The 72,089-nt window shown below is 40.9% G+C and overlaps 1 protein-coding gene across 1 annotated transcript; it reads right to left on the bottom strand.

Moving 5' to 3' along the window:
- Window positions 1–15,725: 15,725 nt before the first annotated feature.
- KDR (kinase insert domain receptor) lies at window positions 15,726–66,426 on the bottom strand. The gene is made up of 30 exons (XM_064285790.1): window positions 66,345–66,426; window positions 62,372–62,465; window positions 59,792–59,988; window positions 56,548–56,678; window positions 56,119–56,287; window positions 55,424–55,563; window positions 53,963–54,140; window positions 51,950–52,064; window positions 51,699–51,862; window positions 48,926–49,082; window positions 47,875–47,998; window positions 47,096–47,204; window positions 45,764–46,105; window positions 43,270–43,416; window positions 42,674–42,805; window positions 39,419–39,525; window positions 38,864–38,999; window positions 38,395–38,499; window positions 36,498–36,611; window positions 35,867–35,955; window positions 34,738–34,891; window positions 32,142–32,239; window positions 29,037–29,159; window positions 28,783–28,894; window positions 28,425–28,524; window positions 27,916–28,021; window positions 26,491–26,642; window positions 20,420–20,519; window positions 19,623–19,708; window positions 15,726–17,631 (listed from the first exon to the last, which is right to left on the bottom strand). Exons 1-30 carry the CDS (start codon window positions 66,409–66,411, stop codon window positions 17,409–17,411), a joined length of 4,071 nt encoding a protein of 1,356 aa, XP_064141860.1. The 5' UTR covers window positions 66,412–66,426; the 3' UTR covers window positions 15,726–17,408.
- Between the last annotated feature and the right edge of the window lie 5,663 nt (window positions 66,427–72,089).

Here is a 72,089-nt window from a genome sequence, read left to right as displayed (position 1 = left end):
GGCTGAAAACAGGCTCCTGAGTCACCTGGTCCAAGTGCTGCTCTGATTCCTTAATTCCTCTCCCAAAACTTTACAGAACAATCTCCACTTACTATAAACCCAAACCCAAACCCACTGCCATCGAGCCAATTCCAACCACTTACTATAGGGAAACCAAAATCAGTGAGGCACAAAAGACAGGACACATAATTGGAAATTAGATAATCCGGGGGCTACCACCACAAGTCTGTCAGTTTGTCATATTGTGGTAGCTTGCATGTTGCTGTGATGATGAAATTTATGCCACCAGTGTTTCAAATACCAGCATTGGCACCAATGCTGGAGAGGTTTCAGCAGAGCTTCTACACTAAGGCAGACTAGGAAGAAGGATCCAGCAGTCTACTTCTGAAAAATTGGCCAGTGAAAACCTTACGAACAGCAGTGGAGTGTTTTCTGACATAGTACCAGAAGATGAGCCCCTCAGGTTGGAAGGCACTCCAATACGGCTGGGGAAGAGCTGCCTCCTCAAAGCAGAGTCGACCTTAATGACGTGGATGTAGTCAAGCTTTTGGGACCTTCACTTGCTGATATGGCATTACTCAAAATGAGAAGAAACATTTGCAAACATCCATTAATAATAAGAAAGTGGAATGTATGAAGTATAAATCTAGGAAAATTGAAAGTGGTCAAAAAATGAAATGGAATGCATAAAAATCAACACCCTAATCATTTTTAATCATGAGTGAGCTGAAATGAACTGGTACTGGTTATTTTGAATCAGACAATCATATGGTCTACTATGCTGGGAATAACAAGTTAAGGAGGGATGGTATCACATTCATAGTCAAAAAGAACATTTTGAGGTCAATCCTGACATACAACACTATCAGTGATAGGATAATATCCATCTGCCTACTAAGAAGACCAGTTAATAGGACTATTATTCAAATTTACACACCAACCGCTAATGGCAAGTTGAGGAAATTGAAGATTTTTACCAACTTCTGCAGTCTGAAATTAATCAAACATGCAATCATGAAATATTGATAATTACTGGTGATTGGAATGTGAAAGTTGGAAACAAAGAAGAAGGACTGGTAATGGGAAAACACGGCCTTGGTGATAGAAATGATGTCAGAGATTACATGACAGAATTTTGCAAGACCAATGATTCTTCATTGCAAATACCTTTTTTTCAACAACATAAATGGCAACTGTACACATGGACCTAACCAGATGGAAAACACAGGAACCAAATCTACTCCATCTGTGAAAAGAGATAATGGAAAAGCTCAATTTCATCAGCCAGAACAAGGCCAGGGGCTGACTGTGGAACAGACCATCAATTGCTCATATGCAAGTTTAAGTTGAAGCTGAAGAAAATTAAAACAAGTCTTTGAGAGCCAAAATATGGCCTTGAGAATTCCCACCTGAATTTGGAGACCATCTCAAGAATAGATTTGACACACTGAACACTAGTGACCGAAGACAAGATGAGTTGTGGGATGACATCAAGGACATCATACACGAAGAAAACAGAAGGTCATTAAAAAGACAGGAAAGAAAGAAAAAACCAAAACAGAAGTGAGAAGAGACACTGAAACTTGTTCTTGAACATAGAGTAACTAAAATGAATGGAAAAAAACGATGCAGTAAAAGCACTGAACAGAAGATTTCAAAGGGAGTATAGAGAAAACAAAGTAAAATATTAGAATGAAATGTGCGAAGAACTGAAGTTAGAAAATCAAAGGGAAGAACATGCTCGACATTTCTCAAGCTGAAAAAACTGAAGAAACAAATTCAGGCCTCAAGTTGCAATACTGAAGGACTCTATGAGCAAAATATTGAATGACACAAGAAGCGTCAAAAGAAGATGGAAGGAATACACAGAATCACTGTACTGAAAAGAGTTGGTTGATTTCAGGAAGTAGTATAAGATCAAGAACTGATGGTATTGAAGAAGAAGTCTAAGCTGCACTGAAGGCATTGGTGAAAAACAAGGCTCCAGAAATTGACAGAATACCAACTGAGATGTTTCAACAAAAAATGGATGCAATGCTGAAGGGACTCCTTCGTCTATGCTAAGAAATTTGGAAGACAGCTACCTGGCCAACTGACTGGAAGAGATATATATTTGTGCCCATTCCAAAAGAATGCAGAAATTATGGAACAATATTATTAATATCATATTCAAGTAAAATTGTGCTGAAGATAATTCAAAAACAGTTGCAGCAGTACATTTACAGGGAACTGCCAGAAATTCAAGCTGGATTCAGAAGATGACAAGGAACGAGGGGTATCATTGCTAATATCAGATGGATCTTGGCTGAAAGCAGAGAACGACTGAAAGATGTTTACCTTTGTTTTATTGACTATGCAAAGTCATTTGACAGTGTGGATTTTAACAAATTATGGATAACATTGGGAAGAATGGGAATTTCCACAACACTCGTGCTCATGTGGAACCTAACATAGAGCAACAGGCAGTTGTTTGAACAGAACAAAGGGATACTGCATGGTTTAAAATCAGGAAAGGTATACATCAGGGTTGTATCATTTCACTGTACTTATTCAATCTGTATGCTGAGCAAATCTGAGGAGCTGGACTACATGAAGAAGAATGGGCATCAGGATTGGAGGAAGACTCATTAACAACCTGTGGTAGGCACATGACACAACCTTGCTTGCTGAAAGTAAAGAGGACTTGAAGCACTTACTGATGAAGATCAAAGACTACAGCCTTCAGTATAGATTGTACCTCAACATTAAAAAAAAAATCCTCACAATTGGATCATGATAGAGAAAATATTAAAATTATCATTTAATTTTACTTGCACCCACAATCAACGCCCATGGAAGCAACAGTGAAGGAATCAAATGACATTGAGCAAATCTGCTGCGAAGACTTCTTTAAAGTGTTGAAAAGCAAAGATATCATTTTTGAGGACTAAGGTACACCTCAGTCAAGCCATGATATTTTTAATTGCCTTGCATATGTTCAAAAGATGGACAATGAATAAGGAAGACCAAAGAAAAATGATGCATTTGAATTATGGTGTTGGGGAAGAACATTGAAAATACCATGGACTGCCAGAACAGTGAACAAGTCTGTCTTGGAAGAAATGCAGCCAGAGTGCTCCTTTGAAGTGAGGATGGAGAGACTTTATCTCACATACTTTGGACCTGTTATCACCAGTCGCTGGAGAAGGATATTATGCTTGGTAAGGTAGAGGGTCAGCAAAAAAGAAGAAGACCCTCAATGAAATGGATTAACACAGTGGCTGCAACAATGGGCTCAAAAATAGCAATGATTGTGAGGAACAACAACAACAACAAGGAGCTGCTGCTCTTGTGCTTTCTGTCCATTGATCTAAATTTGTCCTTTGGGATAACAAAACAAAGCTAGAGAACTTTCCATGGAAGTCTCTTCATATGTTGTTATTAGTTGCCATCATGTTGGTTCCTACTCATGGTGACCCCAGGTGTGCTGAGTAGAACTACTCCATAGGGTTTTCAAGGATGTCACCTTTTGGAAGCAGATCATCAGGCCTAACTTCTAAGGCACCTCTGGGTGGGCTGGAACTGCCAACCTTCCAGCTAGTAGTCAAGCACTTATCTATTTGTACCATCTGGGTAGCCTTAAATCTTTTCCCATCTATTTCCTCACCTTTCATGCAGGAGCCCCGGGTTCCATTCCTGGATAATGCACCTCATCAGGAGCCACTACCTGTCTGTCAGTGGAGACTTGAGAGTTGCTGTGATGCTGATTAGGTTTCAGTAGAGCTTCAGACTAAGAAGGACTAGGAAGAAAGGCCTGGGGACCTACTTTGGAAAACTTGACAATGAAAACCCTGTGGATCACATGGTCTGATCCATTGTGCATAGCAATCCCGTGGGTCTAGGACAACTTGATGGAAGCTAACAACAGCTATTCTTTATGTGTAAGACCATGCTGGTTACCCACCCCTGGGTATGCTGCAGCTTATCAATTTACCTCTTAAATGTGGTTATGAGAATCAAGCATCAGATTCCAATTGGGTGTGATGAGTTTGGTGACATTAGGACAACTCTCTCCCTTATCTTTCACATATTTATCTAGTTAAACAGCTTAGAATTTCTTCCACTTCTTTGGAAACCCCAGCATATCCTGAAAACATAGTCAACAAAAGCCCCTACATTTTTGGTTGTTCTTTTTTTGCTCTTGCTGGTGTTAATAAGAACAGGCTAAAATACCCAAATCAATTTGCTGAGAGACAATTGGCCAAAATTCTATTCACAAAATGACCAACTTTATCATTCCATTCCACAAATATTTATTGAGTGCCTACTATTGTCAGGCACTGTTCTGGGTGCTGGAGAGAAAGCAGTGAGCAAAATAGACAAATATTTCTGTCCTGATGGAGCTAACATTCTAGTGTAATGGAATTGCTTCAGCCACTTTTGAGTTCTTATTCCTTTTGAACATCGTTTTCAACTTTTCAATATTTGGGCATTTTTACAATTCTTTTAACAATGCCTCAATTGGCATGTAAGCCTTCATTTTGCATTTCTAGGAACTGGTTAAAAAAAAAAGGAAGAAAGAAAGAAATCAGCATTTCATATTCAAATCACATATTGATATGATTCATTTGGATCTTTCCACAGATTTTTTATATTAATAGCAAATATATAATACAATTTTATGGTTAAACTGATGAATTTGAATGAATCATGGAAAATGGTTAAATATATTCATGAGAAGTTTAAATATATGCCCTTCAACTTCTGAAAAATTGAGCATTCCATAAAATCCTGCTAGAAAACAAAGTGAAAATCAGTCCACTAAAACTTCACAGAGACTTCCTTGTACAATGTTATCTGGCTGCCAGAGAGAAGGAAAGAGAGTCAGAGACTGACAAGCTGACTCCACCATGCTCCACAATTTTTTGAGAACCTAACTCTATGCCATCCTCTCCCTGCTTCTCCCTTTGGTTAAGTTCCATTTGTCCTTCAAGAACCAGTCTGCTGGAGGCAGGGCCAAGATGGCAGAGTAATCAGTTGCTTCTGGTGGTCCCTGTTACAATAAAGACCAAAAAAAAAAGTGAATCGATTATATATGACAAGCTAGGAGCCCTGAACATCAAAGGTGAAATTAAGAAATCGGACTGAGTGGCAGGGGAAGGGAGAGACAGTTCAGAAGCAGCAAGGAGTTGCCGGACCTGACTCAGTGGGAACCAGCACCCCTCAGCCCTGATCCTCTGGTGTGACCAAGGTGAGGCTGGTGGTAGCATTCCAGATGCGGTTTCCTCAGGAAGAGAGAGCAAGCAGTACAGAGTCTACTCATGCCTCCAGAATCAGCGAAGAATAGCGCTCTCAGCAAAAGGTAAGTGCATGTGTCTAATTTACCATGTGGATCAAAAAGCTCACCTTTTGAAAGAACCCTTTCCCATTTATCTGATCATTCCTCCCTCTGCCTCAGCCCCCCAAGCTTGCTTCAGTGATGGTTGATTTCCTTGGGCCTGAGCTAGGTCCTGCTACATGCCCTGAGCCATTCTTCCTGCCTTGGAGAAGGAACAAATTAACCAAAGGGAAAAAAATATTCTGCCAGTTCCGCTAAGCTGGGAACTCAGGACAGAAGTGGCTCTTGTCCAGGCACAAGCAGTCCACGGACTTTGAATGTCTTTCACCCCTGCATGGATCTATGTGGGCCCATTTCGGCAGTGTAGGCCCTTGTTGGCACAGTGCAAAGGTGTATGTGCCTGAGGTCTGACTCCAACAATTTCAGCTGTGCAGTGGAGGGGCAGGTTTTTTTTTACATTTGACACCACTCTACCTATTAAGCAGGGTTCTCACCTACCCACATCAGGGGCCTGAGGACTGGTGGCTCCACTCACGCCCCCTAGCCACCCACAACAGGGGTCGAAGGATAAGTGGTGCCTCCCAGTCCTTACAGCCAAAAGCATTGGGTGACCATGGTCTGGCTGCAGAGCTCATCTACCTGTGCTATCTAGGGAACAGGGATGCATTTTCCTCACAGACACTCAGGGGATGGTTTCAGCCCCCTGCCTTGCTCAGAGTGTGACCCCCTGCTGCAACCATATACCTGTGCCTACATAAATCATCTCTGCTCCTCTAAGACCATAGGTGAAAGCATGTACCACACATTTGGTGATCAGCTACCTCGACACCTGAGATGAATCCATACAAGAAAAGTGAATGGACTCCTAGGCTCATACACCTGGTAACACCTCTAGCCACCTAGAGACAAGACATTAGAGCTTCAAAGGTGCCAATAATCAAGCTATATCTCTCGAGTAGCCTATTTGGGTATATCAAAACAAAACAAAATGAGAAGCTAAGACACAGTAAGAAAACATAAAATAAATTAATACAATAACTTATAGATGGCTCAGAGACAACAGTCAATATCAAATCACATAAAGAAGCAGACCATGATCACTTCAACTAGCTCCTAAAACAAAGAATCAAGGAATCTTCTGGATGAAGACGTATTCCTAGAATTACCAGAGGTAGAATACAAAAGGTTAATATACAGAACTCTTCAAGAGATCAGGAAGGAGAGCAGGCAAAACACAGAAAAGGCCAAGAAACACACAGATAAAGCAATCAAGGAAATTAAGAAGGTTATTCAAAAGCATAATGAAAAATTTAATAGGCTGCAAGAATCCATACAGAGACAGCAATCAGAAATTCAGAAGATTAACAATAAAATTTCAGAATTAGACAATAGAAAGCCAGAGGAGCAGAATTCAGGAAATGCAAGTCAGAATTAGATTGAAGATAAAACACTTGGCACCAATATATTTGAAGAAAAGCCAGATAAAAGAATTAAAAAAAACTTAAGAAACCCTAAGAATCACATGGGACTCTACCAAGAGAAATAACCTACAAGTGATTGGAGTACCGGAACAGGGAGAGAGAACAGAAAATACAGAGAGAATTGTTAAAGATTTATTGGCGGAAAACTTCCCTGACATCATGAAAGACAAGAAGGTATCTATCCAAGATGCTCATCAAACCACACACAAGGCAGATCCCAAAGGAAGTCACCAAGACATACTGTAATCAAACTTACCAAAATCAAAGAGAAAGAGAGAATTTTAAGAGTGGCTAGGGATAAAAGTAAAGTCACCTACAAAGGAGAGGCAGTAAAAATAAGCTCGGACTACTAGGCAGAAACCATGCAGGCAAGAAGGCAATGGGATGACATATATAAAGCTTTGAAGGAAAAAAATTGCCAGCCAAGAATCATATATCCAGCAAAACTGTCTCTCAAACATGAAGGCAAAATTAAGACATTTCCAGATAAACAGAAGTTTACGGAATTTGCAAAACCAAACCAAAAATATAAGAAATACTAAAAGGAGTCCTCTGGTTAGAAAATCAATAACTTCAGATAACAACCCAATTCTAGAACACAGGACAGAGCAACTAGATACCAACCCAGATAGGGAAATCACAAAAATAAATCAAGATTTAAAAAAAAAAAAAAAAACTTCACAAAAATCTTCAATAGAAATGCTGTAAATTTTATAAATAATTTTTAAGGATTTTGATTTATTGAAAATTGGTACATTTGACAAGTTAGTCATTGGATAAATTGATCTTTTAACAAACTGACTTTTAGCAAATTGGTCATTGGCCAATTGATTCTAGCAAACTGGTATTTGTCAACCAATTTAAAGCCATTGCTAAGCCATGGCTCCACATCCCAAAACTGGTGCAGAAAAATCAAATTAACTTTTTAAATTTGGCCTTTGAATCATGACCAGTGAGGTCTTTCGGAATTCTGACTCTATCCCACTAGTGCCTTTCCAGGCACCTTTCACTCAGGAATTTTTCCCTATGTTATTTGGGTTCTTACATAAATCTTTAATCCAAATGGACCAGAGAGAGCTGTATGATCCATCGGAGATCTCCTTCCAGCTTTTCAATAGTGTGTTAACTAACAATCTTCGAGAACTGTCATTCAACCAGTTAGAAATTTATCTAACACCACTATCACCAGCAACATCATAATGATATAATAATAGCTAACTTTATTGAGATTGCCAGGCTTTCTTCCAAGGCACCTATGGGTAGCTTCAAACCACCAAACTTTGATTAAGCAACTAAACGTGCTGCTTGTACAACTCAGGGACTTGGCCGCTATCCAAAATATTAGAGGTTCAAGTCCCCCCAAAAGCACCTTGGAAGAAAAGCCTAGAAATCTACTTCCAAAATATCAGCTATTCAAAACCCTATGGAGCACAGTTCTATTCTGATATACATGAGGTCACCATGAGTTGGAATCAACTTGAAGGCAACTCATATGCTCAGTGCCTGACATATGGTACACGATCAATGTGAGTTTCCTGTTCCTCAACACACTGGGGTCTGAGTGACTGCAGAACTACTTGAAATGTCCATCACCATGAAAGAGAGAAGCATAATCTAAGATAAATCCATAATATATATTTATTGAAAACTTATTATGTCATGTTTAGACTTGCTCTAACATATATGTTGTCCAAAATAAATACTCGCTGGTACTTTTTTTTTAAGTGAGCATTATTAACTACTTCAGCAGGAGGACTGGATTCTGGCATGACCTCCTCTTGTCATGCTCTTCAGTCATAGGAGCAATAAGCACTCTGTCACTGCATAAGTCTACAGGAATGAAAGTTGGCAGAACACTGAAACTCACTGATGAATACAGAGATAAGAAAAGAATGAGGACCTTTTTTTCTCTCTTCATGACAGGTTCTCAAGGCAATTTGCCAACCATATTAGAAGACAGAGAAGAGGGGAGAAAGGTACAGCAATATATCATGACCTATCCATGTCAATTGAACTGAAGGAAAATTGATTTCTATTGACAAAATACAGGCTTTTAAAAAGATTTTCCATGTGCTTTATTATGTCAGTACAATTTGCTTTGTGAAACAGATGTATTATGAAAAGTTGCATGTTAGCTGATAATATGTTTAAATGCCCAAGGGGAAATTACTAAATAAAACAATTCCTATTAAGCTGATGACAATGATGGAATCTTTCTGTCCTTTGGATTTCTACCCACGGGAAAAGCAAGCTTAACATGCAGAACGGTAGTACAAAGGACAATGCAAAGTTACTTACGATGAAACCAAAGAGCTCTTCTGCGTTACTACACAATGCCTACCAGCATGGAATTTTTATTGAGCACCACAGAAATCTCACCTTACTTTACATGTGAAGTGCAAATTTTGCAACATGAGGCAAGCCACATGAAAATAAGCCTCATTTCATCATCAGCCTTCTCTAAGAAGGCTTCTTATGGTATTTTTTCCCATTAGCATCTTGACTCTAAAGTCAGGTTGGGTCCATCAGTTTGGCACCTATATGTAACAATACCCAGAGAGGTTGAGTTCAGAACTTCAGAATGACTGAATAAAGAATGAGTCAGTAATGAGAACTATGCTCCATTCACTACACATGAGACCATAAAACATGCAGAGTTCCAGGATAAAATTAGAGATCTTCCTTTTTATGGTTTCGTTAATGATCTTTAACCTATGCAGCTAAGTAAATAGTTTTGACCGCTGCTTGGAATGGTACCTGGCACATGGCAGATGCTTACTGTACACTCGTGGAAATCATCAGTGAGGGTCTTTTGTGCATCATTGCTGGTGTCAGATGGATCCTGGCTGAAAGCAGAGAATACCAGGAAGATGTTTACCTGTGTTTTGTTGACTGTGCAAAGGCATTCAACTGTGTGGATCATAACAAATTATGGATAACATTGCAAAAAATGGGAATTTCAGAACACTTAATTGTGCTCACGAGGAACATGTCATTCAAACAGAACACCGGGATACTGCATGGTTTAAAATCAGGAAAAGTTTGCATCAGTATTGTATCCTTTCACCATACTTATTCAATCTGTATGCTAAACAAATAATCCAAGAAGCTGGACTCTATGAAGAACGGGGCATCATGATTCGAGGAAAGCTCGTTAACTACCTGCAATATGCAGATGACACAACCTTGCTTGCTGAAAGCAAAGAGGATCTTACTGATGAAGATCAAAGGCCACAGCCTTCGGTATGGATTACGCCTCAACATAAAGAAAACAAAAATCCTCACAATTTGACCAATAAGCAACATCATGATAAATGGAAAAAATATCAAAGTTGCTGAGAACCTCATTTTACTTGGATCCACAATCAACGCCTATGGAAGCAGCAATCAAGAAATCAAAAAACGGATTGCATTGGGCAAATCTGCTGCAAAACACCTTTTTCAAATGTTAAAAAGAAAGATGTCACCTTGAGGACTAAAGTGTGCCTGACCCAAGTCATGGTATTTTCAGTCCCCTTATATGCACACAAAAGCTAGACAACGAGTAAGGAAGACTGAAGAAGAATTGATGCATTTGAATTATGGTATTGGCAAAGAATATTGAACATACTGTCAGAACAAACAAATCTGTCTTGGAAGAAGTATAGCCAGAATGCTCCTTAAAAGTGAGGTTAGTGAGGCTTTGTCTTCATTACTTTGGACATGTTAACAGGAGGGCCTAGGCTCTGGAGAAGGACATCATGCCTGATAAAGTAGAGGATCAGCAAAAAAAAAGTAAGACCCTTGACGAGATGGATTGACACAGTGGCTGCCACAATGGGCTTAAACACAGCAACCATTGTGAGGATGGTGCCAGACTGGGCAGTTGTATGAGTTGCATGAGTTTCGTTCTGTTCTCACTATGAGTCGGAACCAACATGATGACACATAACAAAACAACAACACTGTGGCTGACCCACATGGTCTAAACTGTGATGCCCACATCTTGCTTTAGGACCCTTATTCCTTAAATGATTTAAAGTTTATAAAGTTTTTAACAGATGCTGGTAAATATAAGGAGTCCCTAGGAGGTTCAGTTTGAATCCACCCAGATGCACCTCAAAAGAAAGTGCTGGCAATCTAATTCTAAAAGATCACAGTCACTGCAAACCCTATGGAATGTAATTCTCCTCTGCAACCCACGGGGTTGCTGAGAATCAGAACCAACTCACAACAGCAACTCGGTTGGTTTGGGTTTGATAAATAAAGACAGATAGATAGATGATAGATAGGTAGATAGATGATAGATAGACAAACGGACGGATGGATGATAGGTAAATAAATCTATTTTACTTACTTACAGTTTTGTATTAAGGGCTGAAGTTTTGGCACTTGATTTCTGTGGAAAGCCTTGCTTTTCTCCAATATGAGCTGCAGAATGCCACCTGGAAGTTTTCGTGTTAATGTGGGGAATGACTATGGAATGTTGCTGCTCTCTGTGTCTCTAGCCTGCAGTCTCTGCCTTGCATCTGGGTTCTCATTCCCAGCTATATTCTTTCTGTGGCAATGAATGGAATGTTTCCAGTTCCCTTTGACAGGTAGTCATTTCTGCTTAAAAGAGATGCCTGTGCATAGCACCAGGATCCCATTAAACCTCTCGTGGTTACAGTAGCTCAGAGGGCTCTGATGAATCATTCCATGACCCATATCCTGTGAGCTGCACATGGACCCAGAGAGCCAGGCAGTGGAGAGTACATTTAGTAGTGAAGAACTTAACCTACTTTCCTGAATTATTCCCCCAAAATGTCACTTCCTGAAGAAGAGAAAACCAAATGAAGCAAAAGTGGAACAAAACTGGAGCAAAAGCCAGTTTTTCTTATTCCCTGTACTTTTTCTGTTGCAGTATATCTAAAAATTAAGAGCTTCTTCCCGAACACATTCAAACGCTTTGAGAGACAGAGTAACTCGGGCTGGGGTCTGGGGAACATGGTTTCAGGGGACATCTAGTTCAATTGGCATAACAAAGTTTATTAAGAAAATGTTCTACATCCCAGTTTGGTGACTGGCGTCCAGGGTCTTAAAAGCTTGTGAGCAGCCATGTAAGATAGGTCAATTGGTTCCAACCCACTTGGAGCAAAGGAAAATGAAGAAAACCAAAAACACAGGGAAAATGCTAGCCCAAAGGACTAAGGGACCACATGGACCAGAGACTCCACCAGCCTGAGACCAGAAGAACTAGATTGTGCCTGGCTACCACCAATGACCGCCCTAACAGGGTACAGACAGTCCCAAACAGAGCAGGAGGAAAATGTAGAACAGAACCCAAACTCACATAAAAAGACCAGCCTTAATCATCTGACAGAGCCTGGAGGAGCCCTTGAAACTATGGCCCCTGGACACACTGTTAACCCAGAACTGAAACCATTCCCTAAGCCCTCTCTTCAGACAAAGATTAGACAGGACTATAAAACAAAAATAACACAGGGGAGGAATGTGCTTCTTAGCTCAAGCAGATATGAGGCCAAATGGGCAGCTCCTGTCCAAAGCAGGATTTGAAGGCAGGAAGGGATAGGAACTGGTCGGATGGACACAGGGAACCTGGGGTGGAAAGGACAAGTGTGCTGTCACATAGTGGGGATTGCAGCTAATGTTACAAAACAATATGTATATAAATTTTTGTATGAGAAATTAACTTGAGCTATAACCTTTCACCTAAAGCACAAAAAAAAAGAAGCCTCAGCAGAAAAAATAAATAAACAAAAGTTAAGAGCTTCAAATAATAAAGGTACGAGGGTATGCTGCCACCAATTACAGGTAAGAACATTGTAGTGGTTAAATGCCATGGCTGCTAACCAAAAGGCTGGCGGTTCCAGTGCACAAGGCACTCCTTGGAAACTCTATGCGGCAGTTCTACTCCGTGGTATAGGGTTACTATGAGTCAGAATCAACTCGACGGCAACGGGTTTGGTGTTTTTTTGGTTATGCTGATTATATGTTCTAAAGTACTTAGCATAACCTATAGGTGAGGCTGAAATAAAAATTAAACCACATATTTTCTCTTCATTTTTAAATTTTTAACCAAAATATATTTTTAGTGATACTGCTCAATTTAATGTTTTTTACAGGTGTCAAGAAATTATGTGAAAGTTATAAGTTATGTGATAAAGAAAATGAACTCTAAATACAATTTGATGTCTTCTCACAAGCATTCACTTGATAGCAATCACAGTTTACTATAGTCCTTGTCTTATCAGTAGTCTTCATTAGAATACCTTTCTCTCAACTCACTCAGAGTCCTTATCTCTGAGTCAGACCTCTTCTGTGGCTGGTACTTCTACTCCTTTAGCTCTAGAACTTCAGTCCAACTTGGCTGTTAAATTTCTCTCTCCTAATTGCTGCTCCCAGATTCCTCTACTTCTCTCCATACTGGTCAAAAACAGTAAATATCTTTATTTTACCTTTTTAATCTCTTTATCACCTGGGAACATTCTATAACATTTCTAAAAATTATTCTTAAAATTGCTTTCACACACACACAAAAATTGTTCTCACAAAGACTGTTCAGATATTCACCTATGTCTAAACCCTTACGTGGAAGAGATTCATTTAGAAAATGCAACTTTACAAAAACAAGTTAGAACTTCCATTTGAGATGTGCTCACAGCTCAAGAAAGCATGGGCATGTTCACTGGACCTAAAGGAGAACCTGTCACTGCCAACCCAATAGGATAGAGTAGAACTCCCCCATAGGGTTTCCAAAGAGCAGCTGGTGGATTAGAACTGCTGGCCTTTTGGTTTGCAGCCATAGCTCTTAACCACTGCACTACCAGGGCTCCCATTCCTAAAGGAGAAAGGTCATGCAAAAAGCTTAGCTAGCCAACATTTTATCATCTTGGTGATAAACATCTGAGTGAGTGGTAGAAAGAACATTTGATGTGGAGACAGGAAAATGTGGTTAAAGTTAGCAATTACAAAGTTGTGGGTTTGAGGTTTTTTTTTTTTACTTTTCTCCTTTCCTTTCATCAAAGAGGACAAAGGAATGTGCACTGATAGGAAAACCTAGTCCAGGGTAATGAACTTAAACCTTCCCACAGACCTCATCTCTTTTGTGCAGCTGAGAAGAGAGGGTGGAGGGCAGAGAAGAGGAAGGTTAGAGAAAATGAAGGTGAGGAGATGGAGGAGGCTGATAGGAGGAAGAAGAACAAAAGCAAGTAAAAGGGATGAAAAGGGGGAGGAGAAAGGTCAAATGCAAGGGGAGTGTGGTCTCACCTAAAACACTTCAAATGCCTCAAATTAAAGCTTTGAAAATAAGACCACGCAGGAAGCACTTTAAAAAGCCACATTTTTTTCCTTCAATACAGGGGCAAATGAGGAGAGAAGAGAAGCTGAGAACAAGGGACATGGATGAGAAGAGAGAGGGCCAAACCTCCCTTCTTATTATCTGCCTGAGATGCTGAAAGCGTTTCTTTAGAGATTGAGAAGTTGCAACTGAATCCAAATTCCTGGCATTGGAAGCAGCGCCAGAGGCTGCTTATGAGGAGAAAAAAAAACTTCTCTTTTATCCTAAAGTGAAGAAAATGCTGTGTTTTTATAGGAGGGCTTCTCCACCCTGAATCACCTAGGCCCTTCTTCTGTTCCTTTTCTGGAAGACAATAAGTAGAAGAGACAAGAATCTTAAGAGACAATAAGAAGCCTGCAGTGACCTGTAGTTTAACAAAGACTGTCTGTCAGAAGACCCTAATCTGCCAGTCTGTAAATGCTGAGTGCAGGAGCGACACACACCCACAGCCATCCTCTTCTCATCATAAAGGTGTGTACAGAATGCTTCAGTGGAATGGGAGCATTTGAAAATGACACAACATATATTTAATAAATGGTGTGGCCATGATTGACAAGCTGCTTAAAGAAAATAATGCTAGACCCCTACCTCACTTCAAATACAAAAATAACTCCCAGATAGATTTAAATGTAATAAAAGAAAGAGGAAGAATATTCGGGAGAATATTTGGGTTATTTTAAGATTAGGGAGACCCTTCTAAATAAAGAAACCCTGGTGGGGTAGTGGTTAAGAGTTATGGCTGCTAACAAAAAGGTCAGCAGTTCAATTCCACCAGGTGTACGGCAGTTCTACCCTGTCCTTAGAAGCTATTTTAAAAATGATAGATATATTGGACTAGATGACCATTTCAAAATCTTATATTCAAAAATACCACAAAGAATTGTTGATATTAACTGCCACCAAGTTGGCCACTGACTCATGGTGACCCCGTGTACAACAAATCAAAATTCTGCCCAGTGCTGTGCCAACTGTATGATCATTTGTGAATTGGACAATTGTGATCCACAGGGTTTTCACTGGCTGATTTTTAGAAAAAAATTTCTAGGCCTTTCTTCCTAGTCTGCCTTAGTCTGGAAGCTCTGCTAGAACCCGTTCAGCATCATAGCAACAACTCAAGCCACTACTGATAAATGCGTAGTGGCTGTGCATGAGGTACACTGGCAGGGAATTGAATCCAGGTCTCCCACATAGAAGGCAAGAATTCTGCACGGAAACTTCAATGCAAAGAGAAGGCCCCTATTTGGTGCTAATAATTTGTTAGATAATTGCACTCACTGAATGCAGGCAAAAGTAATCATTCAAAATGGCAACACTGGATCGATGCTCAGACACTACACGTACAGAGTAAAACATCATCAGGAACTAGAAATATGCTCCATGCTTCTCTGCACAGCCCGGGTCTGGCCACCTGTCTCAAGATCTTTCACCCTTTGATTTTCCTGGCTGGCTATTCTAACAGGTGTGAGGTTAACTGAAAGGCCATGAATGTTGTTAACAGTACTTATCACGTACCTCTCGGTCCATATTTTAACAATCTTCGAAGTGCTCACAACATAATGAGCATGCATGTGTGCACGGGTTATTGTGTAACAAAAAGAGGAGGGTTAGAAGTAGTTACACCTCAAGCCAGAAGTACTTATCCTCAAAACAGTTGTGATAATATTATACCACTGTGTCTTTTCTTACTACAAATGCATTTATTAATTTATAAAGTATATAAACACTTCATCAAAATATCCTCCATAAGAACAAGGGAACAAGTAAAATGAAAAACAATCACCTACAAGTGATGTCTGGTTCATCCCTTCTGTTTTAGAAGTGAGAGAAATGAGAGGCACAGTAACACAGTCTTGGAAAAGGGTTACTTCAAGTTTTTCAATGTCTTTTTAATAAAATGACAACTGCTGAAAGCATTATGACCTTTGTTATGCTACATAATACTGATATAAAATGTGAATAGGACAAAGTTCATTATATATAATATAAGGTTTTAATATATTACATTTGTTTCTACACAGACTATAAATAGACGTGCCATAGCAGGATTTATAGTCATGGTTCCCAGCATCTCACACTATGGTACCAAACAAAAAATACATTTTCTTTTTTAAAAAAGAAAGAATAAGGACAAAAACCAGTAGAAACAGCTTTACGTGTTAAAAGTCTAAATAATACAATAGATACTGTTAGAGCTTTGGCTATAGAATAATTTTGAAATCTAATAATCATTCAGAGAGGGAACAAACCAAATCAGTTTTTGCCAGAGTGTAGAGGCCAAATAACTAAAATACTGATGGTGTGAGGGTGGGGAGGAGGAACAAAAGGGTCCAATCCTTCCTGAAGCTTTGACACCACAGCTTGACATTGAACCTACTGCATTCAATCTCAGACATATCGCATCACAACAGATACGTGGGTATTCACCCAGAAGAAACCAGAGGCTGGTTTATACAGTCAGAACTGTTCAACACGACAGGGAGCCTCTGTCTGAATGTCCTCTTTTTGTGGTGTTCTGAATAAAGGATCAGCCTGGGAGACAAGAAGCCAGAGCTGCATCATTTCCTTCCTGGGCCTTGGCCAGGAGACATGTAAAGGTCCGGAAGGAACTCTCATCAGGAGTCGGAAATAGCACAAGGAACTCTCATTTAGCCCAACTGGGAAGAGCACGCAACCTTGAAAAACCAGTAACCTTGTCTGAAGTCTTTACATTTCCTTTACAGGCCATGTGTCCACCTACACCAGGGTCAATACAATGCATCTGCAGGCCCCAGCACTCTCTTAAAGCAAGCTAGCATCTTCTTTTCTATCTATCCAAATCCTACAGTTAAGACTTGGCTCAGAACCCATATGCTAAACAAAGCACCTTAGGTGCACTCAGCTCTAAAGATCTTTCCCATCTTCAACACCTAAAGCACCTGCATTGCCTGGTTTACCTTCCAGTTTTATAGAGGTGTGAACTCCCCAGGTAGACCGCTACTTCTTTGAGGATGGAGCCATTTCTTGGACTTTTGTTATAATCTATGGTGAGACCCACAGTTGGGGCATCATAACTGCTTTTTAAATAAATGAAAAAGAGGATAAGTTCAATACTGGGAGAAGACACATAAACATTCTTGGGTCACAAACATTCTCAGAAAATGCTTAGGGGACTGGCTCCCTGCAGTCTGAGGTCCTCTTTTTGAAATGAAAATCAAATGTGGCCACTTCCTGGTGGTGGAAAGAACAACACTTGAAAATCTGAGCAGCACCTCTCATGTGATTTCCAATAAATGGGGGTTGTAAATGTCTTCCTTTAAACAGGAGGAGAGCTCAATGTGGTCCCAGGGTCAGACTGGAGCATCTGAGCTGTGCCCCCAGCTTGCGGTCCAATCTCCACCAGCTTTAAAAGTTCTGCTTCCTCACCGGAGTACACAGGGGTGTCTGTGTCATCGGAGTGATACCCAGACTGGTAGCCACTTGTCTGGTTTGAGCCTTCAGATGCCACAGACTCCTTGCTTTTGCTGGGCATCAGTCCACTGTGGAAGAAATGGCAACCAAATGAGACGGCTGAAAGAAGGCAGTTCTTTCCTTCTTACTGCAACCCCATTCCCAACCCAAAACAAAAAACCAAGCCCATTGCCACTGAGTCAGTTTTGACTTATGGCGACCCCATGTGTTTTCAGAGTAGGACAGCACTCCACAGGGTTTTCAAGCCTGTGACCTTTCTTTTGGAAGAAGACGGCCAGATCTTCTAAGGCCCCTCTGGGTGGGTTCAAACAATCAACTTTTCAGTTAGCAGTCAAGCAATTAACCATTTGTGTCAGCCAGGGACTCCATTCTCAGCCCCATGGGAGCTGTAACCTCCCTGGAGACACCAGAGCCCTAACTCTTAAAGCTGTTAATCAGCGTACCAGGTTTACTTGGACAATGTCTATTTTCAGGTACTAGCATAAAAAAAAAAAAAAAAAAATTTTTTTTTTTTTAGCATGAATTAGTACTTGGAGATAAGTCCTCTTATTCAGGTCCAAGTCTTTCAAGCTTCAGAGGTGATGAAAAGCAGCTCTGACTTTGCAAAGGCTCCAACCAATGGAACATTTTTATGGCTTTGCAGATTGACAAGCTTGTATACAATGATCCAGAGTCAAAGGGACTCTTTCATGATATTAAGGGAAACGGGGATGTTCAGAAAGTTCCCTTGTGCTTTCCCCATATGGCCAATTAGAAGAGTACAAGGCATGTGTATGGTATTGATAAAGTTCTTGAGCAACTTTAAACTTTAATAACTTGAAGCTTGTGTGCAATCAAGCCAGACATGTCAAAAACTGCTTTCAAAACCATATTCTTTGGAAGGACTGGGGACCTGGATCATTCGGCAGCAACTAGGAAATGTTTTCAATGGTGTGGGATTCTGGCAGATGGTAACCATGCCGAAGCTCAGCAATGTAGGCTGTGTTGAACTAAAACCTCAAGATTTATACTTCTGCAAGTCATTCAGAGATTTTTTTTGTTCCCTTAACAGGGGTTTTACCCCAATTATTCATGTTAAAAACTACAGAAAAGATTTTAACTCTATATGGGTTAAAAATTATTTCAAATAAGTAGAAATGCAATTTTTCTTATAATCCAACTCCCAATAAAACTGGTTTAATGTCTCAAAAAATAGCATGGTACCTGGCACATACTAGTAACTTAATAAATATTTCTTGAATCCATGAAAAAACCTATGACTGTATTTCACAATTTCTTATCTTGGGTCTTAAGACAAACAGTAAAAGTGCACAGGAGCATATTTTAATGTTTCCTTTCTCATGAGCGTCGTTCAATTATTCATGAGTGTTCCCATTTTATGTAACAGTTAGATTATAAGTTTCTCTTTTCTTACCTATAGTGAACGCTCTAGCAAATAAATAACTATGCTGTAACTTATGGTTTTTATAAATACGGATTTCCATCTGTTTGCTTTGCTCAAAGCAGGTATACCTATTCAAAGCAACGACAAATTTCTATAAACCAACTGGGAAAAATTATATTCAAAACCAAATGGAATACTTTTTCCATAGTTAACTACTAAATAAGTTAGCCAGTTATACTTAGGTATCTTAAACAAATAGATTTGGGTTTATTTATAGATCCTGCTTCTGAAATACAGATGCACCAATTTATGTACAGATTTGGAAATTATTCAGGGTCCACAAAGATTTTAATCATCTTGATAGCTTTAGTGTTCATTTCCAATGCCCTCTTTGTATTAAGCCCACGCCATACAAACTAATGCTCAGACATTCCCTAGTATTCATTTGTTCTCATAAAACCAATCAAATTCACTAATTTATTTCAGATTATTTTCAGACTTGCCATTTAATTTCTTTGTTCGGTTTGTTTCAGTTCTTTACTAGTTAGGTTGATATTAATTTGTCCAACCAACAAAGACACTAAAAGGGAAAACTCTGCACCTATGTTGGAAATCCTAAGTTCTTTCCAAAAAATCCCTACTAAAATTTGTGTTTTCTGTCTGGCTGAGGCTTACCTAAAGGACGGAGCTAATTTGGTTCTGTCTTCCAAAGTTCTCAGCTCTTCTGACGCAAGAACCATACCACTGTCCGTCTGGTTGTCCTTTTTAAGAGACAATTAAATGGCACAGTTGATTGAGTGTGTAAACTAACCGACTACTTAATTAAGCTGATTTTGTAACCCATCTGTGAGACACATGCTGAAATGTCCTATTGTTGTTGTTAGTGTGTGCCATCTACTCATAGCAACCCTATATGACAGGGTAGAACTGCCTCATAGGGTTTCCTGGGCTGAAATCTTTCTGGGAGCAGATCGCCACTTCTTTTCTCTCACGGAGCCACTGGTGGGTTCGAACCACCAACTTTTCGGTTCACGGCCAAGTGCTTAAACATCACGTCACCAGGGCTCCTTAAATGTCCTGCAGAGGGAAGTAAAAGTATCATAGCCAGAAACTGTGTAAGCTGCAAAAAGAAACATCTGCTTCCTAGAAGTAGATGAAGTTCTGGAGCAAGGGAAGAATTTAAGAAGATGCTGAGGAAGCGCGTTTCCATCCACTTTTCGCAATGATAATACTTGCTTTTGAGCGAAAATCTGGACAAAGCTAGAGTGTCTTGAACTTGAACCAAGGTCTTTACTTATGGAAAAACCAAGGGGGCCTGATAAATTTCATCTGCATAATGACCCCATGACACATTCCCTTCAGGACAGCCTTATAATGAGGCTCCAAGGTTCTAATGCTTAGGCTAATATTTATCTAACTAATGTTTCATTCTTTGTATTATTTCTAAGACTATTTTTAAAAGATGTACTTACATCTGGGATTACTTTTACTTCTGGTTCTTCCAACGGGATATCTTCAAATGTTTTTACACTCACAGGCCGGCTCTTTCGCTTACTGTTCTGCAGATACTGACTGCAAAAGAACAAATATTTATACTTTAGTGGTGGTATATTTGGCTGCAGATACCACAAGTGATACCTAAGTTCATTATCTTTCAACCACAAGTTTAATAGTGACCTTCAAAACATCCTTTGGAAAAAGAAAAACAAAACAAAATCTTTCTCTGCTAGCACACATTGGAGGCTTCATTTCCTGTGAAAGCCCATTTAAAAGTATAATATAACTGAGGGGCCTAGAGAAGTCCCTGTTCCTTTGGATCATACTTCTGAGGTCCAGGGCTGGACTAGAGACAACAACAGCAGAATGAATGATCAACTGCCTTTTACTTGTTGGTTTTCTGATTGCATGTGATTACTCTGTGGAGCTATGGACATTTGACCGGATGTTGCACATCTTGCTGGCCAACTCCTAGAAAAGTTTTTCTAGATAATGCTCACAGAGCAAGCATTCAATAAAAGATGGGCAAAAGAAACCCCTGTGGGTCTCACTGAACCACACTGTGCCCAGCAGTGATCTGAAGGCAATCTCCTCTTCTGCATTTAATAGAGACCTTGTGTATATAGGGGAGACGGGCCGAGTCTCACTATCCGCTATGTCCAGCCCTATTTTCAGAGGTGTTGGTCTCAGGAAAGAGCAGTGGTTTGATAGTCATGACATATTTTGTCTATTTTAGAGTTTGCCACTGACAGCATGAACTTGGGCAAGTCATGACTATTTCTGTGCCTCTGTTTCCCCATCTTTAAAATGGACTGGCAACAACTATTCCTCCCTAGCGCTCAAGGATATGTGGAGGATGAAAGAGGTGGTAAATGCTGGGCTTAGTGTTCTGAGGGAGAACAATGCTTTAGCACTCAAAGCTTGTTTTTCTTCTTTGAATTACAAAGAGTACCAGTTTTCTTCAGAAATCCAAAGAAAAAAACTTGTCAGATAACTTATCACAGGGCCCTTAGGGGTGCCCCTTCCTTACTGTGTGGCTTTGGGTGAGTCTAGGTAATCCTGTCAACAGCCCACGTGGAGAAAAGAGAGGACCTTTCCACAAGAAGGGCCCACAAAGACAGGCAAAGGCACTGCTGACTCTCATCCCAGCCTACTTCCCATCACAAGCCGACTCTGGACTGTTGGCATAGCGGTCTTACACCAAAGGAGGGGAATGGGATGTTAATCACTCTCCCTGACGCAGAAGCCTGGCTTCTCCCCTAACAGAGAAGAGAGAATTAGGTTCACTAGTGACATTTCACTCAGGTAACTCCACAAGAAAGAGGACATGATATACAAGGATTGAGCAAAGCATATTTTCTTCTAGTCCTAGTTCCTAAAAACATTGGTTACCAACAACTACAGGTACTACAGTGAATTATTCATTCATTCATACGTTCAGGAAGCCCTGATTGAGCATCCGGCACATGCCAGTTATTGTGCTAAATTCTCTTCAACCATCATCTCATTGGATCTTCACAATGATACTTCAAAAACCCATTGCCGTTGAGTCGATTCCAACTCATAGGGTAAACATTATTATTCCTACTTGTCAGGTGGTGAAAAGTTAATGAACTTGTCCAAAACCTCATTGCTAGAAGGTTTGGATTATTATTTTGAGTGCAATGAGAAGACACTGAAAGATTTTAAACATGGGGGTGGACAAGGTCAGATTTGCTGTTGAGTGGAGAATGGATAGAGGAGGATTAGATCAGAGGCAGAGAAACCAGTTAGGGGACTACAGGACTCATTCAGAATAAAAAAGAGCAACCTGAATAAAGGAAGGTAATGCCCATGGGGTTTGGAGTATCCAGAGATATTGGGGATGTAAGATCAACTAGAGTTAGTAACTGATTGGAGGTAGAAAATTAGAGAGGGAGGGAGGGAGAAGGAGAGAATGTCAGTGAGGGGTCTTATGATACTGGCTTGGGCAATAATGCAGCTGCCCTAGAAAGAAGAGCATCTTGGTATTAGAGCCCAGCGATTTCCAAAATTCCATGACCCTCCACAGTTAGGAGCCCTGGTGGCGCAGTGGTTAACAGCTCAGCTGCTAACCAAAAGGTTGGTAGTTCGAACCCACCAGCCTCTTTGGAAACCCTATGGAGTTCTACTCTGTCCTATAGGGTCACTGTGAGTTGAAATCAACTTGATGGCAATGGGTCTGGTCTCGGTCTGGTCTTCAAAGTTAACAAAACACCTTCATAGACATTGTTGCATCTACTCCTCACAAAACTGAAAAATAGGTCTTTATATTATTTCACATCTGGAGAAGAGGCAATTGAGGCTTGGGGAAGAAATTTGGCAGAAAAGGGACTCAAACTCAGGTCTTCAGACTCCAAAGTCCATGCAAGGTGTTTTTCCTTCTATTCCACATTGCCCTCCTTGGGAAACTATCAGGAATGAAAAGGAGGAAGACAGTTTATAAAGCACTTAGTATGTGCATGGTCCCTGGGTGGTGCAAGAGGTTTGCACTTGGCTTACTAACCTAAAGGTTGGCGGTTCCAACCCACCTAGTGGTGCAATGAAAGAAAGTCCTGGCAATCTGTTTCCATAAAGATTACAGCCAAGAAAACCCCATGGAACAATTCTACTCTGTAACACAGGTGGGGTCCCCATGAATTGGAACAGATTTGACAGTAACAGGTTTGGTTTTTCTTTTATGCACATAGCACTGTTTGCGCTGCCATGTGTGCACTGACGGTGTAGGACCAGAAGGGCAGGATGTAAGAAAGATGCAGTCCTATTTGAAGCAGTCTAATATTGGAGCAATATTTGGGAACAACCTAGCCAGGAGGCAGCCCGAGGCACTCATCTACAATGGGTGTTTAATCATCACTAAAAATCAGGAAAATTGAAGAAAATGGCAAGTACCAAAGCCTTTCTTTGGGAGAGAGCTGAAAAGAGATCTTTGATAAGCTGCTTGGAATGGGAGGTGCAACTCCCAAGGGGAAGTGATGGCTTAACCGCAGATGGTTACCAAACTGCCTTCAGAAAAAAAGGTAAGGCCAATGACTATCTGTTTTCTGGTGGGAGGCATGCAAATTTGGGGCCAGCACTGATCCCCAGGGAAAATTAGAGACAAAGCTAAGTCTAGACACTAGTGGTCCTTCCCCTTCGACCCTTTCCTCCCACAACCATTCAGCCTTTTCTCTAAATAAACAGTGAACAAATATTTTTAAAATAGTTTAAAGGAGCAATCAAATCATGAAGCTGGCACCCACAGAGATGTCTCTGTCCAGCTCTATTTATAATGCAAGGGAGAAAGCAAGTGAGAAGGCTTCTCGGCTTTTCTTCTTGGCTGGAAATATGAAAAGGGAAAGAACAAGTCCCCTGAGAGGTACCCCAGCCGCTTCTCTGCCTCCTCAGGGAAACAGAGCCACAAGGGTACATCGAAATGAAGTATAGTGTGCAGATGTTTCTATTCTGCCTTTCTTTTAACCCAGATGATTAAAATGTGATCACGGAGTCTTATTTTGATAAAAGGAAAAAGGGCAGAGGGGGCTGGGAGGGGATACAGATAAAAGATTCCGATTTCCATTTTATTTTTCAAATTATGGCTTAAGAAAAGAGAAACTGGACTGCAAGGACCAATTCAAAAATCGCAGACAGAAAATCAGAGCCAGGCCTGTGTTCAGAGCGTGGTGTCACATTTGTCCACGCTTCTGGGGATAAATGTTAGCAGCCCTTTTTTAGATCCAGCATCGCATTTGGCACTTCCATTACACAAAGATGACTTCATCTCCCTCTCAGCACCATATGCAAAGCGCTCGAGAGAGCCGAGAGGCTGCCGGTGGGATCCTCACTCCACTTGGTCACAGGAAAAGACAAGAAATACAGCTCATGACCAAATGGCCTTCTGACAAAGGATAAGCCAAGAGTGTTGTAGGGACAATTACACATCAGAAAGCTATCCGAACTTGAACTAGGAATTTGCAAATTTGGGACTCTTATCTCCATACTCCTCTCCCAGGGCCTCTCTTTGGTATGGGAGAAAACAGAGAAGCTGGATTCATTTCAATTATGCGATTTTAAACAGATCGCTGTTGTCGTTGTTGGGTACCATGGAGTCGATTTCAACTGATAGTGGCCCCATGTGACAGAGTAGAACTATCCCATAGGGTTTTCCTGGCTGTTATCTTTACAGGAGCAGATCGCCAGTCTTTCTCCCATGGAACTGCTGGGTGTATTCAACCCACCAACCTTTCAGTCAAAAGCTGAGTGCTTAATCTTTGTGCCACCAGGGCTCCTTAGCAGATCACTTAATAAACCAAAAACCAAGCCCACTGCCTTGGAGTCAATTCCGATTCATAATGGCCCTGTAGGCCAGAGTAGAACTGCCCCTTAGGATCTCCAAGGAGTGGCTGGTGGATTCGAACTGCTGACCTTTTGGTTAGCAGCCAAGCTCTTAACCAGTGCCCCACTAGCGCTCCTTAATAGGTGTCATTTATTGTTTCCTAAGTGTCTGGCACTTATGAACACATTATACCACGTAAACCTCAAAACAACCATTTGCAAACAATACCAGTGACCTTGCCTCATTTCACAAATGAGTAAACTAAAGGAAAGGTTAAATGATTTGCCCAAGGTCACACAGCTGCTAAGAGGCAGCCTGAGGACTCCAACCCAGTTCTGATTCAGAAATCTAGATCTTTAATCACAATATTGTACTACCTCCACTTAATCTCTCTAAGCCTCCTGTTCAACCTCTGCATCAAGAAAGATAATAGCTTCTACCTTGCCTAACTCTAAAGTTGTTGTAAACCAAATCAGATAAAAATGTCCCGAGTTCTTGGCATAAATGGAATGGGAAGCTCACTATTGACTTCCAAGCATTCTAAGCTTTCCTTTCTCTCATCACAAAGTCCCTGCTGCCCTGCATGAGTTCCCTGGGACAAACGTCCCTCTGTACCTCCCCGGCATCAGCTGTGATCTGGCAGTGTAGCAAAGCGCCAGACACACGATGGCACTGTCCCCCATACCCCACAGCCCCAGCTCTCTCAGGGGAGCTGGCTGGGCCCACACTTTCAGGGATTCAGTAACTCTGGGGGAGTCCCTGGATGGTGTAAACAGTTAACACGCTCAGCTGCTAACCAAAAGGTTGGAGGTTCAAGTCCACCCAGAGGCACCTCAGAGGAAAGTCCTCGTGATCTATTCCCGGAAAAATCAGCCACTGAAAACGTTATGGAGCGCAGCAGTACTCTGACACACATGGGGTCTCCACAAGTCCGAACTGACTGGATGGTGACTGTTTTTTTAGTGACTGTGGAGTTAAAAGAGGAAAACACCCAAAGGGGTTGGAAGAGAAACAAAGAAAAGTGAAGTAGTCCCTGGCTTAGTAAAAGGCAATTTTAATATCATACTGTAGAAAAGCCATATCAACTTTTTCCTCATGTACAGGTGCTGGGAGAGAGAAAAAAGAAAGCTGCCTTCCGATCTCCTTTACAAATCAGTAAAGGACTGCAGTACATGTGTTTTTAAATCAGCCCAGAAGTCCCATTATATAAATAAATGCTGAAAATCAGACTTGGGAGGGGCTTCTGAAGATGCAGTGTCCAGTCTAATTCAGGTTACTTCTCCATGGTATGCTGTATCTTAGCCAGAGAGGCACATTGAGTTTTCATATATGCACAGAAACTCTTCCTCCTGGGCCCTTCCTAAGCCATTTAATTCACATTAATAAAAGCATACAAGGTGATCATTTAAATACAGATGTCTTTGTGAAACTGGTCTCTTTTTGTGGAGATTAACAAACTGTGGCATTCCAGCTATTTGCAGCTGGAGGGCTTGGGATTCTAAAAGAGCAAGTTGTGGTGACAACATGGGGTACAGATGGGAGGAAATTCACCTACCCTCTTCAAGGAGCACCCCCTCCCCCGTTATATTAGTCTCAGGGCTGCATTTAAATGTGGAAGTGGAAAGCAGCAGCTTTAGAAAATGTCTTCCTTCCACTCCCCCTCTCCGAGATGGCCTTGAAGCCCTCCACGGAGATGTTGACCATATACAGTACCTGATTCCTGCTGTGTTGTCATAATGGAATTTGGGGTCGCACACTTCCTCTTCCTCCATACAGGAAACAGGTGAGGTAGGCAGAGAGAGTCCAGAATCCTCTTCCATGCTCAAAGTCTCTGATATCGGAAGAACAATGTAGTCTTTGCCGTCCTGAAACAATATTCACAGAGTGCTACTGTTAGGCCTTCGGGCCTTCAAGGGCCTTTTCATGCAAAACAAAGCCACAGGGGCTTCTTGGCTGTAGGAGATGTTGCTTGCAGATCTGAAAGCAGAACTTTAAGACAACATTAAAAATGATTTATCAAAAACAAAAGGGCAGTTGGACAACATGATGAACATATTTAATGTCACTGAACTGTACATGTGAAGGTTGTTGAAATGGCGAATGCCTTGTTACCTATACATTTACCATAAAAACAAAACAACAACAAAAAAATGGAAGACAAAAACAAACAAAAAACCAAAGGGCACTTGAAAGGGATGTGTATACAAAGGCATATTGAAAAAGCTAACTAAAAAAAAGATGGTAAGAGGACCACAGAGAACTGAGGTTACAATGAAGACAAAGCAGGCTGCCGCCATCCACGTACAGCTATACAGTCTGTGCTAAATAGAGCTGATAAATCATTTCTTCACAAAAACTTCTTTACATGACTCAGGTTCTTTCTAAACAGAGTGTCATCCAATTTTAGTCTCTACATTTCAAGGCCATGGAAAAAACTGATGACAATCTAAAGAAAAGCAATAAATCGGCAGGAAAATGGGTCTTCTGAGAAAAGGCAACACAATTTGGTATTATTTGGCCAAGAGAAAGAAATGAAGGGTTGTTTGATACATTCAAATGTTTGGAAGGTTTACTAATCACAACAGATTTAACCCATTGTTCCCCAGCTGTTTGGAAGAAAAACTGAAGGAAACTGGCTTCAATTGTAGTAAGAGGCATTGACTAAAGATTAAATACTTTTCCAAATAATAAAGGCTACACCTCTAAAATCCTCCAATAGATGTTACAGGAGCTTGGGATTTTACCAAGAAAAGAGCCATCTATTTTGCATGGGTTGGGTGTGTTTTTGCCCGAGGACATTATTAAAAATTCCTTGGAATTCCTTTTCATTGTTAATTTTCTATGGCTCCCCCAGATTCTTTTTTTTTTTTTTTCTTTAGAAAAGCATCTGATGAGTTAACATAACCATAAATAAGGTAGGAATAAGAGTGGCATGCTCCCAGGTTATAAATCGGACCTCATCTGTCTAAAAGAATGATATCAACTTTTAGAAGAGTATTCCTGATCAGATCTGGAAGAATACGGCTCCTTATTCAGTGTGTAGAGGGTAGCACGGTGGCCAGGAGAAGGCCCACTCAGTAAGAAACCCTGTACCCCTAAGTACCCTTTGTACAAGCTTCTTAAACAGAGGTTACAAACCTGCTGGGCATTAGCTTGCAAGAGATTTCCCAAATGTTCCACCAACTCTGAAAATGTAGGTCTCTGATTGGGCTCCCCTTGCCAGCAGTCAAGCATGGTCTGGTACCTAGAGAAGTAAGACATTGATTTCATTAACCGCTTCTTTCCTTCTTCTGATGCTGAAAACAAGCAGTTGAATGAGTGTACATTTATAAAGACCTCATCATGAGTAGAGATGTTAAATGGGGACCTGTATAAGACACAGAACCTTACACTTGAACGGTCAAACTTGTATACAGAAAAGAGAACATTACAAATCAACATCTCATAACAGCTACTTGGCTGGTATAGATAATAAAGCACTGTTGTTTAAAGGAAGAGATGACCCTGAGTTTAAGATTATCAAAAAAGACTTCAAGGAGGTGGCAAGACACAAACTGGACCATGAAGGAAGTATATATAATGGAAAGTTCTAAGCAGGAGAATTTGTGAACAAAGAAAGAAGATAAAGGATACTTTTAAAGTCTTACATTTCTGGTGTGGTATAATCAGGGGCCCTCATTCTAGTTCCTTCTTTCAGTCGCCTGCAAAATTCCTCATCAATCTTCACCCCAGGATATGGAGAAGCTCCTAGAATAAAACATGAGAGGGACAACATTTGATTTGATTTTCTCTTCTAGAAAGCCCTGAGTCTAATTCTTGCATATCCTCAGCTATATTCCATCAATTTCATTGTATTATTTTTTTTCAGTTTTATAATCCAAAGATTCCAGGTGACTTTCACCCCATAAAGATGAAATACAAAAAAGGGAAAGGCATATTGGGGCCACTAACTTTTTTATTATTCTACTTGAAGCCTGGATAGAGGGGCCTAGAGAAGTGACTTACCTAAGGAAAATATTTCCCAGAGCAAAACACCAAAAGACCACACATCACTCTGAATTGTGTATACTCTATCAAAAATTGTTTCTGGGGCCATCCATTTCAAAGGGAGGCGAGCCTAAGAGGGCAGAAGACAGACCGCAAATTAGCAAATACCTAGAGAAAACACTTCCGTTGTTCCTGAACACAAGTTCCTGAAGCTTGCTATAAGGAGTTTGAATTCTGCAACTTAATAGATCAGTGGATTCTTTGAAACTTACATCTCCTTTTCTGACATAATCTGGGTCTTTATAAATATCCCGAGCCAAGCCAAAGTCACAGATTTTAACCACGTTCTTCTCCGACAAGAGGATATTCCGTGCCGCCAGGTCCCTATGGATACACTGCAAAGAGAATCGTGTGTGCATTAGGTCTGGGCACGCTGATGTCTTCTCCATCTGTTCTGACCTCAGGCTTGAAAAAGAAATCCCACATCAAAAAACCAACAGATTAACAACAACAACAAAAAACCCACACCCATTGCTGTTGAGTCGATTTCGAATCATAGGACTGGGTTAACTTCTTTTATTAACACCTCAGAATAAAAGTCTGGGAGTGTCGTTGAAACACACATCTGCTTATCCCATAAACAGTCCCCGCCTTTGGAGTTAAATAAGTAAGTTCTAATATGATGATGAAGTCATAAATAGATTTCTCTGGGACACAATAAGAATGTGTTTCTGGTCACATCCACACATCCCCTTTGCCTGGCACCATCTATGGCTAAAACGTGTTATTCTAAAGGGGCCTGCAGAATGGGATTTATATGGACTGAATGCACGGAAATTAGAAATGGGGACTTGCATTAGTTTGGTGCTCTTTGTTGGTTTCCCTATTCCATATGTCACTGAGGCTGGGCTGGCCCTGACAAACCATTCCCCATGGGGCTCAGTCTGTTTTCAAAGTACTGGATTATCATTGTTGTCGATATGGCTGCCGTCAAGTTGCCCCCACCTGATAGCAACCACATGAAAAATGAGATTGAACCATTGTGATCCATTGGGTTTTCACTGGCTGATTTTCAGTAGATTGCCAGGCTTTTCTTCCTAATCTATCTTAGTCTGGAAGCTCTGCTGAAATGTGCTCCACATCATGGTAACATGCAAGCCTCTACTGACAGACGGATGGTGGCTATATATGAGGTGCATTGGCTAGGAATCAAACCAGGTCTCCCACATGGAAGGAGAGCATAAAGGTCCATTAAAGCAATTTCAGCCTATCAGTAATCAAGCTGACTCTCTAGTGCAGGAAAAAGTACACCTGAACTCACCTTGGCTTTCCTTCTATTCTTTTCATCTCTCCAGTTTCTCCCTGTTCTTTATGTCCTACCGTCATCTAACGTCCTATTTCTAGGCAGCTTTAGTTCCACATGGTAAATTTGTGCCCCCAAATGAGAGAGAATAGGAGTTTCAGAGAACGTTTAAAAATGAATGAATGCCTTAGATGAGAATTCTTAAGTCCCTATAGAAGTCCCTGTATCCACGTGTCCACCCCAGCCCTCCCATTCATATGGAACTTTCCACTGAACGAGGGCATTTCCAGAAGCATATTGTCTAGCATGATTGAGCAAGACAGGAATTCCAAATATCAGAGAGAGCTTTCTAGATTCTCCCCAACCAAATTGTTTCCTTTTTTAGCCGAACAACCAGGTATAGGGTATTCAAGAAATCACTGGATAGATAGAAGGGAAGTTAAAGGATTCCCCATTCCCTTCCAGTAGCCAAAAGGAACCCTGACCAAATAGTGAGTTCTGAACTTAAAAAAAAAAAAAATCAGAATCTTCAAAAAGAACAAAAACCTTATATGACCCCAGTTCTCCCTCATCCCCTTGAAAGAGAAAACACAAGAAAGACAGAAACATCTGAGACCCTGAGGTCTGAATGCTGTAGAAGCTTTAAAAACAGCAGGAAAAAAAAAAAAAAATGGATGAGGGATTTCAGTTTAATTTGAAGTAAAAAATAAACCTTAAGTCTTCCTTCCCTCCGGAGGCTGCAGCAGTCAAACAAATATTGTCAAATGACAGTTTTTCCTGAAATTCAGTTTGAATTTTCCTTGTTTACTGTAAAGGCATCCATTTCACTCTTTCCTGAGGGGCAACTTCAACCAACTCTTCCCCTCTGTGGTGTTTACAACCTTTGGAATATTTGTAGCTTGTCACGTCCCCACCTCAGCTTTTGTTTGGCCTACTTTTCTAATTTTAGCTCTTTAATCGCTCTCATCTGAAGCCTGGTTTCTAATTATACTACAAACAAATACGTTTTGATGGATGGTGATGGATGTAAAATAAATTAAAAATAGACTCTCTTACACCAACATATCTGCAAGGCTCAGACCCTCACCTCTTTGAGGTCATTGCTCAAATGTCACATCCTTAGTAAAGGCTTCTTGCCCACCTTGTTTAAAACTGAGATACACACCCACAGAAGCATACACAAACACAAACATACCACTCCTGTGCTTACACACACACAAACATACCATTCTTGCTTTATTTTTCTCCATAGCATTTAATCCCATCTAATCTACTCTGTGGAGTCCCTGGGTGGTGCAGTTAACATGCTCGGCTGCTAAAGGTTGGTGGTTCGAGTCCACCCTGGGGCACCTCAGAAGAAATGCTTGGCAATTCATTTCCAAAAAAAAAAATCAGCCATTGAGCACTGAGCCACTGAGATGATATATTTCATCTGACACACATGAGTCATCGGTGAGTCAATGACTCAATGGCAACTGGCTTGGTTTGAGTTTTTTGGCTAACCTTCTCCGTGGAGTCCTTGGTTAGTGCAAACAGTTAATGCACTCGACTGCTAACTGAAAGATTGGAGGTTCATGCGCACCCAGAGGTGCCTTGGAAAAAAGGCCTGGTAATCTACTTCCAAAAAATCAGCCATTAAAAACCCTACAGAGCCCAGTTATACTCTAACACACATGGGGTTCCCATGAGTTGGAATTGACTTGGCAGCAACTGGTTTTAACCTACTACATATTCTACTTATTAATTTTGTTTGTTTGCCTCCATCCAATAGAATGTCAACTCCATGAGGGCAGACAGTATCACCCATTTGTTCACTACAGTATTCTTGGTGCTCAGAAAGCTGCCTAGCATTTAGAAGATGCTCAATAAGTGTATGTATCATATGAACTAATTTCATGAAATCTTTATAGTCCCTTAACAACTAGCAGAAACAGGGCTTTCTCCTTTCATCTCTTTTAATAGTCAAAGGAGTGGGGATGATCACAGCACCAAACAAGCACCAGTGGCTGGTCTTGACACGTTATTTCCAAACCTGTGTCTGAAAAGATAGTTTATTTCCCCTTGAGGCACTTACCTTCCGTGATGCCAAAAATTCCATGCCCTTAGCCACCTGGAAGCTGTAACAGATGAGATGCTCCAAGGTCAGGAAGTTCTTGTACATATCTTCAGACACTGTCAGAAGAGGCAGGATGATGGAGGTCACTATTTCCAGTAGTCAGTACTATTATTTCCAAGTTTGTTGGCCTAATGATAATTTTAAGACCTGGGAGTTTCAAGGAACCCTGGTGGGACAGTAGTTAAGAGCTCAGCTGCTAATCAAAAGGTCGGCAGTTCGAATCCCTCAGCTGCTCCTTGGAAACCCTATGATTTTCCTGCCCTATAGGGTCGCTATGAGTCAGAATCAACTCGATGGCAACGGGTGTGTTTTTTTCTTTTTTGGGGAGTTTCAGGAACTGGAAACAGAGTGAAAATGTCTCCATATTCTGTAGATTTGCTGGATTGGAGGATTATTCACCCTCGTGATAGCCCTTAGGAAAAATGTTGTTTTTTCCATTTTAGCCAAATTGAATCAGTACATCCAGAAGGCAGAATGGAGGTAAAATCGACATAGATAACAGGGAGCTAAAGAGGACTTCGTCGAATTTACTGTTTAAAAAAAATTTTTTTTTAATGTACCCAGAGGGATAAACAATTGTTTCATATTGAGAACTCTAAAAATAAAGCAACAATATTCAGGGTCATTGAATTTTTTTCTTTGCAGGCTTCGTCCTGGGACAAGGGCCAAAGGTCAAACTATAATCTACAATGGATAACTAAAAATATCAGAAATATATTTACTTCTCTCACTTTAAAGCTGAAAAAGTGCTGTAAACACGTTAACTTTGGCCTGTAAAGATTTTTTTTTTCTTCTTCAAGGATATGAACGAGAGATAACAGTACTATTGAAAGATGAATTTACGTAAATTGATGGTATTTATGTTATTACAACTGGTACAAATAAACACTAAGACATCATGAGTGTTTTCAAAATAATCTCTTAAATTTGGACAAATGAGATTTATGGCCTCTTTCCTGGAGACAAATACCAATGTAAATGAAAACTCAGCTATTATAATACCTTGTAAGTATTAAAAGGAGCCCTGGAGTCAAAATGGTGAAGTGCTCATCTGCTAACCGAAAGTTTGGCAATTTGAACCCACCCAGTGGCTCTGTGAAAGACCTGGTGATCTCTTTCCATAAAGACTGCAGCTTAGAAAACCTTATGGGGCAGTTCTACTCTGTCATACACAGTCACTATGAGTCAAAAATCAGCTTGATGGCACCCAACAACAACAAGGATTAAAAAGCACGTGAGCCTTTTTCTCAAAGATTCATTACACTTAGGGCTAGAGAGGTCTTAGTGAACGATTAATAAATCCCCTTCATTTTTCAGGTGAAGAAAATGGAGGCAAAATTCAAGGCCAGCACCTTTTCTAGTCTAACACATTACCTCAAGCCCTTAGGTTTTCAGCTCACTGACCACCATTTTGTGAGAGAGAAGGAACTGGGGAAAGACGACACTCCACTCAGTGTGGGTCCAGTTATGTGAGGACTACACAACCTCCCCAGGGACTTGTAGACCAGACCCCAGCCTCATACTGCCTGCTCAGCTTCTAAGGAAGGAAGTTAGATTTACCTGGGCCGACCTTTCGGCCCACGTCAGGAGAGTTTCTTCCACTATTTGATGTCTTGATTCTTCTAAGCTCATGCCTCAAGAGAAGCCAGATGTCAGAAAGCCCCATCTCTATATCCATGGAGCTTTTGAGGGAAGCAGATATACAGTGTATGTATCCTGGAGCTGGATTTAGTTGTGGAAGAGTTAGGCTGGGGCCATGGTTCCACTCATAAAACACTAAAATATCACCGAAAAAGTAACTTGGTAAAGAAAAGTGTATTTACCAAAACTCCTCGCAGGAAATATGGTTGGAATGAATACCTGGTAAGCTGCTTGGGATGGGGTAGAAACAGCAAACGACCCTCAAACTGCCTTGTAGGAGGTTGGGTATGATTAACTGAAAACATTTTGTTGTGCTGGTGAAGTGTGCAATGTGGGGCTGAACCACTTAGGGCAATAAGGAGGCTAACCAACCACCAGAGTCTCTTTATTTGCCCTGCTGGAACACAGTACTTAGCCCTTCCTGCTAATAAATATTGAAGTAATATTTTAAGAATATCGGTTTGATTGTTGCCAACTGCTTAGCCCTCCTGGGGTACCCATATTTCTCAAGCTAGCCCCGTTTCACACTATAACCTAGCCTGCTGCTTATTTAGGGCTCTCTAACTCCACTTTTTTGAAACCCTGGTGGTGTAGTGGTTAAGTGTTGGGCTGCTAACCAAAAGGTCAGCAGTTTGAACCTACCAGGCACTCCTTGGAAACTCTATGGGGCAGTTCGACTCTGCCTTATAGGGTTGCTATGAGTCGGAATCAGCTCAACGGCAGTGGGTTTGGTGTTTTTGGTTTTAACTCCACTTTGGGGGATACTGAATGGAGACAGTCTAGAAAGTCATGCCTCTTTCAAATATGAAGTAACAGTGGATTCTTCACATTACAAAATTCCTTGTAACACACTGTCATCTTGTCAATCCCTACAAAAGCACGTAATAAGCAAAGAGGAAGCAATGGCAGATACCTTCTTCCTCCTCCACATCACTGAGGGACTTCTCTTCAACAAATCCAGAACTGGCTGAGCTCTGGCTACTAGTGATGCTGTCCAAGCGGCGTTTCAGGTCCACAGGGATTTCCCCAACATAGTCTCTCCCTTGACGGAATCGTGCCCCTTTGGTCTATAAAGAAATAAACAATGTGACTACAAACTGGATCTAAAATGTAGTAAAATATGGAAACAATTGAAACTATTAAAAAGCAGACAAGGAAAACATAAATTCCAAGATTATGTGGTCTCTGGGCTGAAATTTTGGGCAAGTTTTTAATATACTAGATTTCCTTGCATAAAGTCTATTGTCACTTGACAACGAGTCAACTCTGACTCATGGCAACCCCATGTATAACAGAATGAACTGTTGCTCAGTCCTGCTCTATCTTCACGATTGTTGGTATGTTTGAGTCCATTGTTGTGGCCACTGTGTATTTTAAGAGCCTTCCAACCTTGTAGGCTTATCTTCCAACTCTATATCACACAATATACTGTCATGATCCATAGGGTTTTCTTTCTTTGCCTAAGTTTTGGAAGACCTTTCTTCCTAGTCTGGCTTAGTCTGGAAGCTCCGCTGAAACCTGTTCATCACTGGTGACTGCTGGTATTTGAAATACCGACAGTATAGCTTCCAGCATCATGACAACATGCAAGCTACCACAGTAGCACAAATTGCCAGACAGCTGGTGGCCATAAAGCCTAGCTCTTTCTATAGCTTAAAGAGATAAATGCCTTGTTTGAAGTTGCACTTAGACGTCCAACATTAGGGCGCCCTTTACACAGAGGGATTTATACTCCATGGGGCCAAATACAGCTAGGATAGACAGAGAATAATCTAGGGATGTCATTTCCTCTGTCTTTCTCTTTCCTTAATCATACCCTCTTTCTCCCCTCCTCTGGCACCATCTATCATGGGTCAGTATATGAAATTCAGAAAAATAAAGCATAAGAAGTGTATTTCCTCCAGAAAGTAAAAGAAGTAGTTAGGTCAGGCAAGAGGTAATGTGAAAATATCCCTCACAAGTTCTTCACAGGATGTCTGCTGGAAAGCTAACATATACCACTTTGAGTTTTCCCTCATTTTACAATGTGGGAAATGCCATACCTTGTAGGGGACAAATTCGTTTCTCTTGCTCCTTAAGTAAGTTGAGAGGTTTCCAAACTTGCAGAATTCCACAATCACCATGAGTGGCCCTGCAGACAGCACAGCGTGTTAAGAAAGGAAAAGGTGTTCTCACTCTTGTTTCTCACTAAGTACCTAGTACACTGATAACCCTGAAAATACCTTAGAAGAAGGCTATACATGCTCGATTGGGACCAAAAAAAAAAAAAAAACACATTGCCGTTGAGTCGATTCTGACTCACAGAGACCCTATAGGACAGAGTAGATCTGCCCCATAGCATTTCCAAGGCTATAATCTTTATGGAAGGAGACGGCCACATTTTTCTCCTGCAGAGCAGTTGGTGGGTTTGAACCACTGACCTTTTGGTTAGTAGCCAAGCTGATTCACCGCTGCACCACCAAGGCTCCTATACCAGCTATACAAGTAGCAGGAAGTTTTAGAATAATTTAATTACTGTGTCATTAAACCTCCACAAAATATATATCTAGGACTCTAACAAAGCTTCCTGAGTTAAGGAAATCAAGGCCATGAAAGCTGAGTGGTTTTCCTCCAAATACTAACAGTGAAGCATGCATCAAAATGAAGCAACCAAAACCACTCAGAGATACTAACCTCCTGGCTTAGTACAGGCACCTAGAAGGTTGACCACGTTGAGATGATGGCCGATATGAATGAGGATCTTGAGTTCAGACATGAGGGCTCGGTTTTCACTGTGTGTTGCTCCTTCTACGAATACAGAGCAAAGCGGAGGTCATACATGGCATGACCTCAGGACAATTAATGCCCTTTCTCTGCTTACCACAACTGTGTACCTCGCCATCCAGGGATAAAACAACTGTTACTTCATTTATTATAAGTCAAACTCTTTTACTTAAATTCTTTAAGTGCACCAAACACATTCAATATTTAAAGGGATCCGATATGACGTCTTTTTGCTAAGAGGAGAACACATCTGCAACTGGAATCATGCCCATTTCTTTTACAAAAATGGATTTCATATAACAGGCTTACTGGCTTCTTAGGGCTTGATTATTTCAGTGCTTCCTCACAAGGAAGCAACACCCTGTATTAAACATCACTGTAAGTTAGGGGACTGGCCTATTCTCCAGCAGACTTGTGCCAATCACGAAACTTAACAAGGGCCAGCTGGCAAGCCCAGTTGGGCAATAGGGCTGATGGGACTAAGGCTGTGAGTTTGACTCTGATATAGATCGGTATACTCCATGTTATACCATGGACTGCCAAAAGAACGAACAAATCTGTCTTGGAAGAAGTACAACCAGAATGCTCCTTAGAAGCAAGAATGGCGAGACTACGTCTCACATGCTTTGGACATGTTATCAGGAGGGATCAATCCCTGGAGGAAGACATCATGCTTGGTAAAGTAGAGGGTCAGCAAAGAAGAGGAAGACCCTCAATGAGATGGATTGACACAGTGGCCGCGACAATGGGTTCAAGCATAGCAACACTTGTGAGGATGGTGCAGGACCGGGCAATGTTTCGTTCTGTTGTACATAGGGTCGCTATGAGTTGGAACTGACTCTTCACAACAACAACTCCCCTCTAATCTACAGACACAGTCCACATTCCTAGCTCTGATGAAAAAAAAAAATTTTTTTTTTTTTTTTTCTGATGAGCTACCTCAAAATTACATACAAGGGAGAATGGGCAAAAGGAGAGAGATGGCTTTGAAACACACAGACCGATCAGTAGCATTGTCTTCAACAAGGAAAGACAGAACATTATAATTGTCCAAGAGGACAACTGTATCTCCTCTCCAAATTAAAATGACGAGTTCAGGATTCCATTACTATTAGGATTAACTTTGCCCAACATTTCTATTAAACTGTAAAATATATGATCTGAGCACTCCCAAACTGCTGGGTCCTCTCCTCAAAAGCTGGCAAGACTCTTTAAATGTTTTTCTTAAATAAAAAGCAACACTTATTCATAAAGGTCTTAATTAAAAAAAAAAAAAAACACCTATAATCCTTCCTTTCCTAGCATAACAGATCTTATTTTTGCATATTACCTTTATCAACGGCACTGGGGTGGTGGGTACCTTTATATGTGAAGATCTTTTACATAACCTAATTCTAGAGAATGTGTTGTTTTTGCACTCTACTCTTTTTACTTATTATATCAAAATCCTTTCCATGTTTCTAGATGGTCTATAGCCATTAATGCAGCACAAATATTAAGAAAGAATTTTAATATAACCACAATACTTTTTTCCTATAGCCAGGACCACTAAGTACAGTCGTACAAGCTGTACCCTGCACAAAGGCTCCCAGGCAAGGTAGGGAAGTGGAGAGCTAAAATTCAGCCCCTGACATGAGGGTATAAAGGAGAAGCTTTTTTCCAGTTTGTTCAAAGGCACCATATAGGTTGGCTGCATTCTTGGCTAGCGGGTCCAACCAACCACAGAGCCACCGATACAAGCTATGCTGTCATGTTTAAAGACTAGATGAGACAGATAGAAAGATCCATTGCTATATAATGTTTTTACCTTTCAACATTTTGACAGCCACTGTCTTGCAAGTTGCTGTTTTGTCGATGCCAAAGGCATCTGCTTCAATCACTTGGCCAAAGGCACCACGGCCAAGAGGTTTACCTGGAGTCAACAATAACAGTAACAAAAAAACAGACTTGGATTATTACACCACCAAGGTGATATGCAGGGGTCTCAAGTAGAAAGGGCGACCATACATTCTGATTTAATGATTTACTCCCTTGTCCTAGCTTAATTATTTACTAGCTCTCCCCATTCACTCTCCAAATGTCATAGTTTGCATATAAATTATACAGAAACCCTACTTCTAGGTGATTGAATTGATGATTACCCAAATTCAAGAGACAAAATAAATATTTCTAAACCAGAACTTGATATTTGAATAGACTAGATTTGTCATAATCCTAAAGCAGGATGAGATAGTCTAGAAAGCCCAATTCCAAATTAATATTACATGAAGACACACCTAGTTTCAGTCGGTCTCTGGGGAATTCCCATTTGCTGGCATCATAAGGCAAATGTTCACAGTGTTCATCCAAGGGGAGTTCATCTGGATCCATGACAATGGACAAGTAGCCCGTCTTTAGTTCCCCTCCATTGGCCTGGAAAACATCGATCCTTCCAGTCACAAACACCCTGTTGTTTGGCTGCTGCTTTGTGTGCTTGTTACTGTTGTTTATTGGAGCCTCAGTCCTGATGTCTCATTTTCCAATAAAACTCAAGGGGTTTGAGAGTAGTCCCATTACTATCTTGTTTGCAATGCCCCTTCATTCCCCAAATGAGCTCAGGATAATTTCTTAAATCTTAATTACACTAGACAGTCCAAGCCCTTTTCCTCTCTAGTGGCTTCTATCAATTAAAGTCCAGTGGCCCAGCCAGAAGAAAGTAGGCAGGAATGCTCTTACATTGAAAGAAAAATGTGCCCATTACAATGGGAAAAAGCAACTCAACGAACCCTAGTCAGCTTTCATTAATCATGAAAACCAAAAAGCATGGAACAGAAGGGAAATTATTTTGTTACCCGTTTAATGGTCCTTAAAACGATGACTAGAAGTAGCCAGAAGAACATGGCAATCACGGCAGTGCCCACTAGAATAATGACTTCCAAATTTGTCTTTTCCTGGGCACCTGAAAAGACACAGTCGAATGGGCATCAACAGTTGGAAACTCACACTTTTTAAGATAAGATGACAAAGTTTAACACTAAAGCAGTATCTCCATCTTGCCAATTTGGAAAAATCATAGAAGACAATAGTCAAAGCCTCGAACTTGGATGGAGTCTACAACATTCTTAGCAAAAAACTCAGTTTGCAAAGTATTGCTCATAAAAATTTCCAGCAGTAAAATCCTGAAGTAATTAGTGATAAAATCATTAACATCTTAAAAGACAAACATAGAAAGTGTTCAGTGGAAGAGACCTCTTTGATGGAAATAAAACAGGTTACGTTCTATAAAGAAGAAAAGTATTTCTATTTGGGAAAATAACAGTTTGGTTTTATACTGATAGTCCGCTGTTATGGATTGAATTGTGTCCCCTGAAAAGAAATGTTGAAGTCCTAACCTGTGGTATCTGTGATGTGACCTTATTTGGAACTACGGTCTTCATAGATGTAGTCACGTTAAGATGAGGTCATTAGGGTGAGCCCTAATCCAATACAACTGGTATCCTTATAAGAAGAGGAAAAGAGCCACAGACACAGAGACACAGGGAGAACGTCACGTGACAAGGGAGGCAGAGGTTAAAGTGATGCATCTACAAGCCAAGGAACGCCAAGGATTGCCAGTAACATAGGAAGCTGAGAGGAGAGATCTCCCATTAGAGCCTTCAGAGAAAGCATAGCCCTTCCAACACCTTAATGTCAAACTTCTAGCCTTCAGGACTGTGAGAAAATAAATTTCTGTTATTTTAAACTACCCAATTCATGGGGTTTTTTTGGCGCCCTTAGGAAACTAATATGTCTATGTTTTGATCTGTGTAAAGCTTGGGAAAAAGTAGTTTAAGAAATAAAGTAGAGAAATAAATGGAGTGCTTTGGCCAAAGAGCTATTGGTGAGCACGCACCTAGTATGTGCTCATCACTTTAAACATGTCATCCCACTTAATCCTCTCAATGATCCTCGGTTTTCAGATGAAGACACCAAAGCTCAGAGAGGCCAAGCTACTTGATTGAGGGCACACTTGGTGATTCTGGTCAAAAACTGAACAAAGTCTATCCAACACCAACTACCCATTACACTACCCTGTCTCTGTGTAGCAGGAGCCTAAGTGAGGCAAAGAGAGAGCGCTGAGACAGCACACCACACAAGGCCAGCAGAGGAGTTACTCATGAAAAAGAAGAGGAGAAGCTAGAGGTCAGCAAGGAAAGCTGCAGGAGCTCAGGGCTCCAGAGGACAGCTCTGAGTGGGAGGAATTAAATCCTGGAGGAGGCTTTCAGCTAAGAGTGATTATCAAAGAGGTGATAAGGAAGCAATTATCACTTAGGGTCTACCTATTGGATGAGCACAGGGTGAGTCAAACCGGGCTACAAGCTGTGAGAGTGGCCCATGGCAGCCTCAAGAAGACGGAAAGACAAATAATCGGCAAAAATAAGAGCTGTTAACAGTTGAGAGACAAGCACCAAGTATACTTGGGAGTGGATTTATTTCTTTGGTGGTCCTACTAGAATAATTCACTCTTTATACATAGGAATTTAAAAGTTTATTTATACACCAAACCTGCTAAACCTAACCCCCCGCTGTAAAGTTGATACCCACTCATAGCGACCCTATAGGGCAGAGTAGAACTGCCCCATAGAGTTTCCAAGGAGTGCCTGGAGGATTTGAACTGCTGACCTTTTGGCTAGCAGCCATAGCACTTAACCACTACACCACTAGGTTTTCCCATTTACACACAGAGAGTGAAAATTTCGAAGATTCAATTGTCTATCTTAGTTCATGTTATTGTTATCTGTTGTTATTGTCAGTTGCTGTCAAGTTGATTCCAACTCATGGCCATGCCATATGTGCAGAATAGAACTGCTCCACAGAGTTTTCAAGGCTGTGAGCTTTCAGAAGCAGATCGCCAGGCCTGTCTTCCAAGGTGCCTCTGGGTGGGTTGGAACCACCAACCTTTTGGCTAGTAGTGGAGCACTTAATCATTTGTGCCACCCAGGGACTCCCAATTCATGTACTAATATTCCCATATTAACATGTGGGAACCTAACAGGTGTATTAAACAGCCACCTCTCTCTTTCTTAGTATTCTCTGGGTAAGAAGTCAATATAATCTCTGTACCTGGTTAATTTTTTTCGGTAATTAGCTGCAGACAGCTAACACAGGCAAGGCAGAGCACCAGAGAGAATCTAATCTGGAAGTCTTTCCTAGGATTTGCTCTGAAACATAAATCCCTTTGGAAGTGACAAAACCACCACATTCTATGAAATCTTTATTTGCAAGTGCGGTTTATGGAACGGTAATAAGCCTACAGATTTGAAAACATGTCAAGGTATCGAAATGCAATACTTTGCTACATAGATTTGACAGATTAAAGGGACTAAAACCTAGACTTCCAGAGACCAGCTTTGTTGAGTTCACAGAAATCCATCATTTCCCCATCTATCACCACCCCGTCTGTCTTTCCCTTGCGTGCCATTCCTTCACCCACACAATACAATTTCATTGTTCCCCTGGTGAGTTATATAAAAAAAAAAAAAGACACAGGAACACTCTTAAAATAAAATTGTCTGTCACAACTTACCTTTCCTGCCTCAGAAAATGCCAGATCACTTCTGCATACTCATGCATGTTTTCTTTCAAGTTTAGAGAACCAAAAATTTTCCATTTCAGAAAAGCACAAATGACTATTGTTTACAAATGACTTTTAATTATCTTTAGTCCAATAAAAACTATGAACCCCTGTAACTATCTGAATAGTCCTGACTTTCATGATTCACTGGTAATGCTAATGTTTTTCCAAATAAATAGAGGGGCATTAATTCTGTGACAAGTTAAGAGAGCCATTCAATCGAGAAAGGATCAGGGAAAGGAGGATATCCAGCGTGCTTAGCTAAGAATTCTAGTGCAGTGAGAACTGCTGGGATAGTAAAAGTGGTGCGAGAAGAATTCAACCAACACCAGTTCTGCTTTCTGGTTAAAACAATGCATACTTAATGAGGAAAACTTCAAAGTACAAAGAAGACAAAAGTCACCCATAACCCTCCCTCCCAAAGTGAAGGGTATATCTAAGAGGCAAGCTAGTTTTTAAAAAACCCCTGATGTGTCTATGACTACCCACTGACCTTCTATTAGGAAAAAGGTCTCTGCTTTTGCACATCCAAGAAGATTGCAGGCCTGGCAGGTATAGAGGCCTTCATCCTCCTTCCTTACCCTGCGGATAGTTAGGTTCTGATTTCCATCTTTCAGTACGATGCCTAAAAGAGGAGGAAAATGGTTATGTTTATTTATGCTGATGAAGTTTTTCCAAAATTTTTTAAAAAATATAACTGGTGCCCTTAATCTTGGGCTATTATCTAACTTCAAAGCATCATATAGTGCCAATTGCTGACTGATCTCCCAGCTTCCATGTATTGGCCTCTAGTCTATTTCTAAGAATAATTTTTGGAAAACAACTTAAAGGTCTTTAGGGAAGATAACCAGTTCATTGCGAGCACGTATTTCCTGGACATGACAAGACCAGGAACTTCCTTCATTTCTCTTTCTGAATTCAACAAGGCATTTTGAATACCCTCAGTGCATGTCTATGAAATGAGCCAGGCCACGTATACTAATACTGCTTTTTTTCCTCCAACTTAAAGTAAATTAAGAAATAATACGGGTTTTAGATAATATCTCTGGGAAAACTGCAATCAACGATAGAGAGAGGAGTTCTATTCACCTGAGTCTTCTACGAGTGTTTCATTATCTTTGAACCACGTGATCTGCGGAGGCGGATTTCCAGACACTGTGCACGAAACTTCAATGGTTTCACCAATAATTGTCGTCTGATTCTCCAAGCTTCCTGTGATCATAGGGGCTATACGTTCTATGCACATAAAAAGAAAAAAATAGACCATTTAGTTAAAATATTTGAAATGGTTTTAGTAAACTGTTACAGTAAACTACAACAGTTATTTAGTAAACTACAACAATAAACTGTTATTTATGAAGCTGAAAATACACAGAAGTTAATAACTGTTGGTCACTGAGTTAAGTTAAATGAAACAAGCAAATTAGGACAGATCAGGCGTAACTGCACCCCTTTTAAGCATTCACATTAGTGGTCCCAGCTGGTAATCACATGCCAAAATAAAGGTTCAGGGTCACCTTTATAGAATTTTCTCTAATCAGACTTGGCTTCCCTGAGGAACTCCCATGTCAGTTCTGGCCAGTGACACCCTAGTACTCTGCAACGTTTCTCTTGGGAAGGGCAAAATTACACACAAGAACACCTGATAATTATTTGGCATTTTATTTTTTACAAAATTCATTTATATGATTTCTATTACTCGTTTTTACTCTTACTATTACTGATGGGCACGTAGGAATATTAATCTTATTTCATAGATAAAATAACTGCAGTTCAGGGAAGTTAAACAACAGGTCCAAGTTCCTAGAACTAAGTAAACAGTTGAACTAATAAAATCTGGTAAGTTTAGAAGATCAGTCCAATGCTATTTCCACTAAAACACAAACAAACAAAACAACAATACCCTAAGGAAAGTCAAGAATTTAAAGAAAACAAAGCCCATGGGTATCTGTTAAAATGTACAGCAAAATTCTAGATTTGCCCTTTTCCTGCAAATCATCAAAGTGCCATGGAGATATCTTGTCCAAACCAACTGAGCATCAAAAGAAATTGTGCTGAAAGATTCCCATGTCAACATTTGGCCAAGTAAGGGGACCTCAACAGTGCACACACTGGGCTGAAGCGAATGTATTGACCTCTAGTCTATTTCTAAGAATAATTTTTAACAAACTTGGGGGTCCTTAGGGAAGAAAAACAGCTAATTGTAAGCACATATTTCCTGGGTAGGGCAAGGCCAGGAGCCTCCTTCATCTCTCTTTCTGAATTCTTCTATTAGCTTGAAACCAGATCATCCACCAATGTTCATAAAAAAATAGATGGTCATTTATGTGGTGTGATTTGAAGGGCCCTAGGGATGACTTAACCCAAAAATATCTGTTCTGACACCTGAAGTCTTGAAACTAGCAAACCCTATGCTAGTGTCATTGTCTAAAGATATCAAGGCTGTAAGGAAGGTCTTATTCCTTAAAGCTTTGGTACTAACTAGTTTAGTAGTTTAGCCAGGCACTGCCCCTCCCTAACAGTAAAAATCAGAGGGTACCTGCATTCTAGGAACTGGGAAGGAACAACTAAAAGAGAAGAAAAAGGAAGTAGATGACACCAAGAGAAATGCTCTAAATTTTCCTGATTTCTTCAGAGATAGAGCCTGGCTGCACAACTTTTATGCAGGGGACAAAATTAGATGAGGCCTCGAGAATGGCTCTGTGGGAAATTTACAAAGCTATTTGCTCACTAAAGTTATCAACTCCTTGACCTTGGGTCACATGGGATGACCGAGAGGTAGAGGCAGTAAGTGCAGCACCCCTCCTACACACACTCACAGTCCCTAAACTCACCTCACCATTATACTCTTAATGCACCAACCAAAAAAACCAAACCCACTGCCGTAGAATCGATTCCGACTCACAGCAACCCTATAGGACAGAGTAGAACTGCCCCATAGAGTTTCCGAGGAGTGCCTGGCGGATTCCAACTGCTGCCCTCTTGGTTAGCAGCTGTAGCACTTAACCACTACGCCACCAGGGTTTCCTCTTAATGCACAGATACCTTATTAAGCACCTATTACGTGTCTTAATGTTCTATAACTGGAACTACTGAAGGGAACAACTGCTGCCCTCATGGGTTGATACCACTGTGCTATGACTGTCCAGTGGCTTCTCTGTGTTCTCCACTGGACTGTAAGATCTTTGAGGACAGTGGCTACACCTTGTCCATCTTGTTCACCACTGTGAACTTCTGGTGCTCTCCTGGGCTCACACTAGGCATCCCATAATATGTGTCTATTTGAATAAATAAATGCCCAAGAATAAGGCAGAAACGTTCCTGGTTCAGGCTAATCTCTTACAGGATATTGGTGAGTTATCCTAGCCTCAAGGTTGGAAAAAATCATCTTATTTTCTCTTTTTAATACATCACATCACCATTATAGCTTTTTTCTTGCCTCCAGGGTTTTCAGTGAATAAGAGGGTGCAACAATCTACACTGTAAGTTCCTAAAGGGCAGAAACCTTCACAAGGCATCTCAAAGCACTACATTTAGGGCATTCCAACTGCCTCGGGATGATGATTCACAGTTGTTTTCCTACCTAGGACCATGAGCTGCTTGACCACACAATGTATTTTCTTGGTCTTTCTGTCCTGAGCAAAGCAGACGTAGTCTCCTTGGTCCTGCAGTGATGCATTCTGGAGCTCCAAGATCAAAATGTCGCTTGTGCTATTAGAGAACATGGTGGCATTCATTTTCCAAAGAGCATCCAAGTTCTTGCAAACAGGCGTGGGCAACTCTCCCACTTGAACCGGCAGGGGCTGTAGGCCAAGCCTGTACCACGTGAGGTTCTCAAACATCATTTTGTCTACAGTGCACCACAAAGACACGCTCTCCTGTTCAGTTGGTTGGGCATCAGGTTGCAAAGTAATTTTAGGACCTCCTGAAATTTAAAACCCATAGTTAGAGAATCGCCATTTAACTGAGTGCACTACTCCTTTCTGGTTGCCTTCAGACTCTGCCTATAAAGCCCAAGAGAAGTGAAGCTCCAGCAATCCCAGATGATGTCACACAGGAGACAATTAAAGTAGACAATTTGGGTCCCAAAATGTGTTACTTGGCCTGAATTCTCCAGATACTTATCAAATCTCCACTTTGCACACTCAACATAGTTAAGATTAAAAAAAATCCAAAGCAGAAAATTCAGTCACAACATGAAATTTTAAAAAGTAGTTCCTATTAACACATAACACCCAATGACATTAAAGCTATACTTATTAAATAATAACTGTGGCTGTCGAGTCGATTTCCACTCATAGTGACCCTGTAGGACAGAGTAGAACTGCCCCATAGGGTTTCCAAGATGTAGCTGGTAGATTTGAACTGCTGACCTTTTGGTTAGCAGTCAAGCTCTTAACAACTACACCACCAGGGCTCCAAAAACTTGCACACTTACTCATTAACCTGGACTAAAAATTTTATTCTTTCCAGTCAGCTAAAGGTTATCCATAAAACTAAGGTGCAAAGGCAGATCAATGGTGCTGGGAGGGCACTGCTCTTCCGTCATTACAGCTGCCTCCAGAAAACCCAACCTCTTCAATTTTTCAACAGCAAGCGCATCAACATCTATTGAACCATTTATTAAGACAAGCACGGTGAGAGGCTCTGATGATAAAGACACAGATGTAGCATAAGACTTCTAGTTTAAAACAATATGTGAAACCATTCTCTCTCCAGTGAAGCTGATACACACATAAACCCAGGAGCTACCTCAGTTTTCATTTATAAACAAAAGCATCAATTACCAGTCCAAGTCCTCTGCCTAATCACCATGCCACTCACACAAATAGTGCAGGCTACAGAGGATAACACAACTTAGCACCCACTTTGGGGGAGATCCAACCCACTCTCCCCTTCAGAGAAGAGTACTTACTGGTCACGTGGAGGGAGATAACCCTCTCTCCTAGCCCGGCTTTGTTCATGGCTTCACATTTGTACAGAGCTGACACATTTGTCACTTGGATAATAAGGGTGCTTACAGTCTGGAAAAAACAAAACAAAACAAATAACAAGCCTAGGCCATAAACAATGGAGGCTGTGTTTGCGCACATGCGTTCCAACTAAGATTCAGCAGTCTCCACAATTGTTACTGCCTGCCTACTCAGTTCATACTACTGCATATAATCACATTTATGTAATTATAATTATGCTGGCATAGTTCACACATGGACAAATTGTTTTGGAAATCATAAAAATAAATCCTGTGTTTTAATATAACAGTATGTCTATACATATTTTCCCATTTTCATGTTTATAAAATCAGAATCACCTTACAACAAGCGTGCAAGTTGAACAGTGTTATGTGTTTCATTTTTCTATGACAAACTATTGATAAGTGAGTGGTAGTGATGGTTGAACATGATCAACATATTTAATGGCATCGAACTGTACCTGTGAAGACTGTGGAAATGGCAACTGTTTTATTATCTATGCCTTTACCACAATAAAAAAAATATTTTTCCTTTTAAATAAGTCAATGATCCTTTTTAAACTCAATGGTGTTTACAAACTGACTTAACATGCTACTATTTTATCATGATTTGATTTGATTTTTATTATAAATTTGATTATTAATCTCTAATACTCCTGACATATTATTGTATCATCTTTTATTTAAAAAGAGAGATTTCCGATTAAAGAGTTCAAACTCACTTTGTTTTTTCCTTCAATTACAGCAAATTGATTTTTGGTGACTTCAATTTTATTTCCCCCCTGGAAGTCCTCCACACTTCTCCATTCTTTACAATGGTATGGTTTTGTCATTAAGGCAGTTTGGCTATAAGAAAGAGATCAGAGATCATATTACAACCTAATTTTTCTTTAAATCAAATCAGTAGAAAAAATAATAATAATAATCAGATTTTTGTTATTGTGTTCCTAGAAATAACTTTCAATGCAGACTACCATGTCACAAGATTTTGGTGCCAATTAAAAAAGGGCCTCTGCACTGAAGGATAAGGTTCTAGGTAGATTCATTCAGGATACAGGAGGGAAGCCGCCATTCTGGGAACAAACTTTCATTCACGAATTCGATCAGACAAGACAATTCAAGTTAATTTACTTCAAAGGAACGCAAGGAAACTAAGAAGCCATCAGGTTTCTTAAAGTAATGTCTCTGGGACTTTGGCCTTTGTGTAGGAAATGATCGAACAACTGAGGAAGAAACTTGTGGTGGCCATTTCAAAAACAACAACAGGAAGTGGACTGCTTAGGGTAGTGATGGGTTAGTTGTTTTTTTTTTCCGCCCCCTAAGGATGTCTGGACTTATGTTAGAACCTGATAAACTGGGCCTGAGACTCTGAGGGCTGGGCTAGGTCTATCGCTCCCTCACATCCATCGGCACTTCCTCTCAGAGATGGACCTCCTCACAGATAAGAAGGAGTGGTGTACTGTTCACCAGTTGACTGGCATAAAGAGCAAATCCAAAGATTGGCAATTAGCGAACTAAGTGAATAGCTTGCATTTGGCAAGGTGTACATCAGGGCTAATCTAAGCAGAGATAGAAAATAAAGAAAATGGGTTATCCCAAGCAAAGACACCATGTATAATTGAAGACGCAAAGAACGATGAAGGGAGGTGAAGGGGTGCTCTTAAGAGAAAATTTTCTTAGGGATAATCTTCCCTACTTAGATTGTAGTCATATCCCAGCAGAGCTACAGGAAACGCAAAACCATAGGATAAAAGAGCCCGTGGCCCTACTCACGTGGGGATGTAGTTGCATTCTTCCTCCAACTGCCAATACCATTTGATGTGATGTGGGGGAGGGACTGCATAGACTGTGCACGTCAGCGTTTGCATGGTGCCATACTGGTAGGAATCCATGGGTGATATTACAGATTTCTCACCAATCTGGGGTGGGACTGGAGATGAGGAAAGCAACTTTTGAATTATCGATCAGCTTTAAGGAATGGAAGGTAGAGGTTTTCGGCAACTGAAGGCTATGTTTTGTTTGTTACTTTAGCATATGATCTTGCCGCCACTTTCTTTTTCATAGAATAGCTAGACTTGGACGTTCTAGTGACAGTTCACAAAGCTGAGCAACTTTGTGCACATCTTGGGACCTAGGGCTTATTTTTTTTTTCTATCTACATTATAGGCATAATTCTTTCAGTTCCCCCAATCTCACAAGATTGGGGCAAGTCTCCAGTACCAGAACAGTTGTGAATAACAAAAACATTATGATGTGCCAAGCATTATTCTAAGTGCTTTATATTGATTCATTCATTTAATCCTCACAACTGCTATTACACTTGAGAAAAATGAGATACAGAAAAGTTCAATGACTTGACCAAGGTAACCCAGTTAATAAGTGACAAAATCAGGAACAAATCTAGACACTCTTGACTTTTGAACCCAAGCAGTAAACCACTACATGATAAACAAAGATTTAAATCATTATATAATGAACCACTGCCACTGTCAAATGTATCTTTCCTTTTATTCATCTTTCCTCCCTTCCTTCCTCCTTTCTTTCTTTCTCACCCTCTTCTTCCTCCTTTCTCTTCTTTTTTGCTTCCAAAGTCATTAACATGAAACTATTTTCTTATTGAGAAGCCCTCATGACACAAGCAGTTAAGCACTCAGCTGCTAACTGAAAGCTCTGCAATTTGAACCCACCCAGCAGCTCCAAGGAAGAAAGACCTGGAAATCTCCTTCTGTAAAGATTACAGCCAAGAAAACCCTATGGAACAGCTCTACAGTGTCATTTGGGGTCACCATGAGTCAAAATCAACTCAATGGTACCTAATAACATTTTCTTATCACTATCAAACTAAAGGCTCAGATTTTGCTATAAAACTTAACTTCTATTTTGTTTGTTTCATATATCAGGGTAAATGGTACAGTGAATCAACTGTTTAGTGATTTCATGAATTGATGAGATGGGGTTAGTCACTGGCCATTGTTACGTCTTCAGCTCTTGTTCATTTTCTTCTTCCCATCCTACTTATCAGCTTTCCAGTTTCCCTTCCCCAATGCCCTACTCCTGCCCTTCTTATAAGCAAATTTCCTGGAACCTGCTATCTTTAAAATACTCTTTGGAGCTGATTTCCCAGGGAAAAAGCTAAGCCAAGCTCAGTAGATATACAGAGGGGTAGCAGGAAATAAGGGAAACCAGTTGCCAACAAGTTGACTCTGACTCACCGCAACACTCATGTGTGTCAGAGTAGAACTGTGCTCCAAAGGATTTTCAATGGCTGATTTTTTGGCAGTGGATTACCAGGCCTTTCTTCCCAGAAGCCTCTGGGTAGACTCAACCACCTACCTTTTGGTTGGCAGCCAAGCACGTTAGCCATTTACACTGCCCAGGGATTCTGGGAGCATGGGGGAAAAAAAACCTGTTGCCCTTGAGTCCATTCCAACTCATAGAGACTCACAGGGCATCCGAAGCTGTAAATCTTTACAGGAGCTGACTGCCACATCTTTTTTCTGAGGAGCAGCTGGTAGGTTCAAACTGCCAACCTTTTAGGTTAACAGCCAAGCACTTAATCACTGCACCACCAGGGACTCCAGAAGCATGGGAGAAACACCTTAATTTCATGAGAAAAGATCCTGCAGTTATACTAAGCTGCACCAGTAGGGAAAACAAGGAATCACAACAGAGAAACGACTCTCAAACTGGGTTTTGGAGCAAGATATGAGCGAATATACTTGGGGTAAAGGTGCTCTGGTCAAATAAGTTTGTTAAACCCTGCACACTCTATGCCACCACCCCATCCCTGTCCCAAATGGCAATATATATTAACATATTAAAGGCCTTGAGAAGTCATGTAGTAAAGAAACCTCCTTTACATTAACTTAGGACCTCCCAGGCTTGCTTGATCATGGCACCCTTTTTTCCTCCAACAACACTTATTGTTATATTTCAGTTTGGGAAAACAAAGTTCAAATCATTCTTAAATCAATATAAAACTTAATATCTTCCCTTTATAGACTCAGGATCAGATCCTGAACTTCTGATAAAAAAAAAAAAATTCCAACCAATCCAACAATGTCGACCTGCAAAAGCCTTCTGAGGTAGAACCTGCCTGTGATCACCGACACATCAACTACAAAACCAAATTAGAGGCTTCTCACGAAAGTCAAGGAGAAGAGACTTACTTCTTCCTCCTATACATCTGCACACTAGGTGCACCATTCCATGAAACAAGAGTAAACACAGTGCAATGTAGGCTTGACAACTCTCCCTGTAGGCATTCTTACTTCACAGCATTGGGCCATCAAGCGTGCCATCTACTTTAATTTTGCATTTGGCCACCAAACAGCTCACTTCCATGGCCTCTCAAACAAACACATTCATGCCACATTGTCCTCTACCTCAACACCACCACTCTGGACCATTTTTATATACAGGTGCCACACTCATGATGTGGGTGAAGCAGCAGGTGACAATGGAATGGTGGCTTGTTGTTTAGGAAGACATAAGCATATTCTTCCTAGTAAACTTTGGGCAGAGAAGGAAAACTGAACGGACTCACCATTCACAACCAGAGATACCACGTGGCTCTGCTTCTCCTTTGAAATGGGATTGGTAAGAATGACAGTGTAATTCCCAGTATCTTTTTCACTCACTTCCATAATAGTCAGGACATGCCCCACTTTGATTGTATGATTAGACTCAAGGGGTCTTCCATTTTTATACCTATGAAAAAAAATTGGGGGAAATTGGTACAATCTAAAGATTTGCCTTCATGTGAAACAATGTTTTGCATTTATTCTCAATAGTCACCATTTTATTTCAGGGACTGGGTAACCAAGAAACTTCACAGGAACTCTGACATTTTCTCCCACTATGGCTTCCACCAAAGATTCCATGCCGCTACGAAAAGCAACAAAAGGTTTTTCTGTAAAAAAAATTAAAAAAAAATTATTCTCATAAATGCTGATTTATTGTCAATGGTTTTTGGTTTAGCTTTTCACTTCAACTGAAAAATCAAATACCTTGGTGTTCTGAGTTGTTGCAGTTCAGACATTCTGAATACACCCTCCTATAGGTCACATTCCAGCCTCTCCCAAAATCCAATCTTTGCATTTGCTTTTTCTGTCACCCTGAGGGTACCCCTGCAAGCCTACTTGTTGCTCAAATCTTGGATTAGTGCATTTGCTCCTCTGTGAAGCTTTCTGTAATTCCCCCAGGGACAGGAGGGGGACTTGTCCTCTGCACCCGTGATAACCTACACCTAAATCCCTCTAATGTGTTGGCATGCCCTGGGGCTCAGTCCTCAGATCTCTTATTTTTATCTACACCAACCTCTATCTCAGGCTCAAAGTACTATTTATATAAACCCTAAATCTATATCTCCGAGTTCTGGGTTTATATACTAAACATCTCCACTTGGATGTTTAATGGGTATCTCTGAATGAGCATATTCAATATTATTTCCCCTAATCTGACTCCTCTGTCAACTTCCCTATCTCAGTAAATAGCACCACCCAGTTGCTCATGCAAAAATCTCAAGAATCCTCTTCCATTCTTTTCTTTCTCTTAGACCCCACAGCCAATGAATCCATAAGCAGATTCTGTTGGATCTACCTTCAAAATATATCCAGATCAGATCACTTCTTATCACCTTTGCACCCAGTCATGGATTGAACTATGTCCCCCCCAAAATGTGTGTATCAGTTGGGCTGGGCCATGACTCCCAGTATTGTGTGACTTTCCTATATGTTGTAAATCCTGCCTCTATGATATTAATGACAGAGGATGGGCTGCAGTTGTGTCAGTGAGGCAGGACTCCACCTTCAAGACTGGGTTACGTCTTGAGGCAATCTCTTGAGATATAAAAGAAAAAAGAGAGCAGAGAGACGGGGGACCTCATACCACTTAGAAAGAAGCGCCAGGAGCAGAGTGTGCCATTTGGACCTGGGGTCCCTGAGCCTGAGAAGCTCCTTGATTAGGGGAAGATTAAAGACAAGGACCTTCCTCCAGAGTCAACAGAGAGAGAAAGCCTTCCCCGGGAGCTGACACCCAGAATTTGGGAGTTTAGCCTACTTTACTGTGAGGAAATAAACTTCTCTTTGTTAAAGCCATCTACCTGTGGTATTTCTGTTATAGCAGCACTAGATAACTAAGACACACCCTGTCCAAGTCATTTGCCATCCCTTGCCTGGATTATTGCAATTCACCTCCTAACTAATCTCCCTACTTCTGCCCTTTGTTCCCTAAAGTATATTTTACATACAACAGAGTAATCCTAGAAAAACATAAGCCAGAGCATGTCTTTTTCTGCTCAAAACCCTTCTATGCCTTCTCATACTAAAATCCAAAAGCCTTACCATGGCCTGGAAGTAGGATGCCATTTAATTACCATCTCAACTGAGATATTTACGAGAGGGAAAGAGAAAAAATGAGAAATGTAATTATTTTCTCACAGCCCCACGGCAAGTAATTGAATCCATGCTTATTCTAGCACATCTCCCAGACTTCCAAAAAAAAGATTTTAAAAGCCACTTTAGATACTAATACTTTCCTTATGAAATAATAATAATAGCAACAACAACTGCTACTATTTAGTGAACACTTAAATTATATTATCTCATTTCACCTTTAGAGTTGGGATTTGACCCCAAGTCTCTCAACTCCAAAGCTATGCTCTTGATCTCTAGGTCATCTAGCCTTTCTAGCAAGAGCTCAAGAATATCTGCTGAACAAACATAACAGAAATCACTATCTGATCTAAATTTATTTAAATCATCTCACTTTTCAAGGCATAGCATAATTCCAAAGGAGATCTTGGCTCACCATGGATCCTGACAAATGTGCTGTTCTTCTTGGTCATCCGCCCACTGGATGCAACACAGTTGTACCACCCTTGGTCACTTCGGGTTACACTATCTATAGTCAAGGTGCTCAAAAATTTCTTCATTTCACTCTCAGACTGGGTTTTTACGTCCTGGCTAATATGTTTCTTATGCTGATGCTGAAAAAAATAGTTTAATTTACTTCCAAACCCAAGCATAGCATTACCCAGTAGCTTCCTAGATACCAACAAAATCAAGTCTTGGGTCTACTCCAGAATTTTTAATGTTATGTAGGTAATAAATGTATTCGGTGTCAGGAGAAATAAATAGAACCAACTGAATCAGGATTTCAAAAAATCCCACATAGTGAGAATAAGACGAATATGAACTGTAGACACAAGCAAATATGACTACTGTTCAAGGAAAAGTGTGTTTCATCCCAACTCTTAAAAATAAATTCCCTTACAGGGAAAAATAGATCAAGAACTTTGAAGAATACAGGGATAACCTGAAAATACATAATCGCCTGGAGAAAACTATGTTGGTGGCCTCGTGACAGCAGAGTGGCACAGAGTTCTTGGCCTTGCATCCTATTTTTCCACAGGTGATGTATGTTCTGCAATTCCCTTAATGTTTTAAGGTCCTTACATGGGGATACTAGGAGTCAATATCGACTCAAAAGCACACAACAAGATGGCTGAAGAAGGTATAACTTACTGCACAAAGTAGCACACTGAGGTTTGAAATGGGCCCAAGACTTGGGATCACTACAGTTTTGTTTTTGCTCTCAATGATGTACACACTCCAGATATTTTATCTGAGGGCATCGGTGGTTCGGTGGTAGAATTCTTACCACCCATGTGGGATACCCAGGTTTGATTCCTAGCCAACGCACCTCATGCTCAGCTACCATCTATCTATCAGTGGTGGCTTGCATGTTGCTATAATGCTGAATAGGTTTCAGTGGAGCTTTCAGACTAAAGATGGACTAGGAAGAAAGGCCTGGCAATCTCCTTCTGAAAATCAGCCAGTGAAAGCCCAGTGGTCCAATCCTCTGACCAATCCTGAGAATGGCACAGGACTGGGCAGCATTTCTGTTCTGTTGTACATGGGGTCACCATGAGTCAAGGGCCAATTCAATAGCAGCTAACAATACCACATTTTGTCTGGCCAGAGTAACCCTTATCTCTCGCAAACAAACTGCTCTGGGGATTATTATCAAAGCATTTAGAGGTCTGGCTTTGAATTGTTAGTGTTACCTTCAAAGTGGTAGTGCAGTGGTTAAGCGCTCAGCTGCTAACTGAAAGGTTAGTGGTCCAAACCTACCAGTAGGTCAGCAGAAAAGTGTGCCAGTCTGCTTCCATAAAGATTTACAGCCTACAAAATCCTGTGGGGCAGTTCTAACCTGCCCTATAGGGTCACTATGAGTCAGAATTGACTAGATGGCAACGGGTATGGGTACCTTCGAAGAAGGATATTCCCAGTTGAACTTAACCGCCACATTTAGTTCAGTCCTTGCTGTACAATTTAGAACAAGCTTCTCTCCAACAGACATCTCAACTCCATGAGGAGGACTCAGAACCACATCATAAATCTTGTATCCTGGAACAAGTAAATTAGAAAAACAGAGAGTGAAAACAAATTTTTCAAAAATGATGCAACTATAAAATATGTCATATCATTTTTCCCTGAGGGCCTCAGCAATACCTGGGAACTCCCAAGAAAATCATCTACAGAGATTTACAAAACACTGACTTCGGGGCTCAAAGATGTTGTAACCCAGTGCATGGAAAAGCAGTAAAGTTTGAGTGGTCAATAGCTCTAGGCCAACGGGGCCAGCTTTAGTAAATAGTTGAACTTTTCATAAAACAGGTATAATTTTAAAAACGGGTGACAATTATTTTTTTCAAAAATGTGTTACTATAAAAGCATTCTTTAATCCTTGGTCTTGGCAAAAAAAGAGAAAAAACTCGACTACACATGGGTTTATTTGGTAGAGAAGAGTAGATGTAATGGATTCCCCAACACCATACCATGAATTACATTTTTCATTATCCCTTGTCCTTTACCAAACACCTTAGCCTCCAGGGTCTTAATATATGAAGCCATTCTTTATTGTCTAAAATTAATGATATAGAAAGGAAACTGTTCTCTTACCTAACACCACAATTATGTACATAATAGACTGGTAGCTTTCATCGTTAATTTTTGCTTCACAGAAGACCATGCCAGCATAGCTGATCATGTAGCTAGGGATACTAAAGCCTTTATTGCTGTCCCAGGAAATTCGGTTGCCATCAGGAGTAAACTTCTTTTCTGGATACCTCTGGGCAGTAAAAAGAAATAGCAAATATTGGTTATGTGTTTTCTAAAGATGATCACTAAAGAATTTGCCTTACTTTTAAGCATACCAATAGTTTTTCATTTTATTCTTTGTTACTTTGACCCTTCCTAAAGAATCTTTAAAACTCATTATTGATACTGTATAATAAACAGACTATCCATCTTGAATAAACAGACTATCCATCTTGATATTAGCTTAAAATTAGGAAAATTTAAGAGATGATGGAAGAAGTTTTAACTTACTGCACAAAGTGACACATTGAGGTTTGAAATGGACCCAAGACATGGAATCACCACAGTTCTGTTTTTGTTCTCAGAGATGTACACAACTCCATGCTCATCACTAACAGAAGCAATAAATGGAGATCTGTAATCTAGAAGAAAATTTAATACTATTAGCTAATTAATAGCATTTACTGGAAAAGCTGGTCATTTTTTAGATTCATAAACCCAAACCAGAGAGATGAATGATTGGGACTGACACCTCAGTAGGCACTCTCACAGGTTAGTCTGCTGATAGATATCTGGATCCAAGAATATGCTACAAAATATGCTATAGAAAAGAATAGGTAGATAGATAGGTGGGTGAGACGGTGGGTGGGTGGATGGGTGGGTGGGTGGATGGGTGGGTGGATGGGTGGGTGGGTGGATGGGTGGGTGGGTGGATGGATGGATGGATGGATGGATGGATGGATGGATGGATGCATGGATGCATGGATGCATGGATGCATGGATGCATGGATGGATGGGTAAGTACGTAGATAGATTGATGATAGGTTATAAATACATGTGTGTGTATAAAATTTTGAAAGGAAAACTCCCAGAATGACGTTAACTCCTTTCACAAGGATCATCAACAAGTAGAGAATATTTTATAGGTTTCAGATTTTACATCTTGATCATTATAATTTTTTGCAAAATAAAGGAGCATACTGACTTTAAAATTTGCAGTTAAATCTATACATATTTCCTAGTAATTTCTACTGATGTTTTAAAAAAAAATCATGTTCTCTCTCTCTCTTTAGGAAAATAATTTAAGTGCTATGAAAATAAATTAATGGATCCCAAAGGATCTTTAAAACAAACAGGAAACAAATTTCAGATTTTGAACTCAATTATTCAAGAGAGTTGTAGTATGTGGACATTTTAAGATTGTGATGACTATAAGATTCTTTGTAATATAATGCTTAATAGATAGTACATTTAGTTTAAGATTCAGGAGCCATTAATACCCTCAATAATAAAAATCTGAAAAGCCACCATGCAAATCACTGAGAAGAAAATCAAAGAAAATTTAACATCATTCAAACACGGTTCATGCAATGTTAATAATGTGCTGGAAAAGTACTCAGTTTCCCAGAGATAGAGATGATGTGCTCTGGAGTCATGCCAGAAATGTTAGAGAGACAGCAGTTCATATTGCTATACCAAATTCACCTGATGAAGCATTTTTATAATGCTTCATAATAGCTGGCCAAAGTGAAGAAAGGGTTAATTAAACCCAAGGGGACAGAGGTAGTTAATTCCCTTTAGCTGCAGAACTTTGATTTCCTTCCCAGCTGGAAAGCACAGAAAAGCAGCCAATCTAGCCCACCACATGCCACAGCCATTATCTTATGGGCCAGGCACTATTTCCTGGCTCCAGCCATGGCTGTAGGGAATGGGGTCAGAAGACTAAGGAAGTAAGGTGGGAACGAGAAGGGACACTAAAGAGTGTCTCACAGGGAATACTTCAATGTTGTCTTTGCCATTGTTACACTTCAAGATCAAAATCTTGGACAGCTCAACTTCTAGAATATTATGGCTTAGACAGGTGGCGGAATTTGATGGTATACCCAAAGACTGGTAGTGCACAAATAAACAGTGCTAGGGACAGCTACTTCTTAATATTCCTTACCTTTCACCCACATGTTATGAAAATATAACATAGCTTGCTTAGAGAACAAGCCTTTGGAAGCTAAATTAACCCTTTGACGTAAGACCAAAGCTATTCAGTAAATCAATTCTATTTCGGTATCCCAAAATAAGGAAATAAACAAAAGAAACCCAAACAACCACCCATCCTCTCAAAATAAAATATTTACTCTAACTCATAAAATGAATTTTCCCATGTCTCCAGGTTTCCTGACTTGGGGAGACGGAAGTAACAAAATATTATGGGAGAGGCTCATCTTGTAGTATTTCCAGACAGGCCAAAAGCAGGAAATCCTTGCAATCTTCTGAGAAAGCCTCATCTCCCAAGACTGCCAGATCAAAAGGAGCCAGAAATCCTGAAAGATCTGAGCCTTGTCTCTTTCAAATTCTGTAGAGGAGAAGAGGACAGCACGGAATTCTATCTTGGATTGTGCTTACCCTGGGCAAAAATAATTCTTAAACATTACACAACCCAAGAGAGAGTATAGTGCTTTGATGTGGCCTATACTTTTCCAAAGCATGGACTATATTGCACTATTAAAATGTAAGTGGGCACACGCAAGTGTATTTCCCAAAGTTCATGAAGTTCCCATTTTGTAAAAAAAGGTGCCTCGGGGGGGAGGAAAAAAAAAATCTAAGCAATCTTCACCTGCCTCAAATCCTCTGGGATGCACAGAGGTATAAAAATGTATAAATAAAAACTTTAAAAGCTCATCTTCATTGAAAAGAAAAATATTCAGTATATCCAAACAAAATACTATGCCATTCCTCCCAATTCTTACATTCCCCAAAGTTATATTATAGGTATGTCACTGGTTGAGTCAGGTTTTCACAGGAAAATTACACTAGTATAAGATTTTTAAAATACAAAAGAAAAGATAGTTCATAAACACTAAATATGTGTAATGTTGTGTTTTGCACTACATGGGTGTTAAATCAGTCTCTATGGTGTCAATCCAAAATTGCAAACCCTTAAACGGTCTGGTACATCATCCAAGATCTCAGACCACACATGCAAGGGAAACTCGAAAGGCCCTTCGAAGCAATGTCTTCATTTGCACAAGAGTATGAGATTTTTTAAAAATAAAATAGAAGTGGGAAAAGAGAAATTCCTATGAACAAAAAAAGCTTCAGAGACCTTGCCTGTTTTCCTGTGCGTTCTTGGGAAAATCTCCTATGCTGGTTAGATAACCTATCTCTGCAGAAACCTTACCATAATTCACCCCTCAGTCTTTCTTTTCAAGGATTTCAGGTTTGTTTGTTTTTTCCCCCTCAAACATCAGAAAGCTTTACATGCATCTCCATAGCCAATTCTGAATACAGATTTACTTAGAAACAAAGATCAGAACCCACCTAATTGGGCAAAAAAAAGATGTACTCAGAGCCCAAGCTCCAGAAGAAATTAATGCATCTCCTTTCTCAGAGGAAGCCTTGGGAGAAAAGAATTTTGTATTTTCCGGTTGGCAAAGAGCCTTTTGAGAGAGCCTTTTGTTGTACTCGATTCCTCTTTACGTCTATTGTGTTTTATAACTGGTAAATCAACGTGGGAAATGAATTATATTTAACCACTCACCTTGGACGTAGACATAAATGACTGTAGCCATGTCAGTGTCCCGGTAGAAGCACTTGTAGGCTCCAGTATCATTTCCGATCACTTTAGGAATTGTGAGCGTCTTACAGAAAAAGCCGTCATCGCACTCCGTCACCTCCACCCTTTCCTCAGACTCACTCTGATTATTGGGCCAGGCCCAATTCACATCCCTCTGTCCCCTGAAAAATTAATTCCAGGGAGATACTAATGTGAAACTCCACTGAGATGGTTTCTAAGGAACCAAAGGTAAAAGGTTTGGTTACCAAACTATTAAATAAATTCCTCAGCAGACAGATATAAAGCCTCCTATCAAAGATGACAGGTTGAATTGGCATATGACAAAAAGCCATCGGCTCAGCTCCAGAAATCACTTGTAGAGTGATTCCTGAGTTTCCTATTCATTCACTCATTCATTCAACATGTATTTATTGAGTATGTACTATGTGTCAGGCACTGCTAAGAACCAGGGATACAGCACTGAACAAATCAGACAAAACTGATGCCTTTTATGGAACCTCAGTTCAGTTGGAGGAGACAAAAAATTAAAAAAAAAAAAAAAGAAGAAGAAGAAGTAAAATTTACTGTATAAAAGGTAGAAATAAGGACTATGGAGAAAAATACAGAAGTGATGATGAAACAGACGAAGTTCTGTGGGGAGGGGACTTGATAACGCCGGCCTTGTGACTATCAGGAGGAACAGTACCCCTGGCAGTGTTATCGTTAGTTGCTGTTGAGTCAGCTCCAACTCATAGCAACCCCGTGTACAACAGAACAAAACGTTGTTCGATCTGCGCCATCTTCACAATATGTTTGAGCCCATTGTTGCAGCCACTGTGTCACTCCATCTCGTTGAAGGTCTTCCTGTTTCTCACTAACCCTCTACTTCACTAAGCATGATGTCCAGGCAGAGGAAATAGCACACGTACAGGCCCTAAGGAAGGAGCATATCTGGAATATTAGGGAAACAGCAACAAAGCCAGCAGAGACATGTCAGAGTGAGCAAAGGAGAGTAAGACGTGAGGGCAGGGAGGAAGATGGTGTGATGGGAGGACCACATGAAAACACAGATGACTATTATTACATTTCCCTACAAGGCCCCAAGAGAGATAGTCAGCACCAAGAAGAATGTAATATTATTGACCTTTCCCTCAAAGAACTTGAAATTTTCACGAAATTGCAGCTACATCAATGAAGCTACTTCTCACACACTCAAAGGAACCAGTTACCCTCCAGTTGGTTCTAACTCATGGCCATCCCCATGTGTATCAGAGTAGAACTGTGCTCCGTAGGGTTTTCAATGGCTAATTTTTTGGAAGTAGATTGCCAGGTCCTCCTTCCGAAGTGCCTCTGGGTGGGCTTGAACCTCCAATTTTTCAGTTACCAGCCAAGTATTTAACTGTTTCTACCACGAGGGGTAGCTCCAACACACTCCATGGCTTTTTTAGAACCTAAGAAATGTCTATGCAGAACTTAAAGAAAAAGGATGGCTCTTTGGGGATTTTAAATAACCTTTGTTTTTGAGGGTGGGTAAGGGAAAAGCTACAGAGAAATGTATTTGTCTTGAACCAGCAAAGCTAGGGAAGCAACACCTGGTACTGTGTTTGTTCCCAGGGCTTGGATGTTGGGATCAAGGACTTGATAAGGGGACTACAGTATCCTTTACACTTTGCAATCTAAAATAGATCTTTGTATCTTTGTGTTGAACACTTGCTATTCATCAAGTAGGAAGCAATTACAATAAGCTGCCCAAGGTTCTTTCTGGATCCCTAGTAGTCTTCTCAAAGGGCAATATCATCTCCACCCACTGTGGCCTCTGCCAAAAACACAGCGCTCCTGAGAAGCATTTGGGTCTTTCATGCATAATGGCAAGATTAAGTCTCAAGGTCTTCCATCTTTCCTCCTGGGCAGGGGGTGGAAAGCAAAACTTAAAAGCCACTTCTAGTGAACTAGATTTGTTTCCCCACTTCACAAAAATCGGTAGCATTACTTCTTATTAGCAAGTACAACAAGAGGCATTCCAAGACATATCGAGCCAGAGCATGAAGTCCATTACCCCTGCAGAGCACACACTTAATAATGTTAATGACTGAATAATAAAATTTCAACTACAGTCAGAGTTTTATCATGAAACAAAGTTCTTGGAAAGGACTAAAAAGATGTCCAAGAGCCATTCTGAGTATCATAAATGTGGCCCAAAACTTTTTCAACTCTATCGTTTAAGGGTATATCCTCAAGTTCATTTACTAATTTAATATTTATTGAGTGTCTTTGTGCATGTGCGTGTCTCTGTGTGTATGTGCATGTTCAAGCACACCCGTGTGTGAGTGTGTGTGTGTGTGTGTGTTGGCAAAGGGCAGTAAGAGAAAAATACCAGAAAAATCACACAGAATTTCTAGAAGACATTTCTAATCTTTTCATTATTACTTCAATTCGTAGAAACTTCACTAATTATGAACAATTACTACAACTATATTATAGTTCTGCTGTAATGGAAATTCTTTTTCTCTTGATAAACACTGAGTTGTTTAGCACAGGAAATCTGAATCTAAAATGAACCCTTACCTGCAAGTAATTTGAAGAGTTGTATTAGCCATAATTGTAAGTATGTCTTTTTGTATGCTGAGCCTGGGTGGATCAGGAGAAATACTAGGCAAACCTGGAAACAAATAAATGAATGCAGTTGCCACTGAGTTAGGCCCAATAGGAAACACCTTCCATAAACAATACACACTCTATACTTTCAGAAGGCCTTTTCGGCAATTCATTGTGTATAACTGTGAATTTACTTTTCACCATTCCCAGTAAAAGTTCACGAGCTGTGTCATAACAGGAAGAATGGGCAGATGGTCATAAACCAGCACAACAGTTCTGCAATTCATGGAGCTAGGGTGGGGTTCCTGTTTTCCTGCATTGCCAACTTCAAGGTCTTACAAAACGATATGGACACTGAAACCAAATGAACCTTCATCTGGTGATCTCACTCCCTTGGGAGAGGACCCACTGACATTTCTTATAAAACATAGGATGCACACAAATTGACTAAAATGCTGATTAATGAATACTACTTACAGAGATTTCTATATAGTTCATCCATCTACCTTCACGGGAGGAGGGAGGAGGACTGTCTATGACCCTGTCTCATTCTTCTTTACCAATTTTCTATTGCACGTCCCCTGGTAACTGAACTGCTGAAGTTAAAATTATGGCACACAAAGGCTGTGTATTCAAACTGGGTGAGAGAAATTGAGGAAGAAAGAACATTTTCCAATTTCATACAATACGCATGTTAATATACATTTTTTCCTGAGGGAATGGGACCAAAAAAAGTGTAATGTTAATGAATTACAATTGAGGAATGCTCAGTTCCTCAACTTACTGATCAAAGGTCTTAGCTCATCCTGATACCAAGCTTGGGACACAAGAAACCTGTCTTTACCTAAAGATTTAAGAACTAGAAGAACAAAATACAAACACATATATATGAATGTGGGACTGATATCCCACTGTGGGTCACTCTACATCATAAAAACTTAGTTCTCTGTCAACTAAATGTGAAGAGCTACCAGGCGTTGAAAAAGCATCAGAGGAAAAAAAACTGCCCACCAGGGTAGGGATTAACTGATACTAAGAAACCAGGTGCTGCCAAGTCGACTCCATCTCACGGCAACCCCATGTGTGTCAGAGTAGAACTGTGCTCCACAGAGTTTTCAATGGCTGATTTTTTGGGAAGTGGATCACCAGGCCTTTCTTCTAAGGCACCTCTGGGTGGACTCCAGCCGTCAACTTTATGGTGAGCATCTGAGAGCCTTAACCATTTACATATCAGGATCCACAAAACAGCAGCTTAAAAAGTGATCAATGCTGGGAAGCACCCAAACTTAGTGTGATCCCTAACTCACATCAGCTAAGAACAAATGACTCTCTGGACCTAAACTAGCATTGATCTTGCTGGGGAAATAAAGAGTATGAGCAAATATGGGCAAGTAAGAGAGAGTATGAGTAAAGAGAGTATAAGCAAATATCCAGTGCATCCAATCTGTGGACTCCAAAGTGAATAACTACAGGCAAAATGAACAAACTGATCACCCATGTTCTCACACACCCACATAGTTACTCATCAATAACACAGTAAAAAAAAATGGAAATTAATTACATCAATAAGCCTCAGAAACTGTCACTGGTACTGACATGCTGTGTTTGAGGCAGTGGTTCTTAAATCCTAGGATGTGTCAGGCTATCCTTAGGCCTGTGAAAATGCATTTTAGCAAGGATTTCAGGTGACTCTGACATAGATGGTCTAAGGGCCACTCTTGGACAGCTATTGGTCTGGTTTGTCATATTCAGTTAATTAGCTAGCACACCATGTTTCAATATGAAGAAATTAACTGCCCCCAAAGAATGCAAGCAATAAAGCAAAATGTGGAAAAGTAAAAGAAATGCCTTTCAATAATGGAGTCGCACTTTGCCTAAGAAAAGGAGAATGAAAATTCACTTGTGTGAGCATAGATTTCAGACTTCACTGGGAAACAGCAGGTTGAAAAACACGTTGAAAGCAGAAACTTACTACAACTCACACAATGATCCAAATGAGAAATAAGTCATTATTTGGGCACATTCACGTGAGAGCAAAATGGTAGTAAATGACTAGGCTTAAAATAAGCTATGCTTCCACCATCACCAAAATAAAAGATTCTTTAAGATCTCTCCAAATTATTGCCACAAATCATTCCACACTCTAGACACACTTTGCTATGTAAAAATTAAACATAAAAAAGATGTGTTCCCCATTCATAGGAAGCCAAGACAACACAATACTGTTCTACAGACAAATCTACGACAAAAATCTATTCAACAAGCTATCAATAATGATAACTTCAAATTCATCATCTTTCGGCCAAGGCTCAATTTTTTTTTCCTCCGTTAAGCTTCATACATTTTTATTGGCAAATTTGAGCTCTACTCTTCAGAAAGTTCTGAAGAAATGACTATAAAAGATACATATCCTTCTACTCCATAACAAGGCCTGCTATGTTCAAGTTCCATAACCAATATTAATTAGTTTGTGCACTATTACCCCTTCCAGCTCAAACACAGGAAGGAAAAACAACAGTGTCTCTGTCTCTAGAATTGGATGGCACCAATTATAGCTCAATCCAATTAATTAAGCCACATACTCCAAAAGGGCAACCTCACCATTATTCAGGGCAACTCTATTACCATTACTACCGCTGCGCTATGAAACACCCCAGGCTTAAAAGCGACTCACTTCTTTGTGGGATACAGAACAACCACATGTTCCAGACATTCATTCTCTGCCCATGAAGGGAGAGAGAGGGCCCTTGTCAGGGTCGAATGAGTGTCCAGGGTGGAGCAGGGCCTGGTGAACCAAGTCTTTATTCAGAAAATTCAATAACTCTAGACAGATGATCTTGCTACTGTAAGTGAGTAGAAAAGTCTTAAGACACGTGATTCTTTTCTTTCAAAATAATAAAAAATAATTTTCCTAAACATTTGACTTTTTTCCCCCTCCAACCTCACGTAATCTGGAAATCAGTAAATTATGGCTACGGAGAAGGAATGTTATCTGGGAAACGTTAAAAAAAAAAAAAAAGTTATGGCACTAAGAGAGTTTGTGTTCCTAATCTTAAAGGAGACCGCAATGTTAGGTGGCAAGGGAAGTCGCAAGTGGCGCTAAAACTGGGTATGAAGTCCGGCAGACCCGGTCTTCAGGGCGAACTTCTGACTATGCGCTTACCGCAAGGACAAAGCCGCTTTAAAAAACGTTAACACTGTTTTACCTTGAAAGGTGACTGTCACTTAGAGACATTCGGAAAACCTGTCACAGCCCCAGGGCCAAGTCCCAATTTCCCCTACCTTCTCTGTTTTTTCTCTGTGAGGAAAGAGGCGCCCTGCACCAAGGAAAGGAAAAAAAAAAAAAAAAAGGTTCCCTGTCACTGGATGCCATCTCTTTGTGGTTGTGCTTGTCAGTTCAGACCAAGAGGGAACGCTGGCCGGGGTCCCCGCTCCACTCTAGCGGAAGTAGAGCTGAGTGCACTGGACGCCCTGGGATACCAGGCTTACGCTCCTTGCAGGGCTTCATTCCCAGCGGAGGAGCTGCCTGTCTGCACCCGGACTAAAATAGTGCGCCCAGCCCTTAAGACTTTTCACCGCCTGTTCCCCGCCTGCGGGGCACCTCCTGCACGCCTGCCCTGGGCGCCTTCCTATCCCCGCCTCCGGGAGCCCGAGCGTGCGTCGGCTGGCTCGCAGGACACTCTCCAGTCGAGGCGCCTGTCAGAGACCAGAGCCGTAGAAAAGGCATCGTGTTAGAACTCAGTAGACCACCGACTCGCTGGGAGGTCAGTCTCCGAGCCTCAATTTCCCCAATGGTTAATTAAACAGCACTAAGCGTCAAGTCCTTTCCAACTCTCCAGCTCTAAGATTCGAAGTTATATCGGGCCGCCATGTCCTCCACAATCTGGATCTCTCCGTGCGCACCCAACCTGTCCGCCTCCCTCCCAAGGAGTGGACTTCTTACCCCCGGAGGCAGCCCGGCTCTCCATGCACAGCCACAGAGCGATGGCTAGGAGCGCCTTGCTTTCCATCCTGCACTTCACGCCGGGCGCAGTGCCCAAAACTCAGACGCGCGTTCCCGGAGGGCTTGCCTGGCGAAGAAGGCGTGAAGGCGAGACGCGTGTCTCAGCGCAGCAACCCGGAGCGCGCAGGGCGAGGGTGCCCCGGCCCGGCAGTTGCTGGAGAGGCGTCTGCGGGCGCTTGTCTGAGAGGAGATCTCGGCTGAGGGACCGGCTCTGGGCCTTCTACAGGGAGCAAATGATGCCCGGGGCAGAGGAAAGGCAGCGTCAGCACACCTCCTCTCTCCCGGGGTCCCCGGACTCACTGCCGAGTAGGAACCAGGCAGACACTCTAGAGCGCTGAGGCGGGGCGAGGTGAGGCGGGGCTGCGGGCGGGACTCCCCTGGGCCACAGGTCCCGCCCCTCACCCGGCCGAACTGGGTGTTCCCGGGACTCCGGGGCCTGGATCCCGCTCCTACAACATGCACTACATCTCCTCACCTCTACACCTGCCCGGGATGCGCCCGGCCCCGAGTCGGCCCGGGTGCAGCGCTCCGGGCGCAACAACTTAGTTTCTGGTGGAAATAAAATGTAGCCGGTAAAGGGCTCTGAACCATTCCAAGGTTCAGTCGGCTGCCGGTCCCCGAGATACGAGAAATATCACCGGAAATGCAGCAAGGGATGCGCCGCGTCTAAACTGTATGCGGGATTAGGTTGGAGGAGCAACCAGGGAGAAGCAGATACTGAGCCGAGACGTCTGCGGGGTCGCAAACCCGCAGTGAACGTAGACACTACGAGTGTTTTGTTTGGCCAGCACAGTTGTACTTTGAAAATCTGACTCTGAATGTCTCAGTCTGAAAATACAGTTCCCCAGTTCCCGAAAGTTCACGCGGCTTCAAATATTTTGAACTTATCTGCTTAGCCCCAGAAGGCTTTCAAATTTGCGACTTCTGCCTAGCTCCTAGCCAAAAGCTTAAAGCAGGGCTTCAGGGAGCTGAAGGTATCCCGGGCTCTTGCGTACCCGCTGCGTGAGTGGCCTCCGTCCCTGGCATGAGACTCTCAAGAAAGGCCTTTTGTGTCCGGTGTTACTGGACAAGGAGCACCCAGCCTGACTCTACTTGGACTCTTAGCCAGCAGTGGCTTCACTAAAGGGGTGCAGGGGTTGCGGACCGCACCAGGTGACACTGTCAGAGGCGGTGGCACCAACCTCCCCCGGAGCCGGCCGTGGGCGCGTGGGCCTCCCCCGCGCCGAGCGGCGCCGCGGAACACGCACACAGTCGCGCGCACACATACACCTCCTCTATAAAAAAAGTTTGTTTTTTTTTTTTTAGAGGAGCTCGGAAAACCCGGGCACAGCCCAAGAGCTGTAAGACTCCCAACTACATTCCAAAAAGCCCGGTCCTCTGGAGCCCTGGACTGAGCAGTTCATCTTGGAGAACTGCTTCCCTCTCTCCCTCATGGCAGGGGAGGGGGCACATGTCCTGGGGCCTTCCAGCCGGTAGAAACCCTCCAAGACAGCAGAGTTTGATTTAAAATTTTTTAAAACCTTCCCAAGTGGGGAAAACTAATCAGACTTAAAAACACCAAAAACGTCGCCAGTACCAACCTGGATGGTGAGGAGCAGAGAGGACATACGACATATAACATAAGAGCAGAAACCACTCGGTCAATTGCGCGGCTCGCTCTGCCTCGCTTTCCAAACCTAATCCACTAATGTATCTCACGTAAAGTTTAACGTTAAAATGAACGTGATTTTGATGTAGTTCTTAAATATTTTTACTTCGAATTCTATTGTTTCCTTACTGAATTTTCACTTGAACCAAGTGAAATGTAAATACATTTAGGCTGTGCGTATGATAGAAAACTGTAATTTAAAGGTGTTAAAGGTGTCATTTTAATTTTCCTACTTGTTTATATCACTACTATTGCCATTACATTCAGTGATATATGGGAATTACGATTTATGAATAGTATTAGTAGAACTGCCCCACACAACTTCCAGTGAGCAGCTGGTGGATTCAAACTGCCACCTTTTGATTTGCAGCCAAAGCTTAACCACTGTGCCATCAAGGCCCCATAACATTACTAAGAATTCTGTATGGTCTGGTACTGGAGGAGGTCCACGGGGTGGGGCAGCACCATGAGTTACCACACTGAGTAACACCAACCCTAGTGATACCACTGTTAGCCAGGCCCCTTTTCAGAGTCTGAAGTTCCTGCCCAGACAACCTGAGGCTGAGCAATGAAGCAAAAACTCCCATATCCTAGGCACCCAGAACACCCAGTGACCAGACCTCACCACTCTTTCCATGAATGTAGACTACTTGTGGTGCTGTTTGTAGAGAAACTAGCATTTTTTCATGACCATATTTCTTTCTTCTTGTTTTCTCTTTATTTCTCTTTACATCCAGGGAGTGACATCAAATGTCCCCTAACTTCATTAAATCATCACATGTCCCCTAACTCCATTAAATAGGAGTCTCTCAAATCCCTCTGTCTTTTACTTCCAAGGTGCATGCAAGCGTGTTTTCATAGCAGCTGAAAGAACTATCCCTTCAGCAGGATGAAGAGGAAGAATTTAACCCTACATTTAGTCCAAAACTCTCCTCTGGAAATACACAATCATCATCAGGTGTTGCTTTTCTTCTGCTATTTAAAAAATACATTTCTTTACTCTTCTACTTTTCCAACTTGATAAATGAAGTATTTTAACTCTTTTTTAAGTATAATAAATGCATATGGGTAAATTTTTTTCCAAAAATACGAAAAAGTTTATAGTAAAAAGACCTTTAAAAAAAAAAAAAAAACCTTTCTTCAACAGAGGCAAGAATTTTTACCAGTTCCCTTTTTCCAAGCAAGTTCTATGCCCTTATACGCAGAGTAATCATCTTCCTTTTTCACAAATGGCGGCCTTGATAGAACTGTTGTTTGAATCTTGGCTTTTTTCACTTTAATATATACATTGGTGAGCGCTCTACATCACTCAACCCTCAGAGCGCCATTTCATTCTTTTTAACGGTGGCATGATGTCCTACTCTACAGATATTTATCTAGGAAGTGTTGTTGAGGAGTGTTTTTTTACTGGGGAATGTCCTTAAAGAAACACCTCTCCTCCTGCTAGCAAATTTAAGAAGTAAAACAGATGGGCTCTGGCAGAGTTGGATGAGGAAGAGGGAGGTGGAATGTGGTTTGGTGAAGGCAATTTTTCTCCATCTCCATCTTCAGACAATTCTCTCTCAGCCTTATTTACAATTCAGGGCACTTCCTCTTCCAGATCTCAAGTAAGAAGATAGTGTCTCCTCCTCCAAATGCAAACCAGAACCTGCAGGCCCTTGGTAATAGCCCCGTTTCGATGTCTTGGAGGAAGTGATGCATCTTTGATGGCCACAGGACCAGAAATTGGCAGGGTCTCAATGAAATCAATCTACCACATTCCCTCCCACACAGCACTTAGAAGGGCCTTGTGTTCTTGAAAAATGAGAGTTTGTTAAAAAAAAAAAAAAAAAAAGTCTTCCATGTGCAAAGCTCTCCTGTCATCTGGCACCACTGCAAAAGAGTGACTTTGTGAATTAGTCTGGCAGTGCAGGTATGGCCACCATCTAGCACAGTGTCTCAAGAGTGTTCAGTGATGGCGTTCAGACACACACCTTCAGAGGAGCAGTGAAGGGCAGTAGCTAAGCACGCAAACTGTAGGCCTACACTGCTTGTGTTTGACTGTCAACTTACCACTTACTATCCATGGGAGCTTGACCAATTTACTGGTTGCTTATCTACAGAACACAAAAGATGATAATATACCTTCTCCACAGAGTTCTTCTAAGAATTGAATGAATTACTACATGCAAGTCACTGAGAATAGGACCTAGCACCTGGTAAGCATAGGACCCTACACATAAGCACCTAATACACCTCAAGAAGTATTTTGCAAAGGTTAGTTATACTACAATGCATGGTCTCCTTCACGCTGCCTACATCTAAACTGCAGTAAGGCTCAATCATTCAATAACAGTTTTTGAGCATCACTATGTACTAGGAACTGGGGTTGTGCACACGGAATATATATTGCTCATATCACCAAAGCACATAAATTACACCTCATGACCCCTGAATTTGGTTCCATCACCATCACCAGTATTTTAGACTTCAAATCTTAAAAAGTAAATATGAAGATAAGCAAAAGGTTAATAATTGTGGAAGCTGAATGATGGACCTGAAGGGTTCATTTTACTATTCACTCCACTGTCAGAGTCTTGCTGTGGTTAATACACAGATTTAGAATGACACTGAGTTAATCTTTCCATCACTGTAGGCATCAGATTCCCGAGCTGAGGCACAACTAAGATATGGCACTTTGGGCAGTGCCCTGGGCGCCACTTAAGGAGGGGCGCTAAGGAGCAGTTTCTGTTGGCCATGGAAGTTTCCATTGCCAGCTGTGAGAGATGGTTCAGCAATTTAAAACCAATTGCCATAGGTGTTATTTTCCCTAGATAGGCCCCTGGCTTCCTCACTGGTAAGTGAGAGTAATAACTCTTGCCTACCCTCCCTCAAGGATTATTATGAGACTCCAATGAGACAACCTCATGAAAGTGCTCTGTAAACTGTAAAATACATTATAATCATGGTGGTATTGATAATATCACTCAACAGTACTTGTTAAAAGGTCTTTAATTGGCTGGCTGATTATGCCTTCCAAACATACCCTCTAATTTGAAAATTGCTTTCAACTTTAAGAATATCAGCTGTTCATGCTGATGGCTGAACAATATGCTGAACGTAATTAATGTCACTGAACTGTACATGTGAAGATTGTTGAAATGGCATTTTGTTACCTATACATTTACCATAACTTAAAAATAAATAAATAAATAAATAACTGTTCAAAAGTATGTCCCATCATTCTTTGACATACAGATATTGAAATAAGTTTACGGATACAGATGTATAGACACAGATGCATAATAGAAAATCCTGTAGAAAATATGTAGAAGAATACCAAGCCCCCCAAAAATAAACTGACTTCCGTCAAGTTGTTCCTGACTCATAGCGAACCTATAGGACAGAGCAGAACTGCCCCATAGGGTTTCCAAGACTGTAAATCTTTACAGAAGCAGACTGCCACATCTTTCTCCCAGGGATGGCTGGTGGGTTCAAACTGCCAACTTTTCAGTTAACAGCTGAGCATGTTAACCACTGTGCCAACAGGGCTCCTCATGGAAGGATAGACACCATACAAATGCCTACCTCTGGGAACTAGTTGAAGCAGAAGGGTAGGCAAAAGGGAACTTGCACTTGTTACTCCATATATTATTTTTATAACATTTTTTCAAAACAAGAAAATACTGACTTTACAAATAAAAGATATAAATCAAGATCAACTGTCTTTTCTACTGACTGACAAATATTGCCATTTATTATTTACATAAAAAAAATTATTTACATACTTGTGTGATATTTCCTCACGTTCACTTCATTTAATCTGTTTCTAGTATTTGCTTATTTTGAAACTTACTAGAGCCTGGAACTACATTACCAGATGTTGGCTCCATGTCATGGTGTATCCATACTCATGGCTTGTGCCTTGAGAGATTGTGAACATACCCTTTAACTCTCATTGACCACCTTCTTTCTACACCCTGGTTTACTGGACTTCCTGTGTAGTTTATATTTTTTTACTTAAAAAATATTTTTATGTTGAAGGAAAAGAAAGTCAT

This window comes from Loxodonta africana, chromosome 5 (genome assembly GCF_030014295.1).
Source record: "Loxodonta africana isolate mLoxAfr1 chromosome 5, mLoxAfr1.hap2, whole genome shotgun sequence".
Classification (NCBI taxonomy): Eukaryota; Metazoa; Chordata; class Mammalia; order Proboscidea; family Elephantidae; genus Loxodonta; species Loxodonta africana.
Note: the sequence above shows the minus strand (reverse complement) of the source record. Positions and strands in the feature narration are given on the sequence as shown.

Excerpts from the sequence above, each read along its gene's own strand:
- KDR (XM_064285790.1), bottom strand. The coding sequence starts at position 66,411 with ATGGAAAGCAAGGCGCTCCTAGCCATCGCTCTGTGGCTGTGCATGGAG. Across the intron at positions 56,679-59,791 it reads CATTTATGTCTACGTCCAAG|ATTACAGATCTCCATTTATT; the intron begins GTGAGTGGTTAA and ends ATTTTCTTCTAG. Across the intron at positions 28,525-28,782 it reads CTGGGAAATATTTTCCTTAG|GAGCTTCTCCATATCCTGGG; the intron begins GTAAGTCACTTC and ends GTTTTATTCTAG.